General features: G+C 47.8%; 1 long non-coding RNA gene across 4 annotated transcripts; it reads right to left on the bottom strand.

Annotated features, from left to right (window-relative positions):
- Positions 1-13,925: 13,925 nt before the first annotated feature.
- LOC116957603 (uncharacterized) lies at positions 13,926-60,715 on the bottom strand. 4 transcript variants are annotated; one of them, XR_012930955.1, is made up of 7 exons: positions 60,648-60,715; positions 48,355-48,403; positions 45,662-45,857; positions 41,979-42,128; positions 30,315-30,462; positions 27,478-27,575; positions 13,926-15,476 (listed from the first exon to the last, which is right to left on the bottom strand). It is a non-coding gene; the product is annotated as an uncharacterized LOC116957603 (long non-coding RNA). The 4 variants fall into 4 exon arrangements; XR_012930954.1 differs by lacking the exon at positions 60,648-60,715 and adding an exon at positions 56,940-57,156; XR_004405208.2 differs by lacking the exons at positions 48,355-48,403; positions 60,648-60,715 and adding an exon at positions 46,166-46,375.
- Positions 60,716-64,815: the final 4,100 nt, after the last annotated feature.

The following is a 64,815-nucleotide window of genomic DNA, read 5'->3' as shown; positions in this document are numbered from 1 at the left end:
TTCACCACCGCCATATCCAGCTCACAACACAGATTCACCACCTGTGGTGCCACAACTGCGGAGCAGCTCCACAGGCACGGCGACTCCCTCCCGGCCCCCCGCACTAAACACGCCACCCACACGCAGCGCACCCACGTAGTGTCCTGGCGGGGGGTTGCCTGGCACATCGGGTTTTAATCCGAGGGGCCCCTAGGTGGGAGAGTCCCACGGTTTCCCGGTGCCAGGAGATTGGCCGACCCCCACAGGACAGGTTTACATTGTGGTGTACACTAAATTGGCTTAAAAATTGTACGGGCGCAAAGAGAAAAGGTTCCCTGGGCCAGCCGCAATGAGCTACGCACAACATTGGGGGGAGGACGGAGGGTGGAATGTTTGGCATAGAGACCAGACCCGAAAGCTGAAACTGCTGGGCACGGGAGAACAATGGGTAAGGGGTGAACAGAGCAAAAGAAAAACCTAAGGCACAAACTCATAAAACGATGGGTGGAGGCGTAGCGGACGCTCCAGGTCAGGGCGAGGCATCACTTGCAAATCGAAAGGTCGGCGCGTGATTGGCTGCGTGACGCGACGCCCCCCTTGCCCCTCCCCCCCGGCCTTTGAAGTTGATGACAGGGGCAGCTGTCTACAACCTGTCACGACTCACTCCCTGCTGCCGTCCTGCCTCTTCAAGCCGCTCGCAGCGTCCGTGTGATGCCAGCGAGTGCTGCTGCGAGACAGCGATTGGGCAAAGTCTTCTCTCGTCCTTCTCCCTCAGACCCACTCAGCGCCGCGGGTCCAGTTTCGAGGCACGTGGTAGGACGTCTGAGTAGCTGGGTTCACAGGCAGAGTTTACGCTGGGCTCCTCTCGCGAAATATTCCTCCTCCGGGTAATTGCCTATCGGGCGCCATTTAATAAACTCTCGCAACAGAATATCGGTGCAGTGTGATCTCTCTGTGTGTGTGTGTGTCGGGGCAGAACCTCGGCGTGGCGTCTGTGATCTGTGTCCGTTGCCCCGTCTGCTGTGGAGCGACGGTGAGCCCGGCGAGTGATTGGAGCGAGCGCGAGAGGCTCGTGTAGTGCAGCACACTCACGGCCACCGTCGTTTTTCACAGCGCTTGAGCTCGCTTGCAGCGCGTTTACACGGCGCGCTTTACGCAGCGAGTTCGCATTACGCTGCCGGTTTCCTCCGGGGAGGGGTGCCGTAGCGCCGGCCGTCGGGGCAAGCGCGAGCCTGCAGGGGAGCGCCTCCGTGTTCGTCTTTGTGTGGCGGTGGCTACGTGTGCGTGTGGGAGATTTGCCCCGTGTAGCGGTAAGCCAGCCGTTCAGGTGTGTCGCTCAGAGAGGGCGCGGGGGAGCGGAGCGGGGTGGACTCCGCTCACGCGGAGCGAGGAGGTGGACGTCGGAGCCCACAAATTGGTGTCAGAGGTGGGGTGACCCCCCACACACTTGCCAGGGAAGAGAGGCGCCCCACCCCAAGTGAAAGTAAGGTACGTGTTCACCGGGCGAGGGATACCGTCGCGGAGATCGTTTGCCCGGAACCTCAAGTATACAAAATATTTCAACGGTTGGACGGACGCGCAAGCACTGCAGCAGCTAAATATTAATTTGGATGGGCGGACAGCCGACTTTGTGGAATCGCTACCCACAAGCGCGCAAGCCCATTGGGGAGAGGTAATGCGCCGCATCCGCCGACGCTTCTGTGCGTATGACCGTGAGGAGGCAAAGGCAGCATTCAATTAACGTCGCACGTCAGCCCGGTGAGGACCCCCGCAACCACGCCGAGGTCGTGCCCTCGCTAACGCAGAGCGCACGCCCGGGGTACGCAGCCGGAGATGATTGATGACCTCGCCGCAGAGAAAGTTCCGGAGTGTCTGATGAGCACGGCGTGGTGGCAGCCAGATGCGAACTGCCCGTACCCCCCACTTAACGCCCTTGTTGAGCGCTACCCGGAATGGGTAGCAGGGATACAGACGGGCATCAGGGATATACGCGAGGAGGAAAACCAAAACATGTACAAACTGCGGTCTATGTGGAGGTAGTTCAGTCGGAGGTGGGAGGACTGGGCAGGTGTCTCAGTTAGAGGCAGAGCTCGAACAAATGAGCACTGGGAGAGGAAAGAGGGAGTGAGCAAAGGGCTTCCCATGGAGCCACCACCCTTCCCCGTGCGTGCTATATATGTGACCAATGGGACCATCGCGTGAGAGACTGTCCCCAGATTGCCCGCGCTAGACAAGCGCCAGGGTTAAGCACCAAGGCCTCCCTAGAGAGGGGACCACCGAAGGGTGCAATCGACGTGGTCCCAACACAAATGAACTGTAATGATTATCAGTTTAACACGTAGCAGGCTTTCGCGACCAATATTATTCATAATGAAGGTTTTTGGTGGGTTAGATCGCGTTATCTATAAATGTGTCGTAATGATAATGGCGAGCGAGTGACCCCCCAGGTAGATGCCTGCAACAACACCCAAGAACGCGGCGACTTTGGGCGACTGGCTGCGGGAGCTGGTGGCGGGAATCACGGGGGCCACGTCACTGGTGGAAGGGCAGGTGAACAGATGGTGTACCCAGATTCTTCTGGACAGGGGCCAGTAGCCTCACTCGTGAGCACAAAACACTGCAGCGTGGTCGGGGTTGACGTGGGCCGCCTACAGGCCCCGGATCGCGTCCCGCACACTGCAAGCGGAGCTGGGATGGGACTGCTGGGGAGGGTCACGCTCGAGGTCCATCTCGGACGCCGGGTGTGTACTCAGGAGTTCTATGTGTCGAGCGTGTTATGACACAAGTGTATTGCAGGTACCGACCTCCTGGTAAATTTGGGGCTCGACGTGCAGCCCCGCCAGCGATGCCCCACCGTGGAAGGCAGCGGGGAGCGGATTCCGTTCCTGGGACAAGAGCCGGATCGCCCAAGCTTCACACCTGTGGCCTCTATCCCGGTGTTGGCCGTCACCGTCGGGCCTCTCACGGAGATGCTGGTGCCGGTGGCAGCACCCTCCACCGACCCCACACACCGGCCATCGGGTGAGGTAATGCCGACTCCTCGCTCAGAGTTGGCGGCACGGTACGGGGCAGTGGGGTCGGCCACACTGGTAAACGCGGACGGGGGCCGACTGTTTACGCGGTTGTTTAACCCCCACAGTACCCCAGAAGCGCTGCGACGGTGCACCGCGGCAGCTAGCTACAGTACAACCACTGTACACGTGCCACTCTAACAGCTCGGTATTTGCCCTCTGGGCTGAGGAGCCCTGCCGCCCCGAGGACAACCAGGACCCGGCCTGGCGAGTCGGACCGACTCCCAGAGCCGAGGTCGTCCCCCTGCTTGACGCGCTACGTGTACCCTGGGCAGATTTACCCAAGGGGGAGGCTGATCAGCTGTGCGGGTTACTGCGGGAGCACGCCGACGTGTTTAGTGAGCATGATTCTGATGTGGGTCGCACAGACCTCGTTAAGAACCAAATTGACACCGGTGCCGCCCGACCCTTTAAACTCCCAGCATACCGGGTGGGAAAACCCGAATGGGCCTAGATTAAAGATGCGGTCGCGGATATGCTCCTCGATAGCATAATCCAGCCCTCGGCGAGTCCCTGGTCTGCCCCTGTTGTGCTGGTGACGAATAAGGATGGGTCGACCCGGTTCTGCATTGATTATCGAAAACTGAATGCGGTTACCATCGGCGACGCCTTGCCCATCCCCCACATCGATGACACCTTTGACAGCCTCGCTGGGGCGCGGTATTTTTCCACCCTTGATCTAGCGTCCGGATACTGGCAGGTGGAGATGGCAGAGGAGGATCGGAAAAAAAATACCGCATTTAACACCCCGAAGGGACTGTTCGAGTTCCGAGTGCTTCCGTTCCGTTCGGACTCACTAACGCGCCTACGACAAACCAGCAGTTGACGGAGTTGGTGATGCGGGGCATGCAAGGGGAACAGTGCCTAATTTACCTGGATGACGTGATAGTGTTCAGTAGGTCCCTGTCTGAGCACTGGTCCAGGTTACGGGATGTGTTCCAGTGACTGCGAGCAGGCCATCTCAAGCTCAAGCCGCGTAAGTGTTACCTTGCGCAGCGCGAGGTTGGGTACCTCGGACACCGCGTCAGCGAGGCAGGGAAGCACACAGACACAGAAAAGGTACGCGCCATAGTGGAATGGCCACGGCCGAGGAACCTGACAGGGATCAGGTAATTTTTGGGGCTAGCCACTTACTATCGTCGGGGTTGTGAAGGGATTCAGCAGGATTCCACGCCCCCTCACCCAACTCACTTCCCCAAAGAATCCCGATCAGTGGATGGAGGCCTGCCAGACGGCCTTCACCACCACCTCAAGGACCACCTCTCCCATACTCCCACCCTGGCTTTCCCTGACTTTTCCACCGATTTTATTTTGGACACCGACGCCTGTAGCAGTGAGCTGGGCGCGGTGTTGTCACAGGTGCAGGATAGGACGGAGCGGGTCATCGCAAACGCCAGCCGGACCCTGAGCGGGGCCGAACTTAATTATTGTGTGACCCGTCAGGAACTGTATGCCGTGATTTTCGCGTGTAAGCTGTTCCGGCCATATCTGTGTGGCAGGAAATGTCGCGTGCGCTCTGCAGTTCCTCCTCACATTCAAGGAACCGCGGGGGGCAGATGGCCCCGTGGCTGATGCAGCTGCAGGAGTACAACCTGCAGATCGAGTACAGGGCTGCAGATCGAGTACAGGGCTGCAGATCGAGTACAGGGCTGCAGATCGAGTACAGGGCTGCAGATCGAGTACAGGGCTGCAGATCGAGTACAGGGCTGCAGATCGAGTACAGGGCTGCAGATTGAGTACAGGGCTGCAGATCGAGTACAGGGCTGCAGATCGAGTACAGGGCTGGACGGACGCATTGTTAAGGTGACCCGCGGTGTGCTCCAAGACACAGGCTGAGGAGGCCTGCCGTACTTCACGGGGGCACGAGGGGGACGCTGCCAACAGGCAACAGCTCCCTGGAACGCCCTGAGACTCACCCCCCTCCATTGAGAGAGAGAGAGTGCCGTGTATGCAACAGAGGCCACCCGGCGGGTACAGAGCCCACAAAACAGAAGCCCGACGGGCCGCTCGGCCCCACCCGGTCGGATCCCAAGAGGACATTGGCTGTGCGTTCCCGGGCCTGGACAATGAGCAGCTGCGACGGGCCCAGCAGCGGGACCCGGACCAGGCGGTGGTGGAGGCGGCCCTGTGGGATGAAAAAGTCGCCATACAGCAGCGACCCTGGAGTTGTTTGTACACACGGTTGTGTGTAAAGAGCGGGATGGTGCGCGGACTAACTGAAGCCAGGCAGCTGGGGTACATGTGTGTTCCTGCCCAGGTGAGGCCCCAGCTGCTACGGCTGGTGCATGGGGAACGGTGCACTTGGGAGACCCTGCTTCGCCAGTATCTCTGGCCCAGACAGACTCAAGACGTGGCCACCTGGTTACAGGGCTGCCACGCTTTCCAGCAGTGTGGGCAGAAACCGGCACGGTATCAGGTGCCCCTGAGGCCGCTCCATGTCAGCCGGCTGAACTAGCTAGTGGGGATCGACCTACAGGGGCCATTTCCACGATCTCACCAAGGCAACCGGTATATTCTCGTAGCGGTAGAGTATTTCACGTGCTACCCCGTGGCGGTGGCCATCCCCGATTAAACGGCCCTTGTGGTCACCCAAGCATTTGTGGAGCATTAAGTGCTTAAACACGGGATCCCCGAACTAGTTATTTACTGACCAGGGTAGTGAGTTCGAGGCAGAGCAATTTCATGCGCTGTGCCGGGAGTTCGGAATCCAGAAGGACCGAACCACGGCATACCATCCCCAGGCGAATGGCATGGTGGAGCGCATTAACCAGACCTTAGCCGGGAAGCTCAAATGCATGGTGGCCGCTAATCAACGGGATTAGGACGAACACCTCCCCTATGCTCTGTTCGCCTACACCACCACGGTGCACACCTCCACTGGGCAGACCCCCTTCCTAATGATGTTCGGTGGGGAGTCTCACCTGCCGGCAGATCTGTTGTTCTGCGTTACCCCACCACAACCGGAGGAGGGGAGCCAGCCCCTGGAGCACCTGATGGGGACCCTGCGAGGGGCTCCGTGGCCGGGCCTACCAACAGGGGGAAGCCGCACATCAACGGCAAGAGCAGGGCCCCCGCCCCCGTGTGGAGCCCCCCTTCTACTCCGCGGGGTCTAAGGTGCGGCCGCACACCCCACGTATGGAGGCAAGGCAGGTGGGGAAGCTGACCACCTACTGGCGCGGACCTTGGACCGTGGTGCAGCAGATCTCCCCCTGGATGGTACTGATCCAGGGGGGGAGAGGGGCCGAGAGATGGTGGTCAATGTCCGCCCACTAAAACCATGGAGGGTGGCCCCGGCGGGGGATGCACCCGCTTTTCGGGTGCCCTGAAACACCGGAATCCCCGCGCCTCCCATGCCCGACGGCTTTGCACCATATATGGGCCCCGCGGGGCCCCAGTCCCCAGGGGACCCCGGCCGAGCAAGGAGACGGCGGGCGCGGCGGCACTTAAACCCCTCCGCCCCTGAGTTCGTCCCCCATCCAGCGGACGCCGGAGGACGGGAGGCGCCTCTGGAATGGAGACAGAGACCAGCGCCGGAACCTCGGACAGTGGAGCCACCGGCCACAAAACTGGCAACGAGGGGCAGGCGCGCCCCACAGACTCCTCGGAGCTCCCTGGTTGTGGCGGCCCCGGTGAGGTGCTCCGGTCAACCCGGGACGGGGACGGGCACCTGGGGGGGGCTGTGCGGTGCCATGACCACGGAGCAACTTCGCAAACGCCGCGATTACCCTCCCGGCCACAGCACTAAACACACAACCGCACGGAGCGTAGCCACGCAGTGTCTTGACGGGGGGTTGCCTGGCACATCGGGTTTTAATCCAAAGTGCCCCTAGAGGGAGAGTCCCACGGATTCCCGGTGCCAGGAGATTGACCGACTCTCACAGGACACGTTACATTGCGGTGCCCCTAAAATGGCTTAAAATTGTATGGGCACAGGAAGGTTCCCTGGGCCAACCGCAATGAGGTAGAACTTGGAGGGGAGAACAGAGGACGGAAAATTGAGCGAGAAAAGTTTCGGGAGCCCTTCCAGACAAAGGAGCCACGGGGGGTCGCCGCCGCTCACCCCGCCGCCGCAGCACTCGAAGGGGGACAGAGGGCTGGCACGTAGCCAATGGGTGGAGGCGTAACGGAAAATACCGCTCCAGGTGAGGGCGGGACATCAGTTTAAAATCGCAAGGTGGACGCCTGATTGGCTGAGCGGCACGACGTCCCCCTTGGCCTTTGAAGTTTAGATAATCAAGATAAGAGTTCAGTTGTCTCCAACCTGAGGGCGATCCAGACCCACTCCCTGCCGTCCTGCCTCCTCGAGCCGCTCGTAGCATCCGTGTGATGCCAGCGAGTGCTGCTACGAGGCAGCAATAGGCGAGGTTTTCGCTCGTCCTTCTCCCTCCGACTCTCACAGCGTCCGTGCGACGCCGTGAGTACAGCTACGAGGTACGTGGTGGAACGTTTGTGTAACTGGGTTCATAGGCAGAGTTAGGCTAGGCTCTTGTTGCGAAATATTCCTCCTCCAGGTAGCGTGCATTTGCGCCGTTAATAAACGTCAGTTCAGAGTATCGGCGCAGTGTGATTTCTGTGTGTGTGTGGGTCGAACCTCGGCGCCGGGTTGATGATTTGAGCATGTCTGGGAAGCACGCGTATATTACAACATATACGGCCGCCGTTGGTTGAGCGTGTTTATGCGAATGTGTGTGGAAAACTCACACCTGCAGCTGCACGTGAGTAATTAGGGTGGGGGCGGGCTGCGCTAAATCCACTCACCGTCGTTTGCCCGTGCATATTCATACAGCCCTGTAGCATTTGCCTTTGCGTGCACGCGGATTAGGGCTTGACCATATTGATAGCGCCGCGATTTCTGTTTATTAGCGCCGGCCTTTGTGTAAGACACGCGCGTGCAGGGGCGCGCACGTGCACGCCATCGCGTTCGTTTTGGTGGTGGTGGTGGTGGTGTACGTGGGCGTGTGGGCGATAACCCCGGGCGGTGGTGAGCCAGCCACTTAGCCATGTCCCTCAGAGAGGGCGCTGGCGCGGGGGGACCGATGACCCGATCGGCGGGGGCCCGGCGGCGAGGAGGAGGGGGGGGAGTGGAGGGGGGTGGTTGTCGCGCCCCGCCCACTCACGGGGAGCGGGGGGGCGGGGGGGCGTCGGCCTCCACATGCCACACCCATTTTCACTGCTTGGTGCACAGAGGCAGGGGGATTTAAGAAACTTAATCATTTGTTTCAACTGCTGTGGCAGATGGTGGAGCAGAGGGGCAGTGGGGCAGATTGGCAGTGAAGCAGAGAGGCAGTGGAGCATTGGGGGCAGTGGGGCAGATTGGCAGTGGAGCAGAGAGGCAGTGGAGCATTGGGGGCAATGAAGCAGAGAGGCTGTGGGGCAGTGGGGTAGAGGGGCAGAGGAGCATTGGGGCATCGGAGGGACAGTTTGTTATGTAGAAGGCGAATCACCTGAATATGTTTTCCCACTTCCGCTTGTATGTGCTCTGTAGAATTACCATTTCCCAAAACGTCTCTTGTTATCTATTTGTCTTTGTACCGCCACACACACAGCCGGGACACCGCACACATGAGCCGACACATTTAACCAACTGTTGTATCTAGGCCCCTTTTCCATCTTAATGTTAACAGGTAATTTTCCGATACATATAGATACATGTTTCTATTGTTTTTTTTTAATAATAATGAATAAAAACACCAAACCAGGCCTCCGCATGGCATGTGGAGGTTATCTTTACCATGACCCACTAACACGATTTTGACATTAAGAGCCCTCCCAGGGTCAGAGGGAGCAGATAGAGAGCAGAGCACAGCGGATTGCAAAGGGGCTGACGTAAACACAAAGCCAGGGTCACTGGGAGGTTGCGTTAGCCTAGATATAGTTCAGTCAAAAAGCTGATTGGTTCTACATTACTATTAAACTTAAAATCGGAATTCAACGACAGGGTAGGCTAAAGTTATTGATCTTCACACCCACTTCAATTGAACCCTGCCAATAGCTACATCAATGTAACCATCAACCGTCTATTGGTTTAACATTAAATCTATTTTCAGATTTTAATAATTTTTATACGACTGGACCCAAAGCCTATAACAATCAGGTTTTCCGAAGTCAACATGCATGTTCTAACCCAGACATGAGCGAATAATGAGCAGAGTAGATATAAGGTTGGAGAAGGAAGGAAAATAAGCGCAGCAAACTGCAAACGTCGGCAAAAAGCCAGGAACAACCAACCAACCTAACAACAGCAAGCAGGGGCTAGACAGGCCATCAAATTAGATAAATCCCGGGGTCAGAGGTCACAGACCAAGTGGCTGAGAGGCAGACGAAAACCAGAACTGACTCCAGGGTTAACCCGCCCTCACCTACACGGAGTGACGGAAATTAATGAGGCCTTGAATTGGCGGCGTCAGCGAAAACAGCGGCCACCACGCGCTGGAGAGAGTGAGGGCCAAAGAGTGTAGAGAGAGTGAAGAGAGAATAAGGACGGGACCTTAGAGTGTCAACGCATTTCAGCGAAAATACCAGGCTAATAAAAATCGCAGTGCATTATTTCCTACTTAACATTCGTGTTGGCACCATTCACCGAGGCTTACACAAAACATAAACTGCATAATGACTTGGGCGGTGTTAAACCCAAGGTGGGAAAGAAAGGGAGATTCCGGCCGTCTTTGTATCCCCGCAGCGCAGGGTAGGAGTGTGTATACGCTCGGGGAGAAAACCTTCCCTTGACATTAAGTACAATACCACAACGGAAGCTAACCCAGACCTTGGGTTACATACAGAGCATAACTGTGAAACTGTTAGGGATAAATGTTAACTTTAAAAACCTTAACCGTTTTTGGTGCGTCGGTGAAAGTCGGAGGGAATATCGCCCCATCCCTCCAGGTTGTGTACCCAGACAGAGAGGCGCCTTCGAGACAATTCATAACATTTGATTGTTTTACTTGTGGGTTTTATGATAGGAGAGTGACAACGGAATATACCGTGGGTGATGCACACAAGGACACACACTGACACACGTACAGACACACACACGGACGCAGATACATACGGACAAATCCTGACACAGCAAAAATTGAAAGAAACCCGGCCTTGTGGGCAGGGTCCGAGTGAAGGGATTTTTGGGCATAAAAAGAGGATCCTGAGCATTGAAACCTCAGTTCGACCGGGGGGGTCGACTCAGGAGCGAGCTGCGACCAGCGGGTCGGTTCGACTCGTCCGCAGTTCATCGGCTCACCAGAGTTCGACCGGGGGGGGGGGTCGGCTCACCAGAGTTCGACCGGGGGGTCGACTCTCGGGAGACAGTTCGACTCGGAGGAGTTCAACTCGAGGGAGTTCGACCAGGGGGGTCGGAACTCGGGGAGTTCGACCGGTGGGTCGGCTCAGGAGCAGTTCCAATCGGGAACGAGAGCAACAGGTCGCCAGCCGGCGAGCTGCAGAGCAGGGGGCGGCGAGCAGAGGCCAAAGTGGCCCCGTCGCTACCCACTGACGTTGGCAAGACTCGCAGGGCAGTGAGGCGTCACCTAGTGTGATTTCCAAGAGCTGAAAGACAGAGTATTGCTGAAAGATTATTCTACATTGAGTCCAGCTGCAGAGCGACCCACGCACCAAGCAAGAGCTTCTGCAAACCAGAGCAAGAGCACGTGCGACCAGAATGGACGCGGCCGCGTGGAGGAGTTCGGCAAGGCGGGAGTGCGCTCCGCCTGTATCGCCCTTCCTGATGGTGGTGAGCCGTCGATCAACCGGCCGACGCGCTGCTCAGCCGGCGGTGCGTCTCCTCGCTCCTCCGGGGCTGCCAAATCCGGGGCTGTCGAGTTGTCGTCATCTTCCTCTGGAGAACAGGCACGTGTCTTTATTCTTGTCTCCATGTAACATAGTTAGTCAAGTAATTCACTATTTGGAAACTTCTGACTCCAGTTGTAGTGGTTCACAACCAAGAAGGCAGAGACTTCTTAGAGGCAACACGTTTATTTAACAATAAAGCCCTAAACACGAAGGGGTATATCTGCCCCTTCACCAGGGAGGTATCCCCTCTGGGCTAGCTAACCCTAGCTAATGTGGGGAGCTGATGCTCCCCTCCTCCTCTTCCCCTTCCTCCTCCTCTCCTCCCCGCCAGGCTGCCGCCGATCGAGTGATCGCCCCCCTCCCCTCCTCCTGCACCAGCGTCCTCTCTGTGGGACATGGCAAGTGACTGGCTCCCCGCCGCCTCGGGTCATCCCACACACTCCCCACGTAAAACCCCCACCAATCCCGAGGTGGCTACTTGCACGCCCGTAACCCCGTGCGGGTGCACGCTGCTCACCACGCCTTGAGCCCCAAAAAAAATCGCCAAGAGAATAAACCACCACTCGGGCTGAGGTGGGTGCGTGCACGAGCGTACCTGCTCGCGTGGATGCCTACTGCTCACGCCAAAAATAGCGCGGCGGACGCGGGTTCAGTCACCTCTCGGATGGACTCACGGTCTCCCACGGGTGCAATGCGAGTCGGAGGGACGTGGGTCCTGGAGGGTTTTTTTTTTTTTTTTCCCCACGCGTTGAGTTGAAACTGCGCTCGCCAGCATCTCTCGGACGCTCGAGCGGCTGCGAGTCCGACTGGGTCGCTGGCTGCCCGGAGGAGAACTCACTGACGTTTTTTTTCCCTTCCCCCCCTTCCCTTCGTCCCCTCCGAATCCAAAAAAAATCCCGGGTCACGTGGTGTTTCCCTCCCGGCCAATCGGGCGCCTACCTTTTCGATTTTCGACCGATGCCCCGCCCACCCTACCGGCCGAGGCGTCGCCGCCGTGCCTCCGCCGATTGTTTGCGCGCCCGGCCCTCTCCTCTCGCGGTGCTCAGGTTTAGCGCTAGGTAGCTCAGGACATTTTTTCCACCCGCTGCCCCCGCCCCCTGACCTGGCAGGTGGCTCTCACTGGCCTCACCGCCCGATGCTCGCTGGTAATGCTTTGTTGCTTTAGCTAACTCGCCAGGTGTTTTGCTCTCCCCACGGCCCCACTTGCCTGTGTTCCGGTGTGTTCTCATTGCGGTTTTGCCCGGGGAGCTTCGCCGTGCCCATACAATTCTAAGGCAATTCACGGGGACCACGATGTCATTCAGCCAATCTCCTGGGACTGGGAAACCATGGGACATCCCCCACAAGGGGGCCCTCTGGTAAAAAAACCCAGGGTGATAGGTTACCCTCCCCCCCCATCGAGTTCCTACGTGGGGGTATGTGTGTGTGTGTTAAGAGGGGGTGTGCGTGCGTTTGTGTGGGGGGGTTGCGAGGGGATAGCAGCGCTGGCAAAGTGGCTCTGTTGCTGTGGCACCACAAGCCCTTTCAACTTGTCCTTCCTGTCTATTGTGTGTATTTAAATGACATTACTATTTAAATACACAATATATTTACGCGATCTAACCCAAAAAAAAACCTCTATTATGGATGATAGTGGTCTCGAAAGCCTACGTGTTTAACTAGTAGTGCATTATAACGTGACTTGGTTGGACGGACGCTTACATTTATAAGGGCACGGGGTAAGTAATAATGTCTGAATTGTTCTGTAATAATGAAGGGCACTGATAAGATGTTGTCTTGGAAAAGTCAATGTCATACAGAGGTTCTTTGTAAGCCATCTGGCTACCATGAGAGATTCGTTCATGAGGCTATCCACATATACAAGCACAGAGACAATTTCAACCGAGAAGATGGATTCTGGCTTAGCAATCATTGGAAAGATTTGATTAACCATTTCAGGTCTTAATTGATTGTTCACGCTTACAGTGGCTTTCAGACAGCATACATTAATTTTTCGTCTCCCCCCTCCTCTTTTCAGAACATAGATGGACTAGTCCTTCTAAATAAACTGCCAAATCGCTGCGCGTGGCGCTGACGTTTTTATAAACAAATAAATAAATAAATACGCCGTTTAAAAATACGTAAATTTATGTAAACCGACACATCTGATGACGACCGTTTGTGTTATGGTCGAAACGTCGTGAGAATTTTTATTGTTTTATATATATTTTATTATTTTTTTGTTTCCCTTCAACGTGACTACCGAAAGAGCTAAGAATATGTGTGTTGCATTTCATGATCAAATAATTTCTGGAAAAAAAAATGCGATATGGAGGAGGAATTACGATTACTATTTTATTTTACCATGTGGCTCATTGTAATAAAGATTTAAAGAGAGCACAGGGTGATAGAGGGACAGTATGGCTTCCCGGGGCCATGGTTACTAATTAATGTGCTCATAATAAAGGTTTTTGGGTTAGATCGCGTTTATTTATAAATGTGTCGTAACCCTCCACCACCCGACACGGCCAATCAGCAAAAAAAAAAAGTGTCACGTTGACAAAAGACAAATAATTCACTACTTCAGCCCACCGGTGTGTTGAAGAGTTAATCCACAACATTTACAGTTTGAGTACGACGTTTCGCTGGTAAATACATCACCAGCATCATCGGACAATTCGCCAGAATGGTAAAGCCCTCGCTTGCTCCCGGTTTTTATATATATATATATTTATATATAGAATAATATTGGTCGCGAAAGCCTACGTGTTAAACTAATTAATGTGCTAATAATGATTGACGGGACAAGCGTTGACAGGGTCGTGAAGGGAAGCACGGGACCCAACGGCGACAAAGTGGAATATGGGCGGAGCTTGACATGGCCAGGTGCGGTGAGCGAAAGTTCGGGAATAAGGTCGTGGCCGGGTCGTGCGAGGGATAAGAGCCGGCGCGAACTGGACCTGGGGGCTGTTGTTGTGGGGAATCGCCGTGGCCATCGTGGCCTTGGAACGGGTCATCTCCTTGTCTTCGAGTATTCTTGAGGCTCGAGTTACGTTGTCTGAGAATAGAGTCGTCTTAATTACCCAAGTGTATATAGTCATTCACGGTCACTCATTAAGTTGTGAACGGACTTTATTCCAAATAAATGTACGGAAAGAACAAGACAGTGTCTCTGAGAGCTATATTACACAGTGACAACAGTTGATTTGGACATGCAGACTGTCAATTTTAAAGCTTTGTCCAGGTGCTATTTTGTCACCGTGTGCAGAGCACACAATCAATTACCAATCACTCACAGTTATTTTAATTATTGTACTAATCAATTACTCTACCTGTAACCAATACCCCAGTAATGCCGTAATTGTTGTAAGTACACCAGCAAACTAGCAGAATATAGTTTGCTTCTTCACAATGAAGGTGGTGGCGCTGACGTACGTTCATTGAAGGCCGACGTGGAGTTACGCAGATTCACGACATTGTCACATCTCCTTAAGACAATAAACCCATACCTCAACGATGCAGATTAGTTATAATTCGAATTGAAGATACATTAAATTCAGAAGCAACAGTGAGATGATTCTAGATATTTGCAGTGGAGGGAGGCCTCATAATAACCACATCTCTTCAGGAAAAAGGATACATCCCGTAATTATAAATCCTAATTCGCATGCAGTAGGTTTCAAGTGACATCTTTGAACGCTGAAACTGTAGATTCATATTCATTATCATCAGACATTTCTAAGTCACATGCAGATCAACATGTGGTTACACCTATTGATTCTACAAGCTTTCATCGAGATGCACAGTAATATCCGAGCAATTGTTTTTTTACCACATCTCATTTCGACATTTTATAAATCCACTGCATAGCATGCTGTTTCTTAGCACAGTAGAACATTATGTTCTAGTAAGTATTTACATGGCAGAGCCCTTTCCAGGGTGCTCTACAATGCAAGCCAACGTAGGTACACACGGGGTAAATGGAGTAACGAGTGGGGTGGAGCAGCTGTCAGTAGAGTGATGGAATGTATGGAAGGACAGGGGCTGATGTTTCTGCGGTAGGTAAGTGAGAATAAGGTGTGATGGTGAGAGCGTCTGATTGGTGCAACGTGGATGAGAGGCAGCGGGGTATGTGGCACATGCATGCAGTAGTAAAATGGGCATGGATGAGGGTAGGTGAAGGGTGATAGGGGCAGAGTGTCTGATGCCGGAGAGTTGAGCTGAATGAGAAGAACCGCGTTAGAGCCGGAGAAGAGATGGGGTTAGGTGTGCATAGAGAAAGCGAAACGTGGGAGCCCGGCCAGGAATTGGGGTCATAGGAGGAAGAGGACTGGGGGACCTGGGAGTGGAACTGAGGCGAGAGAATAAACCGGTAGGGGTGGATACAGTGGAATAGAAAAGCAATGGAAAGGAGAAAGCACCTGAGGGCTGAGCGACAGGAAATAAGTAAGGGTGAGAGGCTAATGTGGAGTGGGAGTTTGTTTAATTTAATTTGCTGCCGTCGTTATTATCGCATATGAAATCAGAGGCGGCGTCAACGAGAGCGTTCAGGAGGGACAAGGCGAGGATATTTGTGTTGGTGTTCACGTTCATGCAGTCGCGATAGTTTGTCATTGGGAAGACGAACTTCTCATCGCATTCTAAAGCTGAACATATTTCTTTCATCTGAAAAAAAAAGGAGAGATGCACATTTTGAATGAGTTTGCATTCGTTTGTGACGGTTATAGGACATTGCAAACAATGGAGATGCAGTTGCTTTGGGTGACATTTCAAACAGGTTATGGCATTGATCAAATTATTAATATTTCCTAGATCCAATAATTTTCGGCATGAAATTATGTTTTTAAACTAACCAAAAATAGTTACCTGGTGCAACTCATTTCGCAAAGTGCACAAATTTGTATGGAACAAAAGCGGGCAAAGCTGTTGTTGAATATGTGCTGGAAAGATCACGTTCACTTTGTCTGCAGTAAAGTGACGAAGTCCATTGGTATCATCAGAAAGACGGATGGTTTGGTTCATCAGGTTTGCTTCCTCACTCTATGCTACAGTATAATGTACCCATATCTCATCTACAGCAATATTGTCTTGGCCAGTACATATGCTTCCTACATCCATACATTAAACATCATCCAAAAATACATTTGCAAGACTGGCCTCCTCCTCTAACTAATTAGCTCCATCTGGCCCTATGTTTAAGAAGCTCAATATCATGTCCATCTACAACATTGATATCCAAATGTGTACATATATCTATGAATACACGTACCTCTAAGACATCGTACCAAAACCCTTCAAAGTATTCTTCCAGATCAATTACCAAATCCATGCATACAACACGAGACACTCCACTAACCTTCGTCCTCCCCACTGCCGCACCACACACACAGAGTCGATTCGCTATCAGATACAGAGGCTCCATACTCTGGAATTATTATCTTCACATTGCAAAACTATCATCATCATCATCTTCATCTTTCCTCAATAACTTCGAGCATAGATTACAAGTGAGCCTGATGGGTAGCAAAACTAACCAGTAGTCACCTCGATTTAGCCCAATTCTCATACACACTCACATACTCACACACGCATATATACACATGCGCACACAAAAACAAACATGTTTTTTTCTTTTTACACTGAGCTTAACTATGTTTCATTGTAAGTAGTATGCTTGGTTTAATTGATTGAACAATCTGCTTAGTAGATACATTGTTCTTTTTTTCTTTAGGGGTGGTTTTCACATAAGACCTCTTTGGTTTCCAACCTGACCTGGACACCTTTAATTTAAATTTGTATTTAAAGCTTTCGTGACTGCAGGGATTCATATTCTTGGTTCTTTCGGTAAAGTCACGTAGAAGGGAGACAATAAATTAATAAACATATAAAACAATACAATTCTCACGACGTTTCGACTGCAACACAAGCAATCATCAGGTGTGAAAACCACAGCAAGAAAAATTTAAAAAAGTGGCCACTTTTGTGGACACTTTTTCTTAATTTTCTTTGCTGTGGTTTTCACACCTGATAATGATTGCTTGTGTTGCAGTCGAAACGTCGTGATAATTTTATTGTTTTATATTTTATTACTTTATTGTTTACCTTTAACTTAGTTTTCTTTAGTTACACGTTTTCTCTTTCACGTTTTTTTCTTTTCGTGAGAATAACGTAGCAAATCTCCTACCAGGTAACCACTGCCCTGGGAATGTGAGTTGATGAATGTATTTAAGTAATTACAGAAATTGCGCTCTTCCACGGAGACAACAGTCTTGGTCTGTGTCTTTTGGGAGTTACGTTACGAATTACAGACACCCCGTTTTCACGAGCAAATAGAATGGAGCAAAACAATTTGGATGGCGGCCAGCGCACGTGACTAAACGAGGCAATGGCCGGTCATGGAGATTCAGGACAGAGTGCCAGCCAATGGAGGGCAACGCGTGAGAAGACGTCCGAACGTGGAGTTAGATGTATTGCTACATCGCAACACCACGAAACATGGCGATTGCTTGGCAAGGCTTTTGTCCGGTAGTAAAAATATCGTGGATGATGATAAGGAGGATTGCATTGTGAAGATAATGTTGAAAATAATAAATGCGATTAACCAAATCATCTGGAATGCACTAGATCCTATCAAAACTCGGATTCTCAACATCGGTAGTGCTTTGGAGGGTGACCACAATGCATAAAACAATACATAAGGACTTTTGGGCACTAGACAACAGCGTAGCAAAATGTATTATTTAGGACTCCCTCGCCTCGCCAAATTAACTACAGTTTTTTTTTCCTCCAGCCTACTATTTTAAAGTCACGAACCAAGGACCACACAACAATTATATTTATATATAGCAATAACCTTAAAAAAACAGAGTCACACCAACATTGCTAGAACAGCACATACACATGAGACAGGGATTCAGGTAAAGAGATTGTCAATGGCAAAAGTAAATGCAGGGATTTTTAAAAGTAAGCACAATAATGCCACTGGTGAAAATAAGTCATACATATGGATGAAAAAAAAAAGAATTCGCCTTTGCAGATTTGCTGATGACTTAGCCATTATATCGCCCGATGGGACTGAACTGCAGGAAGTTATATTATAACTCAATAAAGAAGGCTGCGAACATGAATCATCATCACCATTAGCAATGATGAACCCAATGTTAGATGAAGGCCGGCAAAAACGAATCGTCTCTATCCCTCATGATCCCTTGATGCAAAAATCCACCCAGAACCCTCAGAAACAATTGCCATTGCTTCAACTGCGTGCTGGGATTATTCTCAATATCAAAATAACATGCACCTGAGACAGACATCGCCAGTGTTCTAGCACACGCGTTGTATGCGCATTTCCTTTTGCTCACATTTATCTTGAGCCCAACTTTGCAGGCTTCTAAACTTTGATGTATGTATTGAATGTTTGTATTCAGCCAACGTGTCGCTTTCACTATGGGCACCTAAGCACATCTCTCCCCCCAGCCTTCCACCGTGCTCTGCAATCAGCCAAACTATCCGGCCACCAGACCTCGGCCCCTAAAACCCATCACCTACCCTCATACATGCTCAGCAACAGCACCCATTTATCTTATCACTTTGCGTGTGCACCCTCATTCACCATCAAACTCCACATTATTCCTCCTTCCCTACCCCTGCAACGCCACATGGCTCATTTCCCAGTCCCTGTCCCTCCGTCCAATCCGTCACCTCCCTCTCTAGATGATATAAAAGCATTGGTTGCTTCATCGCTAATTTATTATTGTTTTCCATTAATAGAGGTTTTATGGGTTATATCGCTTAAATATAAATGTGTCGTTAAACCCGCCACCACCCAACACAGCCAATTTGTAAGGTTTGCCACGTAAACAGAACATGCCGATTCGATACTAGTGGAATTGAGCGACTTCCACACAGGGCACAATACAGGCCGACACTTATCCTTCATTACACAGAGTACAACTCCATTCTTTTAACGTCTCTACTGGCTACACACAGCCGATCACTCGACGTGGTCGCATCACCCTCACTCAGTTATGCCGCTGGCTGGTGTCGTGATGATGACGGCGATGGAAACCACGCAGCAGATCTTACACATGGCCGGACGATGGAGAGGGATGTCGACAAGCAGCGATGTAGCCAGGACCCAGACCCCACTCACGAGCCCCGAGCCCTGTGTACGCTCCCCCTTATATCCCCCCCCCCCCCCCCCCGGTGTGGCTAGGCCCCGCCTCCGGCCACGCCCTCTCGTGGAATCCTCGAGCAGGTTCCCGGAGTTTTCTCGGCTAACCCCACCTATTACCTTTGCCCCAAATGCACCTCCTTCCCTGATTGGTCGTTACTCAACCATGCCCATACCGGTGATTCCTCTTCCAGGCCAGCAGGTGTCACCATGCCATTACACTAGTACAGCACACCGGTGTGTTGGAGAGTAAATAATCCACAACGTTTTTTTTTTATTCGGTTTGGGCTCAAATTATTAAACTACTTTTGTGCTGGTGACGATATAAATAAATAGTAGATACTCAATTCCGGGGAAGCACTGCCGTTCACCGCAGGATGGGCTGGGCCTATATGTGAGCGAGCATGAATTATATTACTCCTCAATGTGAGAAGGATTGCACTGGGCCACCATTGTCTCCTTCTGATTTCCCTTGATATAGAACCAGCTGAAGGAGCTGCAGGTTACCATTGCATCGGCGTTTATGTGATTAAGTTCCTGAGGAGGTCCACATAAATTATAACCTCTGAGAAAGGGAGTTATACCCTGATCTTTCTAGCCCTGAACCTCAGTAAGAATGAAAGCTCTGGCACTTGGACCAGGACAATTTATTGTTCAATTGCACCTCCTTCAAAAGTGAGTCTCATTACGGTGCATAAGACGATGTCCCAAATCACTTCGGCATTTTTGCCAAGCTGCCTAAATAACTATGCACTATACACAATCCTCAGTATTGCTCATGTGCCATGTCTTCATTATCCCCAAGTCCTGAATGCAGGTGGGTTGTATGCATGTTGAGGAAGGATAACAAACTCAACACAGAAGCATTTCTAAATACGTGAGTTTTCCATGCAGTTTTAAAAGTGCATAGCTCCAGAGGCTTTCCAAAAAACGGAAAGAAGAGCGTTCCAGAGGGGTGCAGAAGTGGATCTGAAAGCACGTGATCCATTGGCCATCTTTGTTCGATGGTTAGCAAAAAAAAAACAACTGTGAGGATGACCTGAGTTTGTGCCACGGTTTATGCTCTTGACGAGATCAGCGAGGTAATGTGCTGAATTTTTTTAGTAAGCACTTTGTGTTTAATGAATGTGACATTATAACGTATTAGTTCTGCAAGCAGAAGCCAATGCATCTCAGCAAGCACCGGATGGATATGGTCAGATCTTCCAGTACCCCTCACGACACATGCCAAAGAATGTTGTACACACTGCAGCTAGTTAATGTTTTTTTTTTTGTCAGACATCCCGTAGAGTAGTGAGTTACAATAATCGAGCCTTGTCGATACTTCGCTACACCCCACCATGTTGGCTATGTCACGACTCAATAGTGGCCGAATGTGTCGTAAATCCTTGATGTGAACTTTTTAGGACATGACTATATTTTTCACGTGGTGATCAAACGACATATTCTGGTTGAGTATGGTGCTGAGGCTCTTTAGATAAGTAGAAAACCGAATCCTGGAGTCTGCAACTGCCACGCCCAATCCTTCCACAAATGTTTTTTGCCTGAGCCCAATTGCCAACCAGGGGAACAGAGTGAGACACAAAGCTGAGTATAAATTAGTGATGTCTCCCTGAATAGATTCTAACAAGAACTTACATTGGCTTCTACAATCTCTTCTTCACTATCAATAACTTTTTGATGGATTGGGGGACCGACCATGTGATTCAAGGACAGGAGACGGTGGGTGATTCGAGGGCATTAGGAACTGGACTACTTGAACAACTCCAACTTTCTGAAGGCACTTCTTCTGTCTCTACTGAATCTTGCCATTAATTTCCAACCGGCTGATATATTGATTTTGAGTAGCGATATCACACGAAAGGATTTTGACAGCATGCTTTACAAGTGTATTGACATAGAATAAGTAATGTAGCAGCATAGCGCTGGCTGCTGGCGGGGAAGGGGATCTGTGGCTTACATCAGCCCTGACGTCAGCAGGCCACGTGATACACTAAAGGGGGATATCTGGGGGAGAAGTTACAGAAGTTGCACGTGGGGGAAGCCCGGGAACCCGCTAGTAGGTTCTAGAGAGGAGGCGTGGCCGGGGCGGAGGGAGGCCACAATGGGAGCATAAAAGGTGTCCCTGAGCGAGAGCTCGGGGCTGTCATATGGAGTGGGATCCACGTCGTGCTGTCGAAGGTCGTCGCCATCATCACAGTCATCTCGTCGCCATCGTCGTTGTCGTCTTCACTCGATATAGCGCTGCTAGACGATAGTTGGCTGTCTCGGTTCAGCGACGTTAGTGTTTGATGGCTAGAGTTGTTTATAGACGAGTAACTCATGTAGAGTTGTGTATAAGCGAGCGCCGAGGGTGCTCGTTAAATAAAATAAGTGCCTCCAACTCTTCGCATCTCCGAGTTACGCACTATACCAGGATAAGAAGTATGAGCAACTCAAGGGGAAGGTAAAATGGGGGGAGGCGGAATTAATATCTGATGCTGTCTTTGCCCCTCTCCCATGTGGTTACTGCAGGGTCAACTTAAGTTTAAGAATATGTAAACGATTTATTTGTCGACTAAGGGCATGCAAAAGCATTTATCTATGGTAATACAAAATTACAAAAGTAAATATGAATGACTAGTTCTACAGTGACATAGAATATAATAAAGTCATTAAACGTTCATGAGAAGGTTTCTTTTGATGCTACACTCCCAGTCATGATTGATACTCCCTGGACTCCGTGCTACTCTTCACACTGGCCTCAAAGCGGTGAACGCTGGCAGATCGTGCTTTGTGCTACTATGCATCAAGACTCTGGGACGCTGCTATCCCTCTATATCGAGAATTGTGACACTATTTGCAGCATTTTTAATCCAGCTTTGAACCCAGTTTTTATTTCTTGCCTTTTCATGTAGTTTTTAGGATTTTACCCGTACTGCCTTTACTTTTATCATTGAGATGTATTGTAATTCGTTCTCTTCTCTATATTGCAAGTGTAGTTATTGGAATTATTTTTAGCATGTATTGCATTTCATTTGCAATTAATTTTACTTGGGGTTGTAATTCTTAGCATAGCCAGTTGAAATTCCTTATAAAAATCGCTTTATAAAATCAGATTATTATTATATACTATGGTATTGTTTTCTTTGAAATTGGTGTTCAACTGGTAATGTTTAAGCATGGTGCATTGCCAAACAATCCCCTTTAACATTGGTGAGAGTTGAAATAAACCAGTCGAACCCTTATACACATCTCAGTCATGGTTTCTTGTGCCATGGCAGCTATGCATGCCAGAAGCCTCTCTGGTAACATTAATTTAAAACTGCTTCTGAGGAACTCACTCTGAGGTGTGAGTCCAACCTAGCATATGTCTCAATCGTACATCTTCCTTTTATAAAGCACGTCTGGTCTTCATGGACAACCAAATGCAATTGTTTTTTGGGTGTGGCAAAACTTTTTTAAACAGAATTTTTAAAAGAATATAATAGACTGGTAGAGCTATATTACAGATATCAATGCTGCCATCATGGAAGGTTTGCAAACTTTATAAAATATTCCAGTTTCAGATAAGATACCATTCAAGAGGACCAGGCAACGTGCCATGAAGCTCTACGTAAGGTTTTGAAATTCAGAGAAAACATAGCCATCAAAATAAATGACGTTCTTGGAGTGGCCTCCAGTTTGTCGGAAAACTCAAGGTCCACCGATAAGGACTCGATTGCTTCCATTGATTGGAAAGATGAACACATTTTCTGAATATCTGAAATATAGAATTTATATCTGGACTGTGGGTTAGATCACCCCTTTTAAGACATGGACACACGGGACTTATGATTTTGATTTGTGACACCTGATCCATTAGGTAAAAGATCTTTAACTGTATCGGAAGAGGCCTAAAACGATATAAAGGTTAATGTGGCTACCATAGTCCTCTGGTTGAGGAACATATCGAGTTTAAGTTGTAAACCTTTCAATGTTCTTTAAGTCACTTATGTGCCTAATGCGTGCTCCAACTGAGACAAACATTCTCCTCTGGTAGTCTATTAAATTGTTCCAAATAATATTCGGGAAAAATTGTGGATCCACACTTATGTTGACAAGGACTCACTATTTGAATCATCAGTAGTTTGGAATATAGAGGTCTGCTCTTTTAGGCTATTTAATAGTCAATATGATGTCTCTTACCTGTGTAATGACAGGGTAACACCTATATTCTTGGTTCTTTCTGTAAAGTCACGTTGAAGGGAAACAATAACGTGACTTTATCGAAAGAACCAAGAATAGGGTAACACCTGTTGGCCTGAAGGGGTAATTACGGTTATGGCTGCATTACATAATGCCTTAAGATGAAGGGACATATCTGGGATGAAGGTGAAGGGAGGAGTCAGTCGAGAAGCTCCGGGAACCATCTTGAAGGTTCTAGAAAAGGGGCGTGGCCAGAGGTGGAGCTTGGCCGCACCAGGCAGATATAAGGAGCACCAAACCAGAGCTTCGGGGCTGTTAGTATGGGGTCTGGGTCCCGGTTGCGTCGCTGCTCGCCATAATCTTCGTCGTCGACCACATGGCTGTTCTTCTGCAAGACCAGCTCTGTCGCCACCGCTCCATTTGTCAACGAGCCAGCGTAGCGTGGGACGGAGAGGGGCTGCGTGTTTCAACAGCCTGGGTGTAGCAGCGTTACGAAGTGTATCACCCCGTGTGCTCTTAATAAAACAAGAAGCCTTCTACTAGACGTGTCGGCAGTCGCTCACTACATTTGGTGTGAGAGTGGCAACATGTTTTTGTTTTTTTTTTACCAAAAGAAGGATAGTGACAAAATTAAAAATAAAACTACGTCGAAGTATCAGAGGAAGCAGAACCCACCTGCGGCGCCTTCCGACAATGACAAGGATGAAGACGCTGGACCTCATAACAGCCCCGGCAACCACGTCTGGTTACCCAAGTCACGGCGGGAGAAGCAGTGGCGCCAGAGACGGCGGGACCAGAGACAGCTTCCTCACAGCGGCAAACCCGATCTTGGATGGTGCATCCTGTCGGATCAGTCGGAGCTCCTGCGTGCAATGCTCGCGCAAAAAAGGTGGAGCTCCTGACGGTTACCACATTGGCGGGGCTGACTTCACATGCCAGAGGGAGACGGCCAACCGCCCGAGAATCGGAGGCCACGCGGCCGGAGGCCACCATCATGTGCAGCACGGGAGACGCGCAGCCGGGGGACGCCATTTTAGAGCACGCCTGTTGCCGTCAACGCAGCAAAAATTATCAGGAGGGAACCGCCGACTGCCCCCCCCCCCCCCCCCCCCCCCCCACCGTGAGATCATTCATTGCGGCACGGGGCGATTGGAGCGCTTACCGGTCAGTGAATTTGACCGAGGAGGAAGTGCTAACAGCTCTGCCGTGCTCGCTGTTTTTCAGCATACCCGCCAGGAAGAAGCCAATGCTCAAAGACGCACGCGCCAAGATGGCCCGAAGTATACGAACCGCCCTCCGACAGCTGAAGTAAGTTTTTGCAGTGGAGGCGAGGGGATGCCGAGATGCCCCTCAAACTCCGCTGCGCGTTGTTTAGGCCCGTGACTGCCTGGTGATGGAAAGGATGTTGGGGCTTGAGATGGGGGTCATCTTGCCGGTCATTGACGAGGATGAGCAGATGTCCCGATTGGCCGCCTGATGCCTGCAGGCACACGAGAACTTGCGCCGTTGGTCCCAGATGGCAGCATGGATAGGCAACCCGGGCCGAGATGGCGATCGAGTTGGGGTGTCGCCACAGAACGTCGTGAATCAACCGACAGAGGGCCTACTGATGGAGGGTGACGACTGCTGCGTCCCAACCACCAACAGGCGAGTCGCGACACACCAGACACTTGGCCTATGTTACAACCTCATGCATATAGGCTTAGGAAAGTCATCGCCACCCTGTATCACACTCATGTTGCCGCCGGGGGGCAGGGATTGCTTACACAGGGGATGGCCTAGTTCAGGGACACAGTGGAAAAAGTTAGAACGTCGGGTTATTGCGTCTGCCGCAGGGGCCTCGGCTGTGTCAGGTTCTATTCAAGGAATTCATTTGCGAGTGTTAGTTGATATGGGTGCTTCCGCCACTATCATTTCGGATGTGATTTTTTGAACTGTTGCCGATCAGGGAATGGCTTGTTAGGCCGGTAGTGAACAAGTGCATCGAGGCGAACGGGGGTAGTATGGGGGAAATAAAGGCCCGTGACGAGGTTGGCGAGATTTCAGTTGTTGTGACAGTACTGATCTCGACGATGTTAGAGGTGACCTGGCTTTTGGGCATGGAATTTTTTTAGTAAAATGCCCCTTAAGATCCTCATTGATCAGTACTGCATGGAATTACTGTCGGGCCGCAGACTGTTTTTTTTGTGTGTGGTCTCCACACAAGAGTACCGTTGCTAATGTTATGGTCCAGGCTCTTGCCAAGGACACGGTGTATATCCCGCCGGGATCGCGGATGTTGGTGGATACAGGCAGCGGACCCTCAATCGGGTGTCTTGTTGACTCTGTCGAATCCGGTGACTCGGACAGTCGTCCGCCTCAACCAGGAGCCGTTCTTGCAGGTGTTGAATGTAGGCCTGGAGATGGCTGTGGTTCAGGCGGGAATGGTGTTGGCTCACGTGACAGCCATGTTTCACGAACGGGATGGTGTTGCGCAACCACGATGTTTTTGGCGCGGTAGAAAAAGACACCGCAGAGGACGAGACTTGGGCGGAGGTGTTGTGTCAGGAGAACCAGAATTTGTCTCGAGTGCAGCAGGGGGAAACGTGATCGCTGCTGCGCGAGTTTTAGGACATGTTTAGTAAAGACAAGTTCGATGTTGGCCGTACCTCACTGTTGGAACATTGCATTGATACAGGGGTGGCCGGGCCCATACGTCAGAACCCATATCGGTTGAGTCCGTTGGAGAAGGAACACGTGCAGGAATCGTTAGATGAGATGTTGGCCGCCGATATTATTCATCCTTCTTCCAGCCCGTAGGGAGTGCCTGTGGTGCTCCCTTAGAAACATGATGGCAGTTGCATCACTGCTCGTTGTCACCTTTATCTTAGACCACGTGGCTGTTCTTTTTCTTCTCCGTTGCCGCCGCTCCGCTTATCAACCAGCCAGCATAGCGTGGGACGGAGAGGGGCTGCGTGTTTGAACAGCCTAGGGTGTAGCCACGTTATGAAGTGTATCGCCCTGTGTGATATTAATAAATAAGAAGCCATCTACTAGATTGGTGTGGGGAGTCACTCATTACACCTGTTATGTAATCGATGCATTGCTCTTTTTGTCTCTCAGTTTAAATTTGAAGCATATTTCTTCGCGTACATTTTGTCACCGTTCTTTTTCAACGTGAAATAGGTTACAGTTACCGTGGGTATACTCTTTGGTTCTTTCGGTAAAGTCACGTAGGTATAAAATAAAATGAATCACGACGTTTCGGGCGCAACACCAGCGTCCGTCATCGGGTGGGAAAGCGTGGGTCTGCTGCTGATGCAGACTGTTTTAAAAGGTTTGAAATGGGTGTAGCCCTAGCGTCATAAAGAAGTGGATGGGGCTAGTGATGTTAATGTGAGAAATTATCATGTCACTGTTAGATAGGAAAGCGGTCTCCTCGACGAGGGAGTGCAACCCAATGGGTGCAATCCTAAGGGCCTGTGAGCATGAGAGTGCAATCCAAAGGCATGAAAGTGCAATGCAAAGGACATGTGAGCATGAGAGATCTAAGAGAGAGGCATAGAGAGAGAGAGACACACACAGAGAGTCGGAAATAACAGCTAGCATATTCACAAGTAACTTCATTATGCTACCGGCTACGGTTACTGCAATGCAATTGAACGTGAAGAACTAAATATGTTTTGTTCGTCACTATTCGTAGCTACAATCGTCCGTAACTAACTTGAAATCGGTTTTAGCATTCACACATTTTACTACGTGACAAAAATAAAAATCTGAGTTTAGATTGTTACTTTAATTTTCGATTTCAATCCATGGACCTTTCCAAAGACTAATTCAAGGTTTAGAATGGAACGTGACAACGTGGCCACGTTCTATATTTACGTGGCAGAGTAAGTGTGTGTGCATGCAAAGTAAAAATATTTAACATTTCATGTTATTATTTTTTAATTCATATTCATGATCAGCACCCTTCATTAGAAGACAGCTTTGTGTTGCCTGGGTTCAAATTTCACTAAAATTAGAATCACAATTCCAGAATGTATTATTCAAGCACCCTTTAATATTTGTGACAGATATCAGGTTTATAACCCTTCAGGAATATCATGACAATCGATGTCAGCCATTCAGTAAATCAATGGCTGCATATATTAGATGAGGAAATGTAAACCAACTTAAATGTCAGCTTATTGTATGTTATCTCATTACAAAGCAAGTATTCCCCGTAATCTTTGATCAAATACAATCACAATATCTATAACGATTTTGTAATTGGTTGTAACAATGCAACGCGAAGCCAACACAGTGAAAAGGAGACGAATGCATATGATTTTTTATAATAATTACCATCGTCTCAATGTTCTTTACTTTGTAGATGTCACTAATTGATGTTCCCTCAGGTAAACACACATCTACTTTGGTAATTATAACGAACGTGTTGATATCTGCAATACAAAAAAAAGATATAATTGTTAATGTAATACATTTGTACATTGGAGATACTATGCTTCAGGGTAATTAAAGGAACACTTTGAAATGTTGTCTTTTTCATCATCAGCAGGCGAGGTCAATCCAAAATGGGACCTTTTTGCCGGTGTCAAAGTATGAAAAAATGTTAATAGGTTTTAATCCTTCCTGTCAATAAAATAGGTGGTGAATTAAGATGTTCAAACACCAATTAGAAACCTTTGCATGGAATCAAGTCTGCATTAACCACACGTACTTGTGGTGAACATGCAAACAAACATGCTCTGATAATTTATGCATTGTCTTTGAAACTGTTTGGTCTACACCAGAGACAGCAGCCTTCTTTAGGGCCTGGTCTCACCAGTGTCAGACCAGAGAACGCCAAAAGGTGAACAGTACAAAGACACGTGTATTCTTTGGGTCTTTCGGAAAAGTCACGTAATGTAGATAGGTTCAAATAAATTAACACAAAACTATAATGGTTCGATCGCAACACAAAGCGGTCGTCTTCAGGCAAAAGGGGGGTTAGCTTCCAAAGGTAAACTATTTATAAGTGCTTGAAATGGGCGTAGCCCAAATGTCAGCAGCCAATGTTAATGCAAAATTGTGGGCAGCCAACTTGACGGTGGTTGGTTTTCCACCACTCAAAGGGCTGCCAGGTGAAAATGTGCATGTTAATGAGAGATTATCATGTTAATGGCAAATCGCAGAGCCACAACCAGGGGGTAGTCGGCACGCGGAGTGGCTGTGTTGGTGTGAATCCTGTCAAAGCGCAAGTTTGAGATGGACGTGAAGCACAACTAACTTCGGAAGGTGGTAGGATGGGAACATCACAGCCAATTATGACTTAAACTGGTTGATAACATCCTTCCAATGATTGCTCAGTTTGGACCCATCTTCAAGGTTGAAATTGTGTCTTTGTATATATATGGATGACTTCATGAAGGAATATTTGTTGATAGCCAGTGGGCTTGCAAAGTATGCTCATATTAGAGAAATCAATTTCGTGTGAGCCCACCGCATTAAAACAATGATCAGCCACGGCCGAGGTATTGGTTCTACCTGTGTTTCAGATTTGCCTAATGCTCGCAACCACGGTTAGATACATGTCGCTTAGTTTCCCCAATATAATTACTGCCATGGTCACAGCTTAGTTTGTAGACATCAGGGTATTGCATGTCAGACAACACATGATTCACAGATAGAATTAGATCACGAATATTATGTACTGTGTTAAATCGAACCAGGATCTTGTGTTTGGTCATGATATTGCAAGTATTTTTAGTGACCCCTGCTATGTATGGCAAGGTGATGGTTTTGATTGGGTCCTCAGATGGTTCTTTGCCAACAGTTGGGGTGATAGCTTTATGGTTTGTGTAGTCTGAATATCCATTCATCTTGAGAGCTTTGTGTACGTGTTCCAGTTCACAGGCTAGGTGATGACGGTCGGAATACATCGAGCACTATGGTGTAGAGTTTTGATGAGGGAATTCTTCAGGGATGGATGGTGGTGGGAGTCAGATTTTAGATATGCATTCGTATGCGTGCGTTCCTGTTGATAGCCAGTAGGCTTGCAAAGTACCATCGTCTTAGAGAAATCAATTTTGGTGTGAGCCAGCCGCATTACAATAATGATCAGCCACGGCAGAAGTATTGATCTTCACGTGTTTCAAATCTGTCTTATGCTCACGAACACAGTCCGCAACATGTCACTTAGTTTCCCCAAAGTCACTGCTGCCACATACAAAACCCAAGATTCAGGTTCGATTTAAACACAAGATGTAAAATGTGTGATCTGATCATATCTGTGAAGGCAAAGATTTTGACATGCAATATCCCGGTGTCTACAAAGTAAGCGCAATCTGAGGCAGCAGTTACATCAACATTATTTTAATGCGGCTGGCTCACACGAAATGTATTTATCTAAGATGATGGCACTTTGCATGCCTACTGGCTATCAACAAAGATTCGTTCAAGAAGCCATCCATTTTTCAAGAACAGTGCTTTTCATCATTAGCAGAGTTTTCTTTTTGTTTGCATTTTGACTGCAAGTGTTGTGGTTATTGCAAAACATGATCCCTTGTATCCAGGTGTCAGTTTTGTTGACAGATAAAAGGCTAAAAACCTATTACTAAATATAATCTAGATTGGCAGTATATATCTCTAGACACCGTATCAAACTCACGTGACTGATACCTAATGGATGTTCTGTGATGCTCCAGAACTGTTGCCTTGGAGCTTCTTACAGAGTGACATCTTGAAGCAAGCCTGACTCTGATCGTGAGAGGATGTAGGTAGAAACTGGTCCGAAGTGAGCTTGTACTTAATCGCCATGGGGCCATGAGTAAAATAAAAAAATAATGTATGAAGGATAAATAGTATCTGCAATCTATTTTATCCTAAGCACATCCAGACCTAACTGGCAGGCATTATCATAGGTTATATGTATTATATTTTATTGTTGCCTATTCATAGGGGATTGATTATATATATACATTGCATTAGTCTGACTAATGCGGGCATGCTATTATGTATTGACATATTCAATTACTGATAATCGAATAATATACATATTGTTAATGTTACATAATCGTATATTTTAGGCCTAATAATTAAGAAACAGTAACAATTAGGTAAAAAAGTTGTGTACAAAAGCACGATAATAAGCTGTAAGTGTGTGGGCAAAAACACAGGACACATGAGTGAAAAGATCTTACTCTTTTTTTGACGTGCATACTTCCCAAATCTCTTAAAAATCTCCAAGTCATCTAATTCCACATTTTGAAATTGATTCAGATCAGCGACGTAGGCCACGCAATGCACCTTGTTCCTTGGTTCAGACGTCATTTCTGTCTTGTCAGAAAACTGACCAAAAAAAAATGCAAAATTATTATGGTCAATTTTTTTTTTACTTTGAAACATTTTTTTTTCTAATGTTAATTTGCTATTGCAGCTATACTATACAATCTAAAATAATGATAATTTGGAATATTATCTTATTTTATTATTTCATGTAGCGCATTAACCAGAGTGCTGAACAAAGATTTAGCAATTTGAACCACATAACAGTGGTGGGATGAGATGAGTAGATGAGAAGGATGGTAGTACATGATGAATATGGTGATGCGTGACGTAAATAAATACGAAACTGACAACGAGTGGATAATGATGAGTGACTGTTATGAATGGGTAGGAAAGTTGGGAAGAGGGATGGAGCTGAGGTTGTGAGAAGAGAGGGGGAAATGGGAGTTTGGGTAGACAGTGGGACTTTGTATGTGCAGTCTGCTCCAGTATCACTGGGTCAGAAGTGAAGAAGAAAGGAATCTTGATTGGGCACAAAGAAGAGGGGGGACAAACAGGATTGTCAGTGGAGAGGGCATGAAATAGTGTAGAAAGAAGCGGCATTTTGGATTTGTTGGAGTGGGTTTGGTGCATAAGAGAGAAGAAAAAGCGTGCGTGAGATGCAGGAATTGAGCCGAGTTAAGATGGGAGAGCGTATTAGAAGTGTTGCAGAAATGTTTGAGATCAGGAGGGTGAACTTTGCGAACGCTGCACAGGTGAAAGCGCCAGGAACTGATATTGGCAGAGATGTGGTCAGATAGAGAGAGGAGTCAAAAATGACACTGCCAAAATTTAGGGCAGACGAGACAGACAGAAGAGAGAAAGGAGTGTGGCGATAGTCTGTCAGGGAGGAAGGGAATGGGAAACATGGGGGAAAAATAATGTAGGATTTGGCACGGTTTATAGAAATAAAGTGCTTTGACATCCAAGATTGGATGGCGATCAATCATCTGGCAATGTGAGAAACTAGGTCAGGAGTGAGAAACTAGGTCAGGAGTGAGAAACTAGGTCAGGAGTGAAAAAGGGGACGGAGGGGAAAATGTGTTTATTATCAGCAATGAATGACGAGAGGAGGGATTTGAGTGGAGAGACATCGAGAGAAAAAGGGATTGAACAAAGGTCAGAACGTTGGGAGACAACGACAGTGACCAGGGATGGGGGTAAGTGATGTGGTTTGATGACGTCAGTCTGAGGTCTGACGTCAGGAAAGAGGAATACCCGAGATACCGAGAGAGGAACGAGTAGACAATAGAGTGAGATGGTCAACTCTATTGAAGTCTGCAGTAAGGTCGAGTAGAATGAGAATAGAAGAATGGCCGGCGTGAGCAGAGTTTGACAAATAGCTCTGTACTGCTAGTATGGCCGATTTAGTAGAATCGAAGAAATGGAACGCTGCTGGGAATCGTGAGCATAGAGAGTGAGAAGGAATGTCCCTGAGTGAGGCAGGAGTGAACCAGGCACTTAAGAAGTTTAGGAAATAAAATGATAAGGGAAATAGGATAGTAATTATCAGGGTGAAAAGAATCGAGATAAGATTTGTAAGGAGTGGAAAGATGATAACAGCTTTGAAGTTCATAGAGAAGGCACCAGAGGAAACCGAATAATTGAAGAGGGATAGAAGGTAGGGGAGAATCAGAGGGAGGGGATGGGGTCCAGTGGACAGAGATTAGGAAGGGCTTTTAAAATTATGGAGCAGGTTTCAGGAGCAGATGTTGGAGTAAAATACGAGAAAGTTCACTTGTTTGAGGTGCATGCCAGGAAAACAATTGAAACATCGGCACAGTAGGTGAAGGGGAAGGAAATGAGGAATGGATGGAGTTGGTTTAATGAGCAAAAAAGGTAAGCAAAATCTATTTCAGTTTCATTTATTTGGTATAGCCCTGTGAGCAATCCGGCTCTTGAATCGGTTCCAACCGCAACAAGCAAAAAACAAAAACATGAACAAGAAAACATCTTAAAGTGACTATGTGACTGTGCAAACAGAAAATACAGGAAAAAACAGCAAAATATTCCCGAAAAAGCACCATACACCAACGTTGTGTGCAAAAATCCCAGTGGAATGCAAGTCAAACAACAACAACAATCACAAGACAACTTAGATTAAGGCCATCAGTCTAACTCCATACTACAACATACAAACATGGCCAAACCAAAAAACTTTTCGAAATCACCAAAATAAAGCTAGCAGGTAGTGTACGGATTTTTTTGTAAGTACATTGTGAATAAACAAGATCTGGTGCACAAGCCATCGAACATTAAGAGATGTTGTGTTTGACCCAATGTAGAGATCACAGTGGTGAGTCCTATATGGGCAGTTCAATGCAAATCTTAAGGCCGAGTGATAGATGGAATCAAGCTTCTTCAGTACAGTACTTGTGGCTGATTTATACACGATGTCACAGTAATCAAGTAGAGGCAGCATGGTAGCCTTTATCAATTCCAAACGGAACATAGGGGAGAATAAGTGCTTGTGTCGATACAGAAAACCAAATTTTTTGTCTTTTTACCAATATAATCAATGTCATCTTCAAAAATCAGTTTTGAATCCAGGATGACCCCAAGATACTTATAGATCTTAACTTGCTCTATTTGATCATTATTTAAGGAATGTAACTTTGGACAAATAACTTCCTGCTTTAGTCCTGGTGAGAAGCATAGCACCTTGGTTTTGGAGATATTCAGGACTAGTTTAAGAGCAACTAGCTGATGTTGTAGTTTGTTGACATCACCCTGGAGCTTAGCAATCACGTCATCCGAAGAGCGGCCAGCAGTAACCAGCATCGTGTCATCTGCAAAAAGATTTACCCTGGAATGATCCAGGTCAGTGCCCAAGTCATTGACAAATAGACAGAACAAGAGTGGGCCGAGGATGGAACCCTGGGGAACCCCTTTTGTTATCTTAACACTGTTTGACCCCCTTTGTGAAGTGGACGGACATAGGAATGTTTCCATTCTAGAGGAACTGATGCTTCATTGATGGACAGGTTGAAAATATGGGCTATAGGTTTGTATATTAGGTGACCAACAGTTAGTAGAGCAAAGACGGGAATACTATCTGCTTCGGTAGAGGAGGACCCTTTGAGGTAGGACAGTTGTTTCAGAACATTACTTTCGTGGATTGACTGGAAACTAAATTCGTTTAATGTTTGGACAGGGGTGTATGAATTTGCATGAGCAGGAGTAACTCCCAATACATTATCAAAAAGATTACCAGCTTCAGAAAAATGAAGGTTAAAATTGTAAACGATTTTTTGGGGATCTGAAAAATATTCCCCATTTTGGTTAAGCTCAACGGATGACTCCCCTTCTTAAGTCTAAACATTCACTGTTGTGCACTATGTTGCATTTGCTCAACATTTGTTTCAGATGTTGGTTCTCTCTTGTTAACGTTTTACTTGTGTAGTGATTGGGATTGTCACTCTGCTGTGCTGGGCCTGCGAGGCCACGGCGGGAGGTATACTGTTGTGTGTACACCCCGGGCATGGGGTGTAGTACCAGCCCTAGTGGGGGCTTGGGTTGAGCGCTGGTTCTAGCGTGATGGCACCACGCACAGCGTGCGGTGGCAGACTCCCGTTGACAGAGCGAGAGAGCGTCAGCCAGCTGGGGGTTACGTTGGGGTCACAATGCTCTGTCTGACCTGGGGACACGTGACCGGATGATACTGGAGGGGGGGCCACCGGTAGAGGGGGCCAACGGGTGCTCACATGGTCCGGGATAAACTCTCAAGAGCCATCAGGCAAGGGCGAGAGATATCGAGGAGGTGGGTGGGGACCCAGATTGTGGTCCGGACCGGGATAGTGGAACCATGTCTAGTTCCGCCATAGCGTGGTTAGTTGGGTGGTCACCACCCTCGAGTGTGTTGTGTTAATAGCCCTGGAGACTGTTGTGTTAATAGTTGAATAAACGTGTTGCTCCCTAAGACAACGTCTGCGACTCAGTTGGACTCACTACAGTCATGTCTACACGTCGCAGAGCTTGTACGTGGGCGTCGGATGACGAAGACGACGAGGACCCAATTCCACCCATGGCCGCCAACGAAGGAACGGAGGCGCTGCCATCTGAGCAGAGCACCGTCGGAGCGAGCGGCGCCTCGCCATCGTTGCAGGCTCTCGTCCGGGATGTGCACGGTCGCCTTGCGGAGCCGCCATTCATACCGCCGGCGGGGAGTACGGCGCCAGCCAAGTTTTAAGCGGAGCTGTTCTCGCCGATGGACATCCTGTCGCTCCGCCGCCGACCGCCCTTCATTAAGTAATTTGTTGCTGCCAGCGCCGACTGGGTAGCGTTTAAGCAGCGATTTCTCACCAATGCCGACTTGGCGGGTTGGACGGAGGCGGAGGCCCTGCAAGCGCTGCCCGCCACCCTTGAGTGACACCGCCTTGGCGGCGTTCCTCACCATCCCGGCATCTGAAAGATCCACCCTCATGCAGGCGTTCAACCAGACGGCAGCTCTTTTTGAGCCTCTGTTGAACACCCGTCAAAAGTTCGTAAAGGGGAGGGTGAGATGTCTCTCGCCTACTGTAGCGCACTTTTGGTGCTAGCGAAGGCCGCGTTCCCTAAAATGGACAATCACAGTCTTGACACCTTGGTCCTTGACAAGATGCTGAGGGTCACGAAAGACCTCCATACCATGCTTCCCGCCGAGGACGATAAGGCGTCTTCACTCCGGATTGCCAGGTGCATCTGGCGCAGCAAACCCTGCAGTTCAACAGGATGTTGGTGGCATGTGCCACATCCTCCACTCTGACCGGATCAGTGGTCGGAGCTGGCCCATCGAGTGGTCGTGGCGGCCACGGGTTCGCCTGCCATGCTCGGGTTTATTGAGGGAGTGTAAATCCGTATGCTTGTTGATACCGGCGTGTCTTCGACCATTATATCTGAACTTATCTATGACATTTTGCCTCCCCGGTGTCGCATTTTGGAACCTGTGGATGCTCCGTGTTTTTCCGCCAATGGCGCATCATTGGGAATAATCGGACGGATAACGGCTGAGTTGCATATCGCTGATGTCAAGTTGTCACGCCACGTTTTGGTTTCTACTGCCCCAGCCGTCCCATGTTTGCTCGGAACCGATTTTTCTAGGCAAGATGCCCCTGAAGATTTGTGTTGATCAGGGGCAAAAATTTCATTGGGGGGAGGAAGAGGAAGCATCGTTCCACTCCATTTGCGATGGGCTGGTAAACGCCCCTCCCCTGCGTTATCCCAATTTTTCATGACCGTTCGTCTCAGTTACGGACGCCAGTAATAACCGGTATTGGAGCGGTATTAAGTTGTCAACGGCATGGAGCACGTGGTCGCTTGTGGGAGCAGGGTGCTGTCCCCGACCGCGTCGGGAATTGTTGGCAATTGTGGTTTTCGTGCAACAATATCGGCTGTATCAGTATGGCAGACATTTAGAGGTGCCCTTCGACCACTCAGCACTCCAATACGCGCTGTGTGTAGATCAGCCCTCAGGCCAATTATCACGCTGGCCGTGAAAATGTAAAAAAAAAAATCAGATTCCTTTCCTTTCACTCTTGTAAAGCTCTCCGAAGCGAGAAGATTCCAGGATCAACTCCCGAGTCAGACAGTGGGCTAACGAGCTGCTGAAGGGGGCTCGTATTTCCCTGTGCAATTGGTCGCCGAGCGACAGGGCCTGGTTGCATTGTCTGCAGGTGCCCGTGGGCACATCCCCTAAATTGCTGCAACCCTGGAGGGGGCCGGTTGATTTTTTTCACGTCGCACGTCCACAATGTTTCCAAATCCGGCTTGGCAAGCGAAGTTGCTTTGTTCACCCCTCTCGTCTGAAGCCGTTTATTGTGCCATGTGAATTTGTTTCATCTCCACATCGCAGGGGCCGAGTGTCTGGTGTGCCTGACAAGCTGAGGCATGCATCTGCCGATGCCGGTCCTCAGGAGAGTGTTTCTGTCCCGCCCCCAGGCGCTGCGCAATTGATGCCTCACACGCGGCCTCTCGTGTCGGCCTCGCGTGCTCCAGACGTGGAAGACCCGACAGCACGGCCTACTGCTCTTCATCTGATTGATGGCTCATTTCCCCTGGGCCTATCCAGAGCGGACGTGCCCAAACCCCCCTGGAGGCCCGGCATCGCGGACTCGCTCAAAGACTCGGGTTGCGTAATCCCCGCACGTTGCACACTCCCACGCCGCCATAGGTTGTCACGCTCCCACGAGTCAAGGCGAGTAATTGGCTGATCCTGCTCACCATTGAGCTCATGAGCATTGTTATGCGTTGTGGGTGGGAGATGTTGATTTCGTGGACCCTGCGTATTGCGGTTGTTGTTGGTTAATTGTTCCATGTTATTTTTATTGTTAGTCAGTGTATAATTGTATAGGTGGGTTAGGGTATTTATTGGTTGTTTTTATATTGTTGGAGCACACGTGCGTTATGTTGTATATATTTCTGCCGTTTGCTTCGTTAAAGGGAAGTTGACAGCCAGGACAGCTGAGTGCTATGGAGGGAGGGGGGGGGGGGGGTGATGTAGTGACTGGGAATGTCACTGTGTGGTGCCGGGCCTGCGAGGCCACGGCGGGAGGTATGCTGTGTACACCCGGCCATGGGGTGTAGCACCAGCCCTAGTGGGGGCTTGGGTGACCGCTGGTTCTAGCGCGATGGCACCACGCACAGCATGCGGTGGTGGGCTCCCGTTGAGAGAGCGAGAGAGCGTCAGCCAGGTGGGGTTACGTTGGGGGCACGATGCTCTGGCTGACCTGGGGACACGTGACCGGATGATACTGGAGGGGGGGCCACCGATAGAGGGGGCCAACGGGTGCTCACATGGTCCGGGATAAACTCTCAAGAGCCTTCAGGCAATGGCGAGAGAGATCGAGGAGGTGGGTGGGGACCCAGATTGTGGTCCGGACCGGGATAGTGGAACCGTGTCTAGTTCCGCCATAGCGTGGTTATTTGGGTGGTCACCACCCTAGAGTGTGTTGTGTTAATAGCCCTGGATAATGTTGTGTTAATAGTTGAATAAACGTGTTGCTCCCTAAGACAACGTCTGCGACTCAGTTGGACTCACTACACTTGTTCTGCAGGTCACAATACTTCTGAAAACAAATATACAGTACTATTTATATTACTATTTACTACTATTTTGCTATATACTACTATTTTACCATATATTACTGTTACTATATAGTACTATTTCACTAATACTACGATATTACTATATACTACTATGTAACTATATACTACTATCTTACTATCTTATACATAAAAGGCGTTTTTGTCTGTTTGTGTGCGTGTGGGTGTGTGGACCCGCACTTGCAAAGGATTTGGCTCTCGAATGGTGGGGTTTACGTAATACAAAATTAGCCAGGAATCAGGCCATAAGCCCCGTGGTGGACCAATCGTTTTTACGTCCCTCAATTTTAAAGTAGATATTAATATTATAGTGCTTAGATAGTATTATTGTAGTGCGGGCGAGGGGATGGTGGGGGGGGGGCAGCCCCCAGCCTGCCAAGGTGCCACCTCCGCCGGCTGGGCAATATAGGCGAGGCCAGGGGCTCTTCACGGGACTAGGCCTCACCACGGCAATGTCAAGTTCAATTTCCTTGCTTCTTTCACGAAACTCACGTTCATAGAAACCTGTAATTTTAACAATCACCTTGGAAATATTAAAATGTTTGTGTTTGTGTGCTCAAAACTAATATTTTGTGTTAACCTGGTGATTTTTTTTTATATTGTGTAAACTCACGTAAATAGAAACCTATTTTTTTATAATAATCTTGCAAACATTACATTAATAATGTTTGTGTGCACACAAATAATATTTCTATTCTTTGCTTCTTTCGCTAAACTCAAGTACATAGAAACCTGTTATTTACTTGGTCAATATTAATATATATTTTTTATTGTGCCTAAGTCCTTGTGTGCGTGTGAGTCCATGTGCGTGTCTGCAACCATGTGTGTGTGTCTATGTCCGTGTGTGTATCAGTCGATGTGTGTGTGCATGAGTTAATATGCCTGTGTGTCTGTTGATGTGTGTGCATGGTGTGTGTGTGTGTGTGTACACAGCTAATATTTAACTATTAGGTTACTAAAGTTTAAAATAATAATAATATGTGTGTGTCTAAGACCATGTGTGCGTGTGAGGCCATTTGTGTGTGTGAGTCGGTATGTGTGTGTGTGTCAGTCGATGTGTGTGTTAGTCGAAGTGTGTGCGTGTCTGGCAAAACAACCCCCTACCTCCTCGCGGTGCCGGACGGGCAACTCTGTCATGGACAGTGGGCTTGCCTTCCCATCAACCGGAGGCGAAGAGTGGTGGTCGTGGTTACTTATGCCCCCACCGAAGACGAACATCCATGGAGGGATGCAGGCAAAGCCTATGAGTCAAATGCCTTCTATGAACTCCTGTCACAGGTGCTGGCTAAAGTGCCCCCCGGGATAGAGTCAAATTGTTGGGTGACTTCAATGCCCGAGTTGGTGATGATGCTGGCACCTGGTCTGGAGTGATTGGAGAGCATGGGCCAGATCAGCTCAATAACAACGGTAGGAGGCTGCTAGATTTTTGTGCAGCCCATGGGCTTGTAATTACCAACACGCTGTTCCGGCATTGGCACATCCACACAACATCATGGATGCATGCCGGGTCCAAGCAAGAACATCTGCTGGACTACATAGTGACGGACCGGCGGATGCGAGCCCATGCCCTTGACACCAGGACCTACCGTGGAGCTGATCTGCCCTCTGACCATCGACTAGTCATCTGTAAGATGCGCCTGCCATTGTTCCACTCCGGTGGTGGGTGTACACCCAGGACCCCATTGCAACCTAAAGTGGCCTGGTCTCAGTTAGCTGATGAAATATGCAAGCGAGAAATTCATCATCGCTTGCGGCTGGGGTTGGCATTATCCCCCACTCCTCCTGATGTCGAGGGTAAATGGGCGAGATTTAGGACTGTGACTCATGCAGCTGCAATGGCTGCTTTGGGTACGCGGTCCAGACCTCCCCAGAGACCCTGGCTGACAGAGGAGGTGTTCAGGATTGTTGAGAAAGAGCGACAGGCCGACTCTCATCGGCTACAGCATCCCACGTCAGAGAATGAGGAGGCTTACTGCAGAATTCGCTCAGAGGTTCAGAGAACCGTGAGGCGCTGCAAGGATGGGTGGTGGTCGCGGGTTGCTGAGGAGATGGAGTCTGCCTCAGTGGCCCGCAATCACAAATCCCTATTTAACTCCATCAAAAAAGTAACCTGCAGCGCCACACCTATTACCATCATTAGGGGAAAAAACAGTGATCCAATCTCCGACCCCCAGGAACAGGTTTGCAGATTTGCTGAGCATTTCTTTGAGGTCCTGGGGGAGGGGAAATCCCTCAGCCAGGAGAACAACGTGGGACAATTTGGGGATGATCCTGCTCAGTCTGCGATGCCTCAAATATTGGAAGAAGAGGTCACCCCCTGTGAGTGGCTAGCTGAGGTGCCATCTGTTGAGGAATTACTGAAGGCGATCCGGAGTCTGAGACCAGGAAAGGCACTGAGCAGAGATGATCTAACAAGCGAAATGCTGAGGGAGGGTGGCATTTGTGCACAGACTGCCCTATATGACATCATAACAACAGTCTGGACCACTGGATGGGTTTCCCAGAATTGGAAGGATGCCCTTGTGGTTCCCCTTTTTTAAGAACGGGGACCACACAGACTGTAACAACTACAAGGGCATATCACTCCTCAGTGTGCCGGGAAAGGCCCTGGCAAGGATTATTCAACATCACCTTGCTAGGCACGCTGAGGAGAGGCTTGCAGTGCCCCAATGCGGTTTCAGGAAAGGGCAGTCCTGCACAGATGCCATATTTTCTGTCCGTCTGCTACAGCAGAGGTGTGGGGAATTCCCACAAGACCTACATCTCTGCTCTATTGACCTGGTCAAGGCCTATGATACTATCAGCAGGCCTGGGCTCTGGGTTGTTCTTCGTGCTTTTGGAGTCCCTGACCCTCTGCTCATGATCATTAAGGACCTTCATGATGGTGAGCGGGCCCGGGTAAAACTACGTGGCCGGGAGTTAGAGCCATTCCTTGTACACCTTGGGGTGTGACAGGGATGTCCTCTGGCTCCCACATTATTCAACATCTATTTTGACCACGTAGTTCGTGAAGCCTTCAATAGCTGTACCGGGGGAATTTCCATTTAGTACAGATACAATGGGAGGCTGATCGATGCCCAGGTGCGGTCAAGGGATGGCTCCCTATTACACACCCACGTTATGTATGCCAATGATTTGGTAATAGCTGCTCATTCAGAGGAGGAGTTGGAGATGCTGCTGGTGAGACTTGAGCATGCAACTAAGAGGTGGGGCCTTACCATCAGCCCCACCAAAACTAAGCACCTGTCTGGGTATTTTTACTATCGGACACTCCACCCCCACATCTCGGTGATGGGGCAGTTGTGGAGAGAGTTGAGAGTTTCCCATACCTGGGCAGTGTGCTTATGATCGGCTCCAGTTTAACAGCGGAGGTCTCACTCCGAATCAGTCGAGCAGCATTATCTTTTCATCGGTTGTGTAACACTGTGTGTTGAAGCTACCTGGTCTGTCACTCTGCACGAAGCTTCAGGTCTTCTCGGCCATGGTCATTCCCGCCCTTCTCTACGCTTGCGAAACGTGGAGCCCTCTAATGGAACATCTTCACCGGTTAGAAACATTTAGGCTAGCCTGCCTACGATCCATCCTGGGTTTAACCAGGCTGGACTATGTGAGGAGCTCACAAATCCTTGAAAGATCTGGACAAGGTCCCATCGGTGAGCTCCTCCGGCAGGCAAGGCTGCGTTGGCTGGGTCGTGTAGCCCGCATGCCTAAACAGCTTTTGTTCGGCCGGATCAAGGGGGCTAAACGGGCGCGGCATGGGCTAGAGAAGAGATAGAGTGATGTGGTATAGGAGGACGTGGAGCTGAGTGGACTTACCTATGATTGGTACAAGCGGTGTCAAGATTGGCCTCTGTGGAGGAGGCTAGTGAAGGACGCTATTGGGCAGTTTGAGGCAGTCACCCTCCAACAACAACGGAGGGCGGAGGAGTGATGCTCACAACAAGAAGCGGATCGCCAGGTTGGTAAAGCACAGCAAGTTGGCACAGTAGGGGGCACAGGTGGTGCATCAGCCAGTCGTCTCAGTCAGTCAGCCCGTGGCACCTGGGTCTGCCCCGTGACCTCTTGTCAGCGGGCGTTCGACACTCACGTGGCTTCAAGGTGCACATGGCCTTGCACAAGCGTCGTGGTGACGTCATCACCACTTAGTGGCGAATGGCGGTTGTTGTTGTAAGTCGATGTGTTTGTGTTTGTGGGTCAATGTCTGTAAGTGTGTGTAAGTCGATGTGTGTCTGTCTTTTTTGCACGGGCAATGCCGGGTGCTTCCCGCTAGTATTACTATATACTATTATATTACTATGTACTACTATATTACTATATACTACTATAGTATTATATACTATTTTACTAGAAACTACTATATTACTATATACTACTAAATTACTAGACACAGTATTCTGGAGATTAAAAAAAGCTTTGTTGTGAATACAAATCAACAGTAAAATGGTGTGCAACATACTCACACTTTGTTTATCTTCAATCTGACCATTGAGAATCTTGTTAAACATTTCAAATGTGAATGTCTGAGGTTCCCATCCGATGGTGTCCATGACATTTACGTTAATTGGTGTTTCCTTTTGGTTTTGAAACGATGTAAGTTGATACTTTAGAAACTGCAATATATTTGCATGTAAGCAGACATACACACACGCGTAAATACACTGTCCAAATTTAATATATTGCATTAATAAACATTGCATTTGAGACTAACAGTGTGATTGACATGTTGCCATTTCGGCTGTTTAGTTTTTTAGCGTGATCTAGTGGTACACACAATCGGTAACTTCAACCACAGCTGCTTAAAATCAGTCGAATTCTCTAGTTAATGGAGCTGGTAAAAAAAAGTCAGTACAAATTGTATTGAGATTATAACTGTTTGGCTGTTACTGATATTGTTAATGGTCTTATTCAGAAAGTTGAACATGAAAGAAAGTAGGGCTACTAGTTCCTTTTCTGTTACCCGTTTTCCAGAACTAGGAAAATTACATTACCAAAAAAATGTACGTGGTTACCGGTTTAAACCAGTTAACTAAATAAATATATTGAATTTGCGATTAAATGGAGTACATATATTTACTCTTTCACAATATATTGAAAGCGTGTTTGACGAACCACTCGAAATGTGAATGTTTAATGCTTTGTTTTAGTGAGTATGTCTTATATGAGAACCTGGTGCATTGTGTAAACAATGCTTGTATGCAACGCTGGCCTTCATCTCTTTATATTTCAATTTTTTTTTTAAACGCTTTTACCAAGGTGCTGAACCAAACATCGCAATGTTTACAACAGAACAGTGGTCAAATGAGATGAGTTGATGAGAAGGACGGTAATATACGATGAAGATGGTGGCGATGCGTGAAATAAACGATGATGAGTAGGAGAGAATGAGAGGTAGGAGGGTATGGAGTCCAGTGGACAGGGATTAGGGTTGGCTTTAGAAATGATGGAGGAGATTTCAGAAGTAGATGTTGGAGCAAAAGACGAGGTGCATGCGAGGAAAACATGTGGAACGGATGAGGGAGTCGAAGAGAAAGAAAATTAGGAATGGATGGAGTCGATTTTAGATGTGAAAAAGTTAGCGACTTCGATGGCAGAAGGGACAAAAAATACGGCGGATTGATAGGTGGAGAATGATTCCGATTGCACAGCATTCAAATCACACAGCATTTAACCAAACGCACAGCATTTCAATCACACACACAGCATTCGATTCATATACATGGCATTTCGATCATACAGAAATTAAATCACACACACAATAGATGAATCACACACACACACGCAGCAATTCAATCATAAACAACATTTCAATCACACATCATTCAATGACATACAGGGAATTTTGATCACACAGCATTCCAATCACACGCAACAAAGGCATCGATCAACGGTGCTTGGTCAAAAGCGTTGATCAAAGATAGTGATCAAAAGCGTTATCCCATTACGAGAACACCAACATGTAGCTTTTACAATTCACACAGCCTTGGACTGGACCACCGCTCTTCAAGTAAAACCTGGACAATACAATTATTTGAGAGCAGAAGGACATAATGCTACATTCTGCACCGCCCAGTGGGTCTTAGCTAGCGTTGATCAAAGGCATCTGCAATAGCAACAAGAATAACAGCATCAACAGAAACAATGGAAGACAATAGAATCCACCACAGCAGCAATAGATTCAACTGCAGCACCAAGAACAGCAGCAGCAACAACATCATCGACTGCAATGCAACAACTAGCCATCAGCTGGTCAACCCGGTCTGTGCACAGTACATGCGACGTTCTTTACCAATAAAATAATGGCGATCAAGACGGCGGTTTCTAACTTGAAGGCCGGCACAGCTTAGTTTGTAGACACCGGCGTCTACAAACTAAGCCGTGTCTGCGGCAGTAATTACATTGGGGAAACTAAGCGTCATGTCTTGGACCATGTTCGTGAACATAAGGCAGATCTAAAACACGGTAGGACCAATACCTCGGCTGTGGCTAATCATTGTTTTAATGCGGTGGGCTCGCACGAAATTGATTTCTCCGACGAAGGTATCAATAATAGAGGTTTTTGGTTAGGTCGAAGGTACTTTGCACACCCACTGGCTATCAACAAAGATTCGTTCATGAATCCATCCATATATATATAGACACAGAAGCAATTTCAACCGAGAAGATGGGTACACACTGAGCAATCTTTGGAAGGACGTTATTAACCAGTTTAAGTCATAACTGGCTGTGATGTTTACACCATACCTTCGGCTCTCTGATTTTACATTAACAGGTTAAATTTCTCAAACTAACACAGCCACCTCGCACGCCGATGCGGCAGAGGTTCTGCGAACTTACATTAACAGTCTAATTTCTCACATTAACATCACTAGCCCTGCCCACTTTGTTTATGACCCTTTGGGCTACACCCATTTTAAATCTTTAAAACAGTCTGCCTCAGCAGCTTTACTCCTTTGTTCCTCCTGATGACGATCGCTTGTGTTGTGATCGAAACGTCATAGTTTTTTTGTTATTTTCTTTCAACTTATCTACGTTAATTTACCGAAAGACCGAAACATTTCGTGGAGGGAAACAGGGAAGGCAAATGAGCCAGATGCCTTTCATTGACCTCCAGTCCCAGGTGCTCGTCGAAAGTGGACCCTCAGGATAGGGTCATCCTGTGACATAAAAACGCAGCTACCTTGGCTGGAGGTATTGGAAAACATTGGTCGGATCAGCTCAATAACAATGGTGGAAGGCTGCTGGTCTTCTGTGTTCTCCATGGCCTTATAATAACCAACACGCTGTGATGGCATTAGCACATCCACGCAACATCATGGATGCATACCAGGTCTAAGTACATCAGCTGGACTAGCGCATGCGGGCTTATGGTGGAGCTGAACTCGCCATCAGATTGTCATTTGTAAGATGCGCCGGTCATTCTTCCACTGCGGTTGCGGGCGTCAACTCTCGATTCCATTTCGAACCCACAAAGAGCCTGGTCTCAGGTTGTTGATGAAGATTGAAAGTGACAATTTTATGATCGCTCGCGGATGGGGGTTGGCAACGTTCCTCCCTCTCCTGATGCCGAGGGGAATTCTGGACCATGACTCTTGCAGCTGCTATTACTGGTTCGGTTATGGAGTCCAGACACACCCCTAGAGACCCCGGACCACGGCTGATGTTGGACGTGTTTCGGCTAACTGGGAGAAAGTGGACTGGCTCACCTCATTCCATCTATAACACCCCACGTCAGAGAGCGTGGAGGCTTCATTGCAGCCTTCAAACATACTTCACTTCTCAATTCGCGAGGGACATTGCCCAATAGGCCAGAGAAGTCGCAGATAACCACGAATTTACGTGTCATTTAACAATCTCAACCTCGACATGTCTGCCATATTTAAAATAACAATTGCGTTTGTAAAAAAATATTGTTGACAGATTCTCCAACATTTTAATGATAGCCATAATACCGAGGATGAAGTATTCTATCGTTGTGATGACATTCAATTTTTTTCAAAGTAACGGCTGGATCCGTGTAAGATATCAAAGCATACATGATATCTTCAAATTAAAGCGTATGCATTTCATGTTATTGATGACAAGAGTCTAATTGTAAACAAACATAATAAGACTCCACGACTTCTACAGTTATTACAATACTTACATGTTGAGTTGTACTTGAACCCTTGGTCGAAGCCGTTACTGCACGTGATCTAATTCGATCACTTATTGCTGTTTCCCAAGTGTTGATTAAGCTTGACTTTCCATGGCCAGACCTTCCCAGCAGCAAGATGTTGGCAGGAATGCCTTTATTTGGGGAATTATAGTTAATTAGCTTGTTCTTCAAAGTATCCATGTTTCTGGATGAAAGAAGAATACACATATATTTATAGTAAAATGAAGAGTTCAAATTATATCATATTTTGTAAATATCAACAATAACTGAAAGTTCATATTTAGGAATGTTGCTGTGCCACAATGTTTATACATTGGATTCATTTGCAAACATTATGGTTGTTAGGTTGTTTGTTTTTCATTCATGACAACAATATGAAAAATAAGCTGATAACTACTCGTTACTAGAGGAATACACGCAATATGTTTTACAATTTCAATATGAGAAAGGAAGGGAGCTGTTGTGGTGTAATGGTAATCGCACTAAACTTACATTTTAGAGGTTGCTGTTTCGATGCCACCTCTGGCGTGGCAGTTGAAACAATGGGTTACGTTTCTTAAACAACCAAACCTCTATTATGCTTTTTTTTCCAGGAAATACTTACTGAATCTGTGCCATAGTGCATTAACTATTCAGAGGGTAGGCACCGTTCGTCCATGCTGATCTTGGGATGACTGCCATATTTGAGCGTTGCCTCGCGGTTGCAACCCTCATTCATTATAGATGTATGCACACCAATGAGGCGTCATAGAAGTGGATGATTATTCAGGAGTTAATTATTACCACCTTGCTCGCAATAATTACAATTTGCCGTGTATGGACAGGGAATTACTCATCTCATCATTGGTCAATTCTGCATGCTTTTCAAATCAAGTAGCTGATTGCCTGAAACCGTGTGCAAAGTTCTGATTATGAGCAATTATCTAGGCCACGAAGTGTAACGGATTCGTGGAGAGCTCGTCTCCCATTGACTATCAATGGCTCGGGGCTTTGTATAAAACGAGAGCGCAGAGGAATTGGAGGGGAGTACAATATCTCAATAATTACTCACACGGGAGTCGAGTGACACTGCCAGTACTAGTCACAGTACGTTGTCACATTGTAGTGTATTTGTTTAGTCAGTACATTTGGGTCCTTGAAATCATAATAATAATAATAACTCCCTGTGTGGATTACAGTGGACATCTAGGCTAGCGTGAAGACAAGATTATAGCAAGATAAATGCACAAGTCTTCATTGTCCTTTTTTTGTGGGTCCGAAGATGGTCAAGACCAATCTAGGATTGACGGACACTGTTACAGCTCGGGCACCAGGTGTTTTTGAGTTGGATTTCGGGCCCCGGGTTGTTGATTCAGTCTGAAGCCACGCTGCTATTTATGCCACTCCAGTTTTTCCTATACCTGTTGTCGTCATATGGTTTCAAAGGTGAGGTTTTGTTCAGCAGCAGACTCCTACCCCACCCGTAACGATACTGTGCAACATTCTCCTACGAGCTGTAGTTCATGTAGCACGTCGTGTCGGCATTGAGAACTATTTGAAGGACATTTTCTTCCCTCTTTAGTTCATTCCTTAATGGAGCCGAGATAATAAAACTTGTTTCCGAAGTCATCCCTCCAGACGTCATGACCAGCCCAACAACGTGGATGTTGGATGATCATTGTCTCCATCTGTATGGTGTTTGAAGATCTCTATCTTCTGACTGTATTCAAAATATTCCCTGGAGGTGTTATGGATGGCCGCAAGTACAACAGGGCAGTGCGACTACACAAAACTCCTGTACTAAGCTCTCATGCGAATGACATGGGATGGTGTCCTGTCCTGGTTGTAAGCAACTCGCATAAACGATACGGTTTACCTGGATGAGACACTGAGGATCATTGCCAACCTTGGGAAAGAAGTCTCACAAGCTGCTTTGAAGGAGGTCCTCGAGAACAGCTCATGTACACGCATCATGGAACTGTTTGCAGTCTACCGCGAGTTCCTCAGAGATAGAAACGGCAGCCTCTCGACCTTCTGGACGTCCTATTTGGACATGGTTGAAATCTTGTTGGGGCTAATACGAGCATCCAGAGAGGGAGACTGGATGCTACACTTGGCAAGCATTCGAGCAATGATCCCATGGATGAATTATGCACGCTACCTCCCCTACTACTATGCCCAGATGTCTCAGCTGCCCATCACACACCCAGATGTGTGCACGCATGACATAATCAGCCTGGAATTGTAATCAGATGATATTAGAAGCATAGAGATGTATCTTGTGAAGACACGAGAAAGAATAAGAAACGAGTAAGCAGTCACACAGATGAGGATGCTGCGGTGGATGTTTGGTTTAACAAGGAAAGACACGGTGAGAAATGAAAAATTTAGAGGAAGAATCGCGGTGGTAGAAATGACAGAGAAGATGAGAGAGAAAAATAACTGGTGTGGTTCGATCGTGTGGAGAGACAACAGGAAAATGATGTGGGTCAGAAGGTGCATGTAATGCATGGAGAAGGAAAGAGATCTAGAGGAGGGAGGCAGAAGAATAGGTGGAGGGACGATGTGGTACAATCGGACCATAGTTGTCCGAGGAGCGGAAAGAGAGATGGCGCAGGACAGGGCAGTGTGGAGAAGGCTGGCAAGGACAGAGACCCCACATGAGTGGAACATACGCGCGGAAGAAGAAGAAGAAGATATACCTGGGGGAGAAATCCACTTCACGCCAGGGTTTTTTCATTAGACCGTTTCCTGCAAAACAAATGAACAAGTGTACATAATTGTAAAGGAAAGGCACACTCGATACTATAATGGAGCAAGTGGTAATTTTGTTACTTTGTCTGTCTAGACATTTTTTTTATTTTAGTCCATTTTTTTTAGCACGCAACATATGTGAAACATTAATTTTCAACTAGCACTAACCCGTGGAACGTCTGCGAGGATTTTTCAGTCCCCGACTTACGAAGGGGTTCCGTTCCGAATACATATGTAATGCGCGCATGGTTTGAAAACAGCGGTTGAATTATGTACGGGGTTGCAGACAGTGAGGTCAGCTCAGGATAAGCAGGTGCAGGCACAGAGACGCCAGCAATTCGGGAAAGAGGCAGTGATTGGCTGGCTGCAAATTCAAACGCGGAGTAGGCGCCACGGAGGCGAGAGATAGTGGAGATGATGGGGAGAACACGTGGGGGAGAACACGTGGGTGAGGAGAACACGTGCGTGGGGAGAACACGTGCGTGGGGAGAACACGTGCGTGGGGAGAACACGTGCGTGGGGAGAACACGTGCGTGGGGAGAACACGTGGGTGGGGAGAACACGTGGGGGAGAACACGTGCGTGGGGAGAACACGTGCGTGGGGAGAACACGTGCGTGGGGAGAACACGTGCGTGGGGAGAACACGTGGGTGAGGAGAACACGTGGGGGAGAACACGTGGGGGAGAACACGTGCGTGGGGAGAACACGTGGGGGAGAACACGTGGGGGAGAACACGTGGGGGAGAACACGTGCGTGAGGAGAACACGTGCGTGGGGAGAACACGTGCGTGGGGAGAACACGTGCGTGGGGAGAACACGTGCGTGGGGAGAACACGTGGGGGAGAACACGTGGGAGAGAACACGTAGGGGAGAACACGTGGGGGAGGACACGTGGGGGAGAACACGTGGGGGAGGAGAACACGTGGGGGAGAACACGTGCGTGGGGAGAACACGTGCGTGGGGAGAACACGTGGGGGAGGAGAACACGTGGGGGAGGAGAACATGTGGGGGAGAACACGTGGGGGAGAACACGTGCGTGGGGAGAACACGTGCGTGGGGAGAACACGTGCGTGGGGAGAACACGTGGGGGAGAACACGTGGGGGAGAACACGTGGGGGAGAACACGTGGGGGAGAACACGTGGGAGAGAACACGTGGGGGAGAACACGTGGGGGAGAACACGTGGGGGAGAACACGTGGGGGAGAACACGTGGGGGAGAACACGTGGGGGAGAACACGTGGGAGAGAACACGTGGGGGAGAACACGTGGGGGAGAACACGTGGGGGAGAACACGTGGGGGAGGAGAACACGTGGGGGAGGAGAACACGTGGGGGAGAACACGTGGGGGAGAACACGTGCGTGGGGAGAACACGTGGGGGAGAACACGTGGGTGAGGAGAACACGTGCGTGGGGAGAACACGTGGGGGAGAACACGTGGGGGAGAACACGTGGGGGAGAACACGTGGGAGAGAACACGTGGGGGAGAACACGTGCGTGGGGAGAACACGTGCGTGAGGCGTGGGGAGAACACGTGGGTGGGGAGAACACGTGGGTGAGGAGAACACGTGCGTGGGGAGAACACGTGGGGGAGAACACGTGGGGGAGAACACGTGGGGGAGAACACGTGGGAGAGAACACGTGGGGGAGAACACGTGCGTGGGGAGAACACGTGCGTGAGGCGTGGGGAGGATGCCGGCTTAATGAAGGCCATCTGGGGGCACTCAATGAGAAGGAGCATTAAAGGGGAAGGTGTGAGGCAGAGGAGTGGAGTTGGTTTGGAGTGAAGACAAGAGTGAATTCACGAGAAGTCCGGGACCCCACTCGCCACACCTCGTCCTCTCCAGCGGTGTTGACTGATCCCCCGCTGGAGGCAAGGGCGAGGTTGGAGGAGTGAATGTGAGACAGGCTAGCAGTATAGAGGCTGGCAGAGTGTATAGTGAGAGGCTAGCAATGGAGCAGCTAGCAGAGTGTATATTGAGAGGCTAGCAGTGGAGGACCTAGCAGAGTGTATGGCGAGAAGCTAGCAGTGGAGATGCTGGCAGAGGGCAATGTAGCAGGCTAGCAGAGCGAGAGACAGCGAGCGGAGCATTGCAGAAGAGCAGTACAAAAGGATGAGTTGCGAGGAGTTCTGTACAAATAAAGTGATACAGGAGAAAAGAATAAGTTGTCCGTGTGAAATAACGCCACTGGACATACACACACTTTTGCAAGCGCACACAAAGACAAAGATCCCCTGGAGAGCCTTAACAGACTGTTGGAGAAAGTGCTGTTAGCTAGAATCGCATCTTCAGGCCTTATCGGCATACAAGTAGGTGGGTGGGCAGCACCACACTTGACCGCCTTAGTCTCCCTAGTGGTGATGTTTATACACCGTACCAGGTACTTATTTGAGGCTGAGTCGACCTCGGGGTGGCCCAGGACCGGTTCAGATAATCGTCACCGGTATTGGGCATGAGGGGGAATCGAACTCGGGTCACGGGGTTTGTGAGACCAGTGTAGCGCTAACCTGATACACTATCAATCCTGACACATACAAAGATCACCCGTAAAGTCTTAGCAGACTATTGGGGCAAGTGCTGTTAGCGAGCACCTATGAAGGCCGACACTGTACACGATGGGTTGCCAACACCACGCCCAGCCGCCTTTGTCTCCCTATTGGTGTTGTTTACACACCGCACCAGGTACTCATTTGAGGCGGAGTCGACCGAGGGGAGGCCCAGGACCGGTTCAGATAATCGTCACTGGTGTTGGTCGTGAATGGGAATCGAACACGGGTTGCCAGGTGTGTACTGTAGTGTGCTATCCGCTCCCCAGACACATACATACAACAACTGACATTCGCCACTAAGTGGCAGTGACATCAACACGACGCTTGTGCCAGGCCATGTGCACCTTGAGGCCATGTGAAGTGTCGAACGCCCGCTGGCAGGAGGTCACGGGGCAGACCCAGGTGCCACGGGTCGACTGACTGAGATGACTGGCTGATGCACCACCTGTGCCCCCTACTGTGCCAACCTGCTGTGCTTTAGCCACCCGGCGCTTTTGCTCGTTGTTGTGAGCGTCGCTCCTCCACCCTCCGTTGTTGTTGGAGGGCGACTGCCTCCAACTGCCCAGCAGCGTCCTTCACGAGCCTCCTCCACAGAGGCCGATCTTGACACCGCTGGTACCAGTCATCGGCAAGTCCACTCAGCTCCACATCCTCCTGTACCACATCACTTCACCTCTTCGCTAGCCCGTGCCGCGCCCATTTAGCCCCCTCTATCCAGCCGAACAAAAGCTGTTTAGGCATGCAGTGACCGGGCATGCGGGCTACATGACCCAGCCAACGCAGCCTTGCCTGCCAGAGGAGCTCACCGATGCACTCTGCCAAGATCTCTCACGAATTTGTGAGCTCCTCACACAATCCAGCCTGGTTAAACCCAAGATGGATCGTAGGCAGGCCAGCCTAAATGTTTCCAATCAGCGAAAATGCTCCATTAGAGGCATCCACGTTTCGCAAGTGTAGAGAAGGTAGGGAATGACCGTGGCCGAGAAGACTTGAAGCTTCGTGCGGAGCGACAGACCAGGTAGCTTCCACACAGCTTTATGCAACCGATGAAAATATAATGCCGCTTGACTGATTCTGAGTGAGACCTCTGCTGTCAAACCGGAGCCGATCATGAGCACACTGCCCAGGTATGGGAAACTCTCACACTCACTCCACAACTGCCCCATCACCGATTGGGAGTTGTAGCAGTGGAATGCCCGATGATACAAAATACCCAGGCAGGTGCTTAGTTTTGGTGGGGCTGATGGTAGTGGCACACTCCAGTTTCAGCAGAAGCGCCTCCAACTCCTCCTCTGAGTGAACAGCAATCACCAGATCGTCAGCATACGTAACGTGGTTGACCAATAAGGTGCCATCCCTTGACCGCACCCATGCATCGATCAGCCTCCCATTGTATTTGTACTAGATGGAAATTTATCTGGTACAGCCATCAAAGGCTTCACGAACTACGTGGTCGAAAAATATGTTTAAAAATGTGGGAGCCAGAGAACATCCCTGTCGCACCCCAAGGTGCACAGGGAATGGCTCTGACTCCCGGCCACGTAGTTTTACCTGGGCCCGCTCACCATCATTAGGGTCCTTAATGATTGCCAGCACAGGGTCAGGGACTCCAAAAGCCCGACGACCAACCCAGAGCCCAGGCCTACTGATGGCCTTATTGACCAGGTCAATAAAAACATACATACACACAGACACAGTCACACACGTGCTTGTACACACTCCCAGCGGTGACGTGAGGACTCACTACAGGGGGTGGAGGATCGCTCCACCAAACCAAATAGTCCGGCAGTTCGTTTCACAAGTGCGAGTAGGCGTTTCCAAGTTGTATTGAAACGTAACAACAGGTTGTTTTTTTCATTACACACTTTTATTTAACTCAATCTGTCCGTTGTTGTTTTTGTCGTATCCTCAAATCTTGTAACTCAATTTTAACCCACTTCCCAATGTGCTATCGACTGCAAACTTGGTATACTTATGTCATACTGATGTCAATACTATATTCTATATATATATAAAAAAAAGTATTTTTAAACAATCTTTTTACATGCCATGTTTCGGCTTGGCTCTAATTGTCCACGCTCAATTGACGTTGGCTGTAAATCACCACGGCCCCCTTACGTTGTGGCCAAGCTTCGCGGCCACTTCCTGGAGTCGTGGAGATCTGCCAGTACGAGTAGGGTACATTTCATTAAAGCTTGTTTTTTTTTTAAAGTATTTTTCAATGTTACTTATTTTGGGTTTGATCGTGTGAGTATAAACGTCTCGTAACCCTTCACCACCCGACACAGCCAGTAAGGTTTGTCACGTAAACAATGTGCCAATTAGTAAATCCACAACATTTACAACATTTACAAATCTATATTCTTAGTTTTTTCGGTAAAGTCACGTTGAAGAGAAACAACAAAATAACAAAATATATAAAACAATAAAAAATTCTCACGACGTTTCGACCATAACTCAAACGGTCATCATCAGGTGTGTCGGTTTGCATAAATTTATTTTTAAAACGGTACAAAAAATTTTTTTTATGCAAACCGACACACCTGATGATGACCGTTTGAGTTATGGTCGAAACTTCGTGATAATTTTTTATTGTTTTATATATATTTTGTTATTTTGTTGTTTCTCTTCAACGTGACTTTACCGAAAAAACTAAGAATATGAATTACTGCAGTCACGAAAGCTTTAAATCAAGATTATTAATCTGTCAATTAGCATGTGTTTCCTCTATAAGGAATACAGTTGTAAGATGTATTACTTAATAATATGCTTCCTGGCCGCACTAAGCCTGTGGCTGTCAGAGCGGCTAAAATATTTTGTATTTATCTCTTTTGCAATAGATTCTCGAATTAGTTTTACACAACACTTCAACGTTATGAAAATAAAGTGAGTGTCCTAGTTGGAAAGCATGTTCCACATCTGCCGACAGTTTTGTTTGAGAGTATTTTATATTTATTTGGTGTTATTTTAGTGTTACAAAAAAAATCTGCCACCAAAGCAATTAATCGGAAACACACCTGTTGATAACTTAGGCAATTTATCATTAGGACAAGATACCAGTTTTGAATTTCGTGCACTGCCAACTCATACTTCTGATTTTTAGTTTTTCTAAAACTCTTGGTAGTTGGTCAGTTATTCCCAAAATATATAGTATTTTGAATGCCTTAATAACAAAATCACTTTCAGCAGTATTGATTTTCAATCTTGGTTTAGCATCCAATGCTCTGTTAATTTGAGCATTATTGTAGCCAATGAATCGTAGAGATAATTAACTGATTAATCTATTATATAATTACAATAAAAAAGTCAGTTGGATGTTCTTTTTTTCTCCCAAAGGTCAAGAAAGATCGTCAGGCCCAAGCAACTGAAAATTGGTAATGAAACAAGAGCAGAGGGATGCTCGGTGGAAGAAAAGGTGCCAATCCATGAAACAAGGTTGAATAAATGCAGACCTGTCAACCCATATAGTCCATACGGTGTACAGTCGTTTAAATATGGGCAATTTATTTATTTATTTGTGCTTCTCCCTTGTGATGGGACTTTGTACGATGAACGTTGGGATGTATAAGGGTCACAGAGTGACCAATGAGGTCTGAATTGGTCTGCAATAAGGTAAGCACTGATAAGGGGATGACAGGTATGTTGTATAGTGTACAGTAGTTTAGTGTATAGAGTAGTGTATAACAATGTAGTGCAGAGTGGTGTATAGTAGTGTAGTGTATAGTAGCATACCTGTCAACCCATACGGTGTATCCTTAATTTTGAGTAGGGAAATTGAGTTTTCAGATCCATACGATGTAAAACCGTTTCAATACGTGCAACAAAAATATATATTTGTTCGTGTTTCTCCCTTATGGTGGGACTCGTAGGATGAACGTTGAGATTTATAAGGGGCACGCAGTTACTAATAAGGTCTGAATTGGTCTGTAGTAAGGTATGATATTGATAAGGGGTTGACAGGTTTGCATTTCATAATAATTCATAACTGTTCGCGAAAGCTTACGTGTTAAACTGAGGTTTGCATGTATAGTATTGTAGCGTATAGTGTAGTATAGAAGTGTAGTGTATAGTGACTTTGTAGGATGAACGTTGATATGTATAAGGGCACGGGGCGACCCATACAGTCTGAATTGGTCTGCACTAACATAGGGTACTAATAAAGGGTTGACGGGTGTAGAAATTGAATGGAAAAGCAGTAGCAAGCCCAGTTGCAAAGGCATCGGCAAAACAATGACAAAAAATTGGAACTTTCACACCACTGCATCATTTAAGCACTATAAATCTCAGCTCCAAGCAGTGGGACGGCCATTAAGCCTGACACCCTCCAAGATCAACACGGTCATCCAGCATTCAAAGTACATCATGGGACCTCCTTTGCCAGTACCAAAATACGAAGATAGGTTTTTCCCCTTTTTTTCTGTCAACAAAACAGGTGGTAAGATTTTAATTTAAAGCTTTCGTGACTGGAGGGATTCATATTCTTGGTTCTTTCGGTAAAGTCACGTGACTTCACCGAAAGAACCAAGAATATGAATAAGGTGTTAAGATGTTAAAACATCAAACTGGAACCTTTTACAAGGAATCGTGTCTGCATTAACCACAATGCTTGTGGTCAGAATGCAAACATACTCGCGTCATCTGGTCTAACACCGTTATTGCAGACCAATTGAGACCTCATTGGTCACCCCATGACGAGGCTCAAAAGCAAGCTGTCTCTGGTGTGGACCAGTCAGTTTCAAGGACAATGCATCATATTATCACAGTATGTTTTTTGTTTGCATTCTGACCACAAGCATTGTGGTTAATGCAGACATGATTCCTTGTTAAAGGATTCAGTTTGGTGTTTTAGCATCTTAACACCTGTTTTATTGCCAGAAAAAAAAAGGGGAAAAACCCTATTCAAAGTATCTTTAACTCTCTGGGTCTTTCGTTATGCGGTCTTTACTAAACATCTTCGGTTTCTGCGAGCTCCACCTCGTCCATCAGAGCAACACTGCTCTTGGAATCCTAGGGTTTCAACTTCGCCACCCCCTTCATAAACAAGCCCGTAATTCAGATTTATTTCGTATTAGTTAATAAAGCCTGTCTTCGCCAGGCAAGAGTGTTGAATAAATATGAAGATAAACCTGATGTATTTTTTTTTTAAATCTACGATCAGACATGAACAACTACTCCAAAAAAATCTGAAAAAATACACAAAGATTGTTGAAGACTCGATATAACTTCTTCTATTTAAAGACGTACCCATTGGAAGCCGCTCAATTTAAAGATCCCGTTCTTTTTCATATACAATAAAAAATAGTTAACTTAATACTCTATGAGGGAAAGCTCTCCCATATTCTACCTTTTTCGAATTATTTAGATTTTGAACATAATGACATGCGGATTTATTTTCGCTCAAAAACCGCTGCTTGAATCTGAAATATCTCAAAACATTCAAAGATAGAACCCCAATGCTCCTTGCTTTAATTTTATTTTCAGTTTAGCGCTTTATCAAACAAAAAAAAAACGCAATCTTACATTTTGAACGGTTTCTGTATGACACCAGGCACAAATGTGTTAATGTAGCACTTAAAATCGAGATTTGAGGGCCTTACAATGAAAAATCCCTTATTTCCAGATGTTCCCTGTTGCTTGTTTTCTAAAAGCTACATATGTACCAAACTTCATTTTTTTTACCCTGTTGGAAGTACCTTAGAGGTTTGTTTTGACATACAGATTGAGCTCTTTATTTATATAGATAATGGTGGCAAGTCGATAAATGTTCATGCTTTTTGTCAACATTAATTTAGTTTTAGTCACTTAATAAATCTAAGACTTGGAAACATGCATTTTATGTTTATTTGGTTGTGAACTTAAAACTATAGTACACGTGACACAAATATTTGCATGTCATAAAAAGTGAGTGATCACTTTGGAAAACAAAATATAAATAATCACAATCTGATATGTGCTATATAACTTAAAAATAAAACAAGACCCTTACCCATTGCTAAATTGCAGTCTGATCCTTGCAGAGTCCGTATTGGGCTTCAAGTAAGAATACAAAGTAGACTGTTACCTTTGAACCAGTTTGTGGAAAAGTAATGAATTGTCGACTTGTTGTCAACGTAGGAATACAAATGAGGTGATTCGGTAACTACTAAGATGCTGCAGCCAATTCTAGCGTCAGAAATAGCGCACACCTGGTGAAGCTGTTGCAACCAGCTGCTTATTCTCCTCTGCGGTTGCACTTTAAGCGTGGGAGGTGCGGTGATGTACCATGTGAGGTGGGGTAGGCAGGAGGGCCATACCATGCCCAGGTGTGAAAGCGGGTGGTCTGGGCGAATGGACTGTGGAGAGCGGACAAGCGAACATTACCTGCATTGGTGACAGCACTATGAGCCGCGTGGAGGTGCCTAAGAATGAAGTGGGTAAAGGTATAAAACGTGGTACCAAATACATTGGGCTATGTGAGTGCTTTTTTTTTAAACGCCTAATAAGTACTAATCAAAATGATAGGGTTTTTTTTTTTCATTTGACATTTACACATTTCTCGCTGTAGCAATTAGAATATATCACCTACTTCCTCGCTCTGATGTTAGTGGAGGCAACTCCGAATCATCTCAGTGGCTATTTGTGTTTAAGGAGCATGCACGAAGCCACGTAACTTACGCTAAAATATAACGTCAGCTCTTTCAGATAACACGCGCATCAGCAATTGGAGTAAAAAAATGCTGTAAAATAAAAAAACACTGTAAAAACGTGTCATGCATAAATTCAGACTACTGTATCATCCGATTACTTGGAAATCATCGGACTAATTTTAATCTTTATTTTAACATTATCAGTACATTTACTTTACATTTTCACGATAAAAGTACCCGTTTTGGCGGTTCATATACCCTATTCATGACCGGAAATGAATTTAACTTTGTTGTTTTAACGACCCTCTTGGAGGATAGTTATTTTTTTTTATTTTATTTCACGTTACAAGTATTATTGTCTAACAGCTAAACTTACGAACGTACTAACAGCTTCGTACAGTTCGCGAATCCCTAGACCGCTACCAACACTCCCGTCATTAAAAAAAAGCTGTTTCTGTAGATACTGCCACTTGCTGAAGTTGTGGTTTATGCAGGTGTAGTCACCGTGTTGTATTGTTGTAGCTGTTGCTATCATCGTTATTGGTGTGATTGCAACGAGGTGGTACTGGGCAGGATGGCAAAGCGAGCAAGGCCAAAATAAACGTTATTGAGAATAAATAACATAAGTCATTCGTAAAAAAATGACTGTCGTTTCAAAGATTAAAATCATCATCGTGTATAACAATTGCACGCAGCCACTCATAGTCGCTGCCATCACCGGTGCTTCAGTGACACCACGGCCCATCTCGCTCTTGCATACGAGCTCACATCGCCGCACCGTCTCTACCCGACGGTTCTCGTCTTGGTCACATTGCTCCAAGAAACATTCAACTTTTGTGGGTTGACCACGTGAAATGAGAGTCTGCAATTCGTGAGGACCAATACCGCTGCCTGGATCACGAATATCGGATATGTGATGGGCTTTCACTGGGTCCATTCACCATCATAGAGGCAAATCGTCCTCCGCTCAGTCACGAAACTGCAAAACAAATGGTCGTATTGTGAGGAGCTCAAATCCGTGGCTGCATTGGCTGGACCGTGTACCCACCTGCCCAGCCACTGCTGTTTGACCGAATTGAGGTGCTAACCAAGCGCAGCACGGGTTAGCGAAGAGATGGACTGATGGAGTGCAGGATATTGTAAAGTTACGTGGACAGGCCAGGGGTGTCAAGATTGGCCTCTATGGTGGAGGCTTGTGAAGGACGCTTACTGGGCAGTGCAGATAGTCGCCCTCCAAACACAGCAGAGGAGCAACGCTCACAACGAGTGAAGCACTAGACATTTCAATGGAGCAGTTTGACACAGCTGATGCAGCTGCCAATCATCTTAATTCTTCAACCCGTAGCACCTCGGTCTGTTCCCGTGACCTGCCAACCATTAACACTTCACGTGGGCTCAAGTGCACTAAGCCTAACACAAGCGTCGTGGTGACGAGACCGCCATGTAGTTGTGAATGACTGCAGTTGTAAAATATGCCGTGTGCCAAACAAGATAAGTTTTCGGCAAAAAAAGGCATTCCTACGTGATCACAGCCCTTTGCATAGATTTATAGACTTGGTAAAACAATGCATTCAGCAGATTCCTTAACATGTCCCAGGCATTAAAGAAAACGCATCCCTATCTATCTGAGTGCGTGACTTGTTGACTCTACGTGGTGGCTCAAGGTCATTAAGGGGCAGGCCACTGATTTGTGTGAATCACAACTGTACCGGAGCCGACTGTCCTCGTTGATGCGATCCCTTAGGCTACTGCAACATCAAGCACTGCAAATTTAGCTCCATCTCCCCGATGGTCATCTTTTTAATCTGTAGGATATGACCATGTGTCCTCTGCGTTGACAAGGAACTTGGGTCTCCCATTTTTTTCTCCCATGTTTCAATTTTATCTACTCTATAGTTTTGTTGATGTATCTTGATTAATTCCCTCCAATGCCATTTTCACCCAATTCAGTTATGCAATGGCTCCTATAACAACACGGTCACAACTGAAGGCACTGAGGTGGTTGTCATGAACACAACAGAACAGAGTGTCCATACCTACGGCAGTGCTTACAAATATGAGCCAGCTTTGGGTAGGGCACGATATGGCTAGAACAGACGATCCTTGCTCAAGGTTAAAGATTAAGTGGCCACGAACAATATGAACGTACCTGAGATAACATTCACGGCGGAGATGGATTCCTGAAATACGCTTGTGTAGCTGGAGCGTGGTTTCTTACAAATTAAAAAGACCTCGGATGATGTAAGTATCGCGCAACTTTATGGTTTATTCAAAGATAACGTGCCAACAGAGAGAGACAATACTTATAGAGGCTTTACTCCAGAATATGGGCTGAGCTCTCTCTCTCGGGCCCCTCATGTATCCTGTACCCCCCTTTCTAGCCGGTTCTCCACTTTCTTCAAATCCCATTTCTTGGTTCCCAACGGTTATCAACTTTTCCTTATTAATTATTTTCATCGTTCTGTCTTTTCCCTTTGTACCAATCAATCTAATTTGAATACCCCGATGCCTTCCAATCAGATTGGTGTGTGGCGTCACCTACCAAGTCTACTGTCGCTACTTTTAAACTTGGCATGCTTGTGAGTCGTTACGACTTCTGGGAGGCTACCCACCACACACAGACATAGGGTTGACCGCCAGGCCTAACTCTTACACATGGAAGGAACGTGAGGGACAGTAGTGGGTGTTATGGAAACCCTCATCCAGCACTTGAATGGACATTTTTGATCCTGAAAACAGACTGGTATACTGACAGGTGCGTGTGTTCTGTATAGAGGTGTATTTCAATATATTAGTTTTTAGATAGGCCTATATAGGTATATCTGTATATGTGTGTGTATATATATGTGTAAGTGTTCACAGGGAAGCGGTAGTGTAGCGCTTAGCGCGCGTGAGCTACGAAATTGGCAACCTGATTCCATTTCCGCTCACGTCCTTCACCAGCGACAATTATCTGAACCGGTCCTGGACCACCCCTAGGTCGACTCAGCCTCAAATCAGTACATGATGCGGTGTGAACATCGCCACTAGAGAGACAAAGGCGGTCGGGCGCGGTGCTGTACACTCACCCCCTCGTGTGCCGTTACAGCCTTCATAGGTGCTCGCTAACAGCACTTGCCCCAACAGTCTGTTGCAGGAAATACGGGGGGATCTTTATCTGTTGTGTGAGTGTACCAATGTGCACTTATCTTGGAGGTCCAAACGAGGGCAGTTGGTTGGCTATAATAGATTAAAAAAAAGAAGACCAAAGGTCATTGTTTCGATTTTACAATGTCAGCAAAACCAATGTCACGTGATGCGACGTCAACTTGAGCAGGGTGGGGGGAATTGGGGAGGCTGGCGCCACCAGAGACTTTGCCGGGCCGCAGTAGCCCCCACCTCTGCCAAGCCCTCGTGCACCATCATTGCTACTCTCCACTAGCAGCTCCACCGGAACCTTGTCGCGCGGCCAACGACCAGGCCTGGTGGTCTCGATGGGGCCACCCCCGGCACGTGTCCATCTCTTCTTCAGCGTCCTCTTCCCCTGTATGGGAGGACAGCCCTTCCTCCGAGCGCATAGAGGCTGCCTGTCTTGTGGCCACGAGCTGAATGGCAGCGTGGGGGGGGAGGCTTTAGGTGGAGGGACAGCCACGAGCCACGCTCGCCCTGAGCAGAAACCTCCTGATGCAGTGACAGAACAGCGGATGCGGGCCCATTTCCTTGACACCAGGAACTAATCTGGAGCTGATCTGCCCACTGACTATCGATTTGTCATCTCTCCAGATGCACTTGCCATCATTCCACTCCGGTTGTGGGTGTACATCCAGGACCCCATTCAAACTCACAGTGGCCTGGTGTGAGCTAGCCGATGAATTTTGCAAGCGATAATTTCATCATCACTTGCAGCTGGGGTTGGTAATCCTCCCTCACTGCGTCTGATGCTGAGGGGGAAATTTGCAAGGTTTAGGACTGTGGCTCATGCAGCTGCAATGGCTGCTTTTGGTGCACGGTCCAAACCTCCCCAGAGACCCTGCCTGACAGGCGAGGTGTTTCTGGCTAGCTGAGTAAAAGTGACAGGCCCAGTCTCACCGTCGACAGCATCCCACGTCAAAGAATGTGGAGGCTTACCACAGTCTTCGGTCAGAGGTTCGGAGAGCCGTGCATTGCTGCAAGAATGGGTGGTAGTCGTGGGTTGCTGAGGAGATGGAGTCTTGCTCAGTTGACCGCGATAACAAGTCATTCTTTAACTCCATCAAACATGTAACTCGCAGCACTACACCTATCACAGTAAATATAGGAAAGATAAGTAATCCGATCTCTGACCTGCAGAAACCGGTTTGAAGATTTTCTGATATTTTTTGTGATGTCTTGGGAGAGGAGAAATCGCTCAGCCTGGAAAACATCATGGAGAAAAGTGCGGATGACCTTGCCTAGGCTGCGGTGCCTCAAATATTGTAAGCAGTTGGGACCCCCTGTGATTGGCTGCCTGAATTGCAATTTATTGAGTCTCAGACCAGGAAACGCACTGAGCAGAGATAATCTCCCAACCGAAATTCTGAGGGAGGGTGGTGTTTACACGCAGACTGCCCTTTATGACATCATAATAACAGTCTAGATCACTGGACGGGTTCCACAGGGTTGGTAGGATGTCCTGGTGGTCCCCCTCATTAAGAAGGGGGGCGGCACAGACTGTAAAAACTACAGGGGCATCTCCCTCCTGAGAGTGACGGGAAATGTCCTGCAAGGATAATTCAACATCGCCTTGCAACGCAAGCTGAGCAGAGGCTTGCAGAGCTCCGATGTGGATTCAGGACAGGGTGGTCCTGCACAGATGCCTATTTTCTGTCCGTCTGCTACAGCAGATGTGAAGGTAATTCCAACAGGACATTATCTCTGCATTATTCACCCGGTCATGAACTATTATTCCATTAGTAGGACTAGGCTCCGGGTTGTTATTTGTGCTTTCAGAGTCTCTGACTCTCTGTTGTCAATCATTAAGGACCTTCATGATGGTGGACAAGCTAGTAGGAGCCATTCCCTGTTAACCTTTGGGTGTGTGATAGGGTTGTCCTCTGACTCCCACATTAATTAACATATATTTCGACCACATAGTTTGTGAAGCTTTCAATGGCTGTACTGGAGGGATTTCCATCTGGTTCAAATACAATGGGAGGCTGACCGATGCATGGGTGTGGCTACGGGATGGCACCCTATTGGTCAACAATGTTACGTATGCTGACGATCTGGTGATTGCTGTTCACTCAGAGGATGAGTTGTAAGTGCTGTTGCTGAACCTGTAGTGTACCTTACTATCAATCCCACCACAACTATGCACCTGCTTGGGAATGTTATGCCATCAGACACTCCACCCCCACAACTTTCAAATAGGTGATGGAGTAGTTGCGGAGCGAGTGGAGAGTTTTCCATACCTGGGCAGTGCGATCATGACAGGCTCCGGTTTGACAGCAGAAGTCTCACTCCGAATCAGTCGAGCAGCATCATCTTTTTGTCAGCTGCGAAATGCTCTGTGGAAGCTACCTGGTCTGTCGGTCCACACGGAGCTTCAGATATTCTTGGCCATAGTCATGCCCTCCCTTCTCTATGCTTGCGAAACGTGGACCTCCAAACATCTTTGCCAGTTAGAAGAATTTAAGCATTCCTGTCTATAATCTAACCTAGATTTAGCGAGTCTGGATTTTGTAAGGAGCTCACGAATCCTTGAAAGATCTAGACAAAGTCCCATGAGTGAGCTCTGCCGGCAGGCAAGGCTGCATCGGCTGGGTCATGAAGCCCGCATGCCATATCACCAGACGCCTAAACAGCTTTTGTTCTGCCGGATAGAAGGGAATAGACGGGTGCTGCAAGGGCTAGAGAAGAGATGGAGTGATGTAGTACAAGTGGATGTGGGGTTGATTGGACTTGCCGATGACTGGTACCAGCAGTGTAAAGATCGGACCCTGTGGAAGAGGCGAGAGAAGGAATTATACTGGACAGTTCGAGGCAGTTGCCCACCCGTAATAGCGGAGGGCAAAGGAGCGACACTCACACAAGGAATGGAGCGCCACGTGGACAAAACACAGCAAGTTAGAACAGAAGGGGTCACAGGTGATACATCAGCCAGTCATCTCGGTCAGTCGACCCATGGCACCTGGGTCTGTCCCGTGATCTCCTGCCAGTGGCCTTGTCACACTTCACGTGGCCCTAACGTGCACATAGCTTGGCATAAGCACGTGGTGGCGAATGGCGGATGTTGTAGATGTTAGCACTGTGCGCTTGAAACCCATACATGCGGGTTCGATTCCCACTCATGGCTACCACCAGTTACGATTATTTGAACAGGTCCTGGGCTTTCTCTTGGTCCATGCAGCCTCAAATGGTGTGGTGTGAAAAACTTTGCCACTAGGGAGACAAAGACGGCCGGGCGTGATGTTGGCCACCCTCCCCCCTCGTGTGCTGACCTTCATAGGTGCTCGCTAACAGCAACGGTCTGTTCAAGCTTCGTCTTTGTGTAACGATGTGCACTGTCATCTTGAAGCGCCAAGCAATGCAAGTTGACTGGTATAAAAGGGAACACCACACGACCAAAGTTCAATGTATCGATTTCACACCTGTCAAACTCCTTATCAGTGCCTCCCTAAACCACTGTTTCTGTAGATAGTTTCACTTGCTGTAGTTACGCTTTATGTCGCTGGAGTTACCGTTTTTTGTTGTTGTAGCTGTCGCTGTAATCGTTATTGGTTTAATAGCAACGAGGTGCAACATGGCAAAACCGAGCAAGGCCAAAATGAACGTTACTGAGAAGAAATAACAATTCTAGATTTGAAGCTTTCGGAGACTGCAAGGATTCATTCTTTTCGGGGTTTTTTTTCTCGATAAAGTCACGTAGGTAAAATAAAACAAAATAAAAGAGAACAATTACATAACGACGTTTCGGAGGCAACACAAGCTTCCGTCTTCAGGTGGAACAGTCACAGCAGAATATCTGTGTCAGGTGCACAGTTCCGAGTCGACTTGGATTATATATAGGTCAGGGGCGTTGGGGGGAGGAGCCAGATGGGGACGTGGTGGGTGGGAGGGCTGAGTTAAGCCGCCATTTGTTAAACTGTACAAAAGCGGGTAAACAATCCTTTTGTTATGCTGCAGGGGGGTTTCGGGGGGGAGGCGATGCAAGACATCAAGTAAAGACCAATTTTTTGAAACCTAAAATGAAAATTACGAAAATGGCTGTAAAATTATAAGGTAGCTAAAGTTTGACAT

This window comes from Petromyzon marinus, chromosome 78 (assembly GCF_048934315.1).
Source record: "Petromyzon marinus isolate PM22_M1 ecotype Great Lakes invasive population chromosome 78, UKy_Petmar_22M1.pri1.0, whole genome shotgun sequence".
Taxonomy (NCBI): Eukaryota; Metazoa; Chordata; class Hyperoartia; order Petromyzontiformes; family Petromyzontidae; genus Petromyzon; species Petromyzon marinus.
Note: the sequence above shows the minus strand (reverse complement) of the source record. Positions and strands in the feature narration are given on the sequence as shown.